Genomic DNA, 60,948 nt, shown 5'->3' on the forward strand with positions numbered 1-60,948 from the left:
GTGTTCTTTCACAGGTATAATCAGGGAAAACACAATCACCAGGCCATACTTCTCCTGCATATAATATATGATGTATCTGCTACTGATAAGTTCATAAAGATGACAAAGGAACTCATTTAATTAGTAAGATATACCAATGAATGGGCTGCCATCTTCCTTTCTAATCCACACATCATTTTCCGAACCAGTTTCATACACAAAGTAACCCTCCTCTTTCTTGATCCCAGGGTCAAGCATCCAGATTGCTTTGCAACCGATGGAATGGAGATCATCAACCATAGATTTTGGATTAGGAAAACGACTCTGTAACATACCATATGCAACCATGCAAATAAATCAATCAAAATGTATTTGTAATAACACTACCTGGCATTTCAAAGAAATTTGTATTTAATCTTTTCAACCAAGATAAATAATATGTAGGTACCTACACTATCAAATGTGAAGCATCTAAAACCATCCATATAGTCAATATCCATCCAGACCACATCACAAGGAATGCCTTTCTCTCTAAATGTTCTAACAACCTGTGAAGGAAAAAAACTGCGTATCAGTGTGAAAATAACATAACTAACGCATTGTTAGGCCTGAAATGCATGCTGACAAAGCAATGAGGATTCAAATAATATTAATGGAAGCTAGTGGCACATAGATCACTCATATGAGTACTTTGCTATATAAAAGAACCTTGCTTATAAATGGGATATATGAAATCAATAGGCCTAAGAAGCAGAGAAAACTGTTAGGGGCATTATGTTCTATACTACAAAAATTAATTTCAGTATACTCGCAAGCATTATCGCATTGTTTTTGAGATACACTATGCTTTGATAAAATCATAAAATACATATATCATGGCAAAAACAACAGTACATAACAATTGCTTTACCCATATGCTTGAGTATGTGATAAAATTGCATATTCAGTGAGATGATTGTGTAATGACTGCTACTCCTGAGCCACATCGCATATGGCCAGGTTTGAAACCATCTTAACCATCAATTATCTGTCCTAATGCTGTCAAACTAGCCTAGATCCACCTAAAGTAATGCACAGGAAGGCTGGAACAAGAAGCTCAAGACCCCAGTTCACCAAAAACAACCTTTGTAAAGCCATAAACTGAACGTTACTTAAACATGAATAACTACACTTGATTCATCATAACTAGATAGTAGGAATTGCTTCCGCTGGTGTTTCCATCAGAAAAAGGAACACATAGAAAATCAAATCTACTCTCACATGACAATACCTTGAGTACTTTATCAGAAGAATCATAGCTCCAACGGCATTGATGATAGCCAAGCGACCATTTTGGTGGCATGGACACAGTTCCTACATTGGAATGCTTTTAAACTCAACTTATAGTGGGCAAAAAAATTAAATATCCTATTAACATTTGAATTGGGAACACATTGCATACACTGGCCACACAGATAGGAAGTATTCGAACCTTGTACCTTACATAAGCCACTTAAATCTTCTAGCAGGTCAAGTGATTGAAACTCGTTTAGGGAAAAGTGATAGAAAGTCTAAAGTCTACAGGATGTCTTGAACATTCCAAACAAGTGCCAGAAAAGTTGACTAAGGACTTAAATTTTGTTTTACAAAAAACTAAAGCATTACCATGATTTTCAATTTAATCAAAACAGAATTCCCTATTTCACGTCTAGAAATACATTATGTATTTTTGTACTAGAGCAAAGACATATGGTTCCACAATTTATGTACATTATGGAAAGAAGAAAGCACTTCCCATATAAAAAAAACATGACAAACATATGGCAGGTTTACGGCATTTCAGGTGTATCTTCATCATTACATGAGGAGATTGATAATGAGAAATACCGATTGCACGGGACAAGGAAGTCATAACTTCAGCTGGTGTATTGAATGGCCCAAAAATAATGATAGGGTAAGCATATGGAGCTGAAAACTTTATAGTTGAATCTTCTCTTAAGTCGATCTGTTCAAGAACAAGATTACTAAGCTAAAAGACAAATCTAGGTTAATTTATCATCAAAAATAGCTAAAAAAAATACAGCATACTTCACAACGCCGTGTAGTGTCTGCAAGGACACCTAGTGCCTTTCCCTCAGGGAGGACAGCCAAAACCCAAGGGTGTGACTGATATAATGACGTGGTTCCTGGCCCAAAACCCCATGCATCTGTGTTCCAAGTAAAAACCTAGCCCGAAACATATCATGAGGTCAAAGGTTTGTAAACAGCTAGAGAATAGAATTTACAACAAATGATAAACAGTTTCTGAAAGAAGATGCCATACTCGTTTCCCAGTCCTCTCAAGTGGGCCACTAGCTTCTCCAGTGCCATAGAAAGACGTCCCAGCAGGAAGCTGTATGGTTAAAAGAATAGGCAAGTAAGCCAACATAATAAATTTATCCAGTATCTTATTAAGGGACATTAAGTTTTCAAGGAGAAGGTTTCAGGGGGCTTGTGCAAATTTAGTACCAACTTGGTACTCCATTAAGTAAACAGAAGTCATAGTTTACCAGTAATGGATACAGGATTTAGGGTGCCAACTTACTACTATGGATTGCTTGCTATTATATGTTTCCAACATTTTTGTTGAGAATAGAAGGAACATCAAAATAAACATCTGAATTCTGGACCTTTTCCACCTTTGTAAGGAAGAACATCTAGCTGAATGTCCATCAAAAGAAATAAATGTATAAATATCTCGACCTATATCACACCGAATGTGAACTTAATATATTGTATTCATATGTGGTTGCTAAGGACGGCACAGATGGAAAACAATGACAACAAAATACCTTCGATTTAATGGCCAAGCATACAAACTCATCCTATACAAGAAATGGACGCATTTAATCCTATGAATGTGATCGCAATGTATAATATCATTTCAACAAAGATTCTGCAAACAAAATGTAGTACTGTGGAAAAGATACATCACTTCCAAAATAGATACAAGAAACGTGGTATCTTTTATAACCGATTGCGACCCCAGTTCCATGTGATACAAGGCATCGTCGCAACAATGCCGTTGGCTCATTGCCATTTTCGAGAACGGCAAAGTGAAATATCACCATCCCCACGAGGATCAGCACCTCATGGCCTCACACGCATCACACATTCACCAACCAGGGAGGGCGAAAAGAATCCAAAAACATCGCCCGATTCACCTCACCCACCGCCCCTATTCTCACACACAAGCGACACAAAAGTTCACAAGCCCCCCCCCCTCCCCCCACGCGGTCCGAACGCCTCCAGCGAAATAACAAAACCCGGTACCTTAATCAGAACCTTCTGGACGTCCCCGACCACCTGGCACGCGGGCGCCACGGCGGGGGCATCCGCCCCCTCCCGCGCCGCCTCCCTCCGCCGCGGCTCCACGAACGAGAGGCTGGGCGCGGCCGCCACACGCGCGGCCTCGGAGGCGTCGAACCGGAACACCCCCTCCTCCAGCACCGGCGTCCACGCCATCCCCGCCGCGGCGGGGGCGGGGGCGTGCGCCATCCCCTCCCTCCCGGCCGGCACCCCGGCCCTCCCGCCGCCGAGACGGAGAGGGGGGCGAGGGCGAGACGGCGGCGGCCGCGGTCGTGGGCGTCGGAAGAAGACGAGCCGGGAGGAGCCGGAGCGGGAGGCGAGGGGCGGTGGAAATGGTGACGGTGGTACTGGTGGCGATGGTGACGATGCGGGGCGGGGGATAGTGGACGTTGCGAGCATCTCCTCGGTCTGGTGCTTGCGTGGATTCGGGTTTTGTTTATAATAATTTAATGGATGGTGGGGTTGGGGTAGGTGGCAGGCAGGCTAGGGACTCCGCTTGTGGGGGACGGGAGTGGAGTGGGAGAGATCGGGAGAGGGCGGGACGGGTTGTTTGGGTGGATGCGATTGGCTTCTCTCTCTCGCGTCTCCAGGTGTACGACGGTATGGCCGTTGGCTATACCGGTGGCCCACCTATCATCGGGTAGGGGGTAGCGACAAGTGCTCTGGAAGTCTTTTGCGCATGTGTATCTCGACGTGGATGTAGGCACTATACATACGACGTTTGTGTACTGTACTACCTCCATCTCGTTTTTCTTTTTTTTCTTTGACTATTCGTCTTATTTAAAAAGTTTATAAAAAATTTTAAAAAATTAGCTATGTATAAAGTACTATTCATATTTTATCATCTAATAATAAAAAAATTAATTATAAAAAAATTTTAAATAAAACGAATAGTCAAATATTGGACACGGAAAAATGAAAAATAAGATTATTATGAGACAGAGGTAGCAAGAAGTAACGGCGACACCGTTGTTCGATAGGGTTATGAATAAACGACATTACCGCTGCTCCATTCACGCCGCTCACGCTGCTCAACGTACATGTTTGATCGTAGAATGATCGTACGTTAAAACTCGTACCGTCGTACGCACAGTGTTTTCCTTTTACTAGTTTGGGCAAGCCTGCAATAAATAACAACGGTTACTTCTCTTCCATGTTAATAATGAGATTATGGCCGCGCTCGGCCTTCTCCTTCGGCCTCGTTTTCCATACGCACGTTTCTCAATCTGCTAAAAGGTGTATTTTTTAAAAAATTTCTATAGGAAAGTTGTTTTAAAAAATTATATTAATCTATTTTATATTTTTTAATAATTAATTAATCATGTACTAATCTATTACTACGTTTTCCGTATTAGGATAAGTTAACTTACCGGCTTAGAAATGAACGTGGCCTATATGGGTTTATTTAGATTCATTAATACATATGAATCCTAGACGAGGCTAAAAAAGTTTAGCCCCATGTCATATCGGATGTTTAGACACTTATTTGAAGAATTAAACATATACTAATAAAAAAAACTAGTTTCATAAATAAGTGGTAATCGACAAAACGAATTTTTCAAGCCTAATTAATTCATAATTAGAGCATGCTTACTGTAGCATTATATAGGCTAATCATGGATTAATTAGGCTCAATATTTTTGTCTCGCGAATTAGTCCAAGATTATAGATGGGTTTTATTAATAGTCTTCGTTTACTGTTTATAATAAGCGTCCAAACATTCAATGGGACAAGAGATTAAAAATAAGTTCCTTGTCCCAAACACCATCTAAGTAAAGTCAGAAAGCCAGAAAGTCTTATTACATGAAACGGATAAAATAATATAGATATAAATCTTTACAATTCTATAGGCTAATTATCATCAAGCAATACGTATTTTCGAAATCATTAAGCAAAATCATTGATGGGAAGCTGAACTGCATATTTATAAATGAAAAAAAAAATAGAAATAAAAATTTTATATATGAGTTCTTAGCGATCTCAAAATTAAGGATGAAAAATAAATTACAATTAAAAACACCAAAATGTACTCTAAATTTAAGGTTAGAAATTCAAAGAATAAACATAAATGAAAAGATGGGGCTGCCAAATTTGTACTAATATATATGCCGGGTTCGTTCATTTTGTTTACTAAGCCCAATTACTTTTTTTTCGTGCACACACTTTCCAAACTACTAAACGGTGTGTTTTTATGAAACTTATTTTTATAAAAAAGTCGCTTTAAAATCATATATGTATATTTTTAAAATTTTTTATAATTAATAATTAATTAATGATATGTTAATCCATTACTATGGTTTCCACTCGGTTTATAAACCAAACTAAGAAGCGGCCATGGTGTTACATCTAACCTTAAGCAGACATTTTTTTTACAGAGCGACTACTTATTTATAACTAATGTACTATAAAATTGGAAATTGGGCCCGAGCGCCGCTCATGAAAAAAATTTTAGTGCAATACCTATATATTTTAAAAAAAATATAAACCCCTAATAGTGGACCAGTCCTACTCGTTTGGGTCAGGCCTACGCACGCTCTTTCCAAACCCTAAATTTCCACCCTAATATGCAGCCCGATAGGCTGCCATCATAGTTCCACAGAAGAGAACCAAAACCCTAACGTAACCACGCTCTCTCATTCGCATCTGCTCGAAATCTCTTCTCCCGCTACCTGGCTGTGCTCGCCCGCGGGCCACGCCAGCTGGCTACAACGCAGCAGCAGCGATGTGCGCAGGACGTAGCTGCGTAGGGGCTCGACGGCGGGGCGTATTGGGCGCACAGGTGCTGCGGCAGGGTCAAGGCTGTAGCGGCGGGATGGCCTCTGTGGCGAGAATTTAGAGAATTTTTTCATTAAATTAGCGTGCCTAGACTTTTTTTATCACCTAATCCGCATGTTCTCTATAATATACCATTAAAATGGCTAATTTGTCTATTTAGTACCATTTTTTTTGTTTTTCATGTATTTCTTAATTTTATTTATACATTTTCCAGTCTCGTGGACTTTTTGCCTCTGGGATCACCAGTGAGATCCAAAGAAATAAATCAGGGGGTGTTTAGTTTGAAAAAAATTCTGCAAAAACATTACATCAAGTTTTCAGATACATATTTGAAATATTAAACATAGTCTAATTATAAAACAAATTTCAGATTCCGGCTGAAAACCGCGAGACGAATTTTTTGAGCCTAATTAATCTATCATTAGCACATGTTGGTTACTATAGCACTTATGACTAATCACTTTCTAATTAGGCTTAAAAGATTCGTCTCAAGATTTTTTCCATGACTGTGCAATTAGTTTTTTGATTTATCTATATTTAATGTTTTATTTAGGTATATACAAAAATTTAATGTGATGTTTTTGAAAACAATGCCTCGATTGATCTCTCCCCTTCTCTCTCAGCGTCGACGCATCAATTTCTTAATTCTTAAATTGCATTCAGCTATTACTCTCATCGTACACGTCAACATCTCTCTGAAGAAAACATGATTTGATCTGTGTTGTCATCAACTAGTGCATCCATCTGAACTAGACAATTGATTTTGGGAGACTAAGAGGCTGTTTAGTCTCCAAAAATTTTCGCCCAAAAACAACACATCGAATCATTGAACATTTAAATAGAGTATTAAACGTAGACAAAACGAAAAGCTATTTACACAGTTATGTGAGAAATCGTGAGACGAATCTTTTGAGTCTAATTTGTACGTGATTAGCTATAGGTGCTACAGTAACCAACATACGTTAATGATGGATTAATTAGGCTCAAAAGATTCGTCTCGCGATTTTCAAGCAGAATCTAAAATTTGTTTTATAATTAGACTATGCTTAATATTTTAAATGTGTAATGTGTGTTTAAAGTTTTGAAGCGATGTTTTTACAAAATCTTTTTGCAATCTTGTTAACAGCAACTCATCACCATGGACTGTGTGGGGGGGCGGGGGTAGGTGGCAACTCGGCGGCGGGACGACGCTCGGCGGTGGAGGGATGTGTTCGACGCTGAGAGATGGAGATCGATCAATTGAGGCCTTGAATTTTTAAACATCTAAATAAAATATTAAATATAGATGAACTAAAAAATAATTGTGCAGTTATATAAGAAATCTTAAGATGAATCTTTGAGCCTAATTAGCTCATGATTAGCCATAAGTGCTACAGTACCAACATGTGTTAACGATGGATTAATTAGGCTCAAAAAATTCGTCTCGCGGTTTCTAGGCTAGCCGTGAAATTCGTTTTTTTCATTTGTGTCCGAAAACCCCTTCCGACATCCGGTCAAATATTTGACGTGACACTTCTCCCAAAAATTTTCTCAGAACACCACCTGATTTCAATAGATCTGACAGGTGGTCACGGGGGCAAAAATGTCCACATGACTAAAAAATGTATAATTGAAATTAAAAAAATAAGAAATATGTGAAAAATAGAAAAAGTGGTAATAAATAAACTAATTAGTAGTCTTAATGATATATTATATAGGGCACGTGGATTTGGTGATAAAAATATCTAGGCACATGAATTTGATGGTAAATTCATTAAATTCTCGGGGTGGCCGGTAGGCAGCGGCAGTGGCACAGTTGGGTGGCCCTGTCGGTTGTACTGCTGCAGGTTGATTCCTCAGGCAGCCAACTGGCCAAGTGAAGTGTTTTCTTCCTTTCTCATTTCTTAGTATTTTCATTATTCCTTTTTCTTAGTATTTACAAATTAGATAACAGTTAGCCGATAGAATTTTGGTTTGACTTCGTAGATGAAGAGGAGCAGATCAATAAAACCATTCTATCAAGTCCAGTCTTGAAATGAATCCACCCCAACTCTAGAGACGGTAGGAACAATCCTCTCCAACCCCATTCACGATAACGGCAGGAACCAGGGCAGTAACCATGAGCACTTTTTTACGCTCTACTTTGATGTATGAATTATCATGGGTAGTTTTTGTCTTTTATTTGAGCCGTACGCGTTTAGAGATCTTGGTTCTGTCACTGGGACTATACAAGTTACTAGTATACTCAATGGCAAAGCCAAAATTTAAGATTGGTGGTGTCAGCTGTCGAGATTTCCCCATATATTCACCACACGAAGGTGTTAACGCCGGATTTTGGCAAATAGCCGTTAAAGATCAATGCGTGATTAGAGATCGAATCGGACACGAAAAGGGAAATTGGATGGAAGAATAAATTGAAGACAATATGGGTTCAGCCGATAGAGTTTGAATTAGACAAGGATTAGAGTCTGATTGAGCCCAGATGGTAAGAGATAAATTCAGAACTAATCACAGTCCGTGTAACTTAGGTTTATTTGTAACTAAGAGTTTGTTTAGGACTTTGTATCTAATTAGAGTCCGTGTAATAGGTTAGTTGCTAATGTGGATTCGTATCCGGTTAGGTTAGTTAATTTCTAGGATATAAATAGGGTGTCCCGCAGCTTTGTAAAAACAATAATCAGTTCATCAAATACATCTTTGACGCATCGCGAACCTTTTCGACAGAGCGAGCTCTCGGCGTGAGGTTTATCAGCTTCGCAATATAGTTCGTCTTCATCAACCCGTCGATCGGCTAGAACAAGACTATCTCGATTTGGTTCGATCTCCTCCCTAGCTGGTCCACGGTCTATCTAAGGCTTGTTGTTGCTTTAATATGTTCTTGGTTGAAGTAGTGATAAGTTCTCGATCAAGTCCTCGCAAGTTTTTCGTTGGATTTGTCAATATAGATCGATTCAACTTGATTCTGCCTTGGTTTAATCCGATCAATCTAGTTGGATGGGTTTGTACTATCATATTGGATTAAGTACTCGTGAGGGCTTATTGCTGGAGTTCTATCTAGCATTATCATAAGTAATTCATTGGTTTATATATTAAGCTTATCGATCTTCATGTTTTCTATAGTTATATCAAGCTCGACTGCATACTGTCTCGGTTTGGTCCGATTTATGTAAGTTTGGTGCGATCTAACTGTCGGGGCTTATCCGATCGGCTAAGATTAGTAGACAGATTGATGAGTTATGCTAGTTTGGTATTTAATTACTCGTGTGTTGCAATATTATGCTGATCTTATGTGTGGTTATATTTAGATCTGAACTGTCGTGGTTTGGTCCAATCTTCTAGGTCTAGCGTGAGTACGTATGTGTTTGGTCGTTATTGTTTCGTGTTAGTAACTAATATGGCAATCTAGTTTACTTTGAATTTCATGTTTAGTCTTCTATCAGCCGCTGACTGCAAGTGTGATAAACACCAGATCGGTCCGATCGGCTAGTTAATCTTAAAACTGTCTTGCTTAAGTCTGATCTTTTAATATTAGTTAGTTGATTGAGTCACTTGGTGATTATCCTACTCATAATTCAGCCGATAAGGTATATTTTTATAAACTATCATGAAATTCCTATAAAGTCAATCGTCTGGCTCATCGGCTAGGGTCCTGAAACGGTATCAGCTATTCGGCTGATAGCGGTTTGGATTTAAGTGTTTTTCCATGTTATATCTTGTTAGTTACAGGATCAAACTGACTAGTACGTTCGGTTTCTAAGAATTTAGGTTCTGCACTGGAACGTTCTGAGAAGTGATTCCCAAGCCTTCATGTGTGACATGTTGTTAATTATTTTCAGCGTTAACACAAGGACAATTATAATGATAGCATTTTGGTTGACGAGAGTTATTTTACATATTATTACGTATGACAAAAAAATTATGAGTGACATTGAATATGGCATTAAATTAAAGATATAGTGGAGTAAGCTACATCTAATACTATCTAATGCTATGTCATTATGTTGAAAACCCAAGAGATGATTTTAGTTTAAAATCATTTTATAAAAAAAATACATGTGACATCTACTAATATGCTATTTAATAGAAGATCCAAAGAAGGGTCTTTCGGTTTAATAGATGTTTTCTCAGAAAAAACATGTGACATCTAATATATCATAAAGTTGACGATCTAATGGAGTAGTGTAACATCTAAGACCCTGTTTGATTCATGTTTAGTCCCTACTTATTAGTCCCTTTTAGTTTGTAAAATCCCAAACAAGAGGGACTAATAAGTCTTTATTTAAGGTGCTAAAATAAGTCTCTAAAAGAGGTGCTTATTTGGAACTAAAGTCTCTATTTGCATGAAAAGTACCTACTTTAACTATTTATTATGTCACCCTCTAGTCTCTTGAACCAAACAGCACAGACTGAAGTAGGGACTAGTCATAGGACTAAAGGAACCAAACAGGGTCTAAATGACATTAAATTAACAACTCAATAGAGGTAAAAGAAAATTAAAATATCATCCAATAGAGTTAAAAGGGGAAAAATAATTAAAAAAACATTTAAATAGAGTTCATCAATCGTTCCCAAGATGACCTATGCTATGCAACGCCTAAGTAATAACCAACTACCCATAAGAACTTATATGTATTTTTTTTAGTTTCTTTAAGCAAAGGCTGGATTTTATCCATTATTTAAACAAATTATATAAGAACGTATATGCACTTTAGTTGTTGATTGCTAATTTCATTAGAGCTAGGGCACATGAAGGAAGGGGGGAGGGGTGCCAGGTCCTCATCACTCCCTTGCCTTCACCACTGAGGTCGTGTTTGGCAGAGGCAAGGTAAGTTAAGTTACCTGACACGAGAACGTAGCAATAGATTAGTACATAATTAACTAACTATTAATTATTAAAAAAATATAAAATATATTAATATGATTTTTTAAAACAAATTTTTTAAAGAAAATTTTTATAAAAAATACACCGTTTAACAGTTTGAGAAGTGTGCGCGCGGAAAACGAAAATTTATAAGTTAACTTGTGGGGTAACGAACGCGGCCTGAGTATGCTCTGTCAGTTTTAAAAATAGACGAACCTATGTTTGAACTTATCTGTCTAGATTTATGGTAGTACTATATATGATGTGTCACATCCACTTCTTGGTTTATCTATTTTGGGATGGAAGGAGTATGATTTGCCATTGCTTTGGTCTCAAGGACAAGTTACAAATAGAGCTAGTTGATTAGCACCCCTCGGTCCAATAATAAGGTCTTTTGCTACTTAAAATTTTCCAAAACTATTTTCTAAAAAAAACATTTTTCTGTCAAAAGAAAAGTAAAAAAGAACATTATAGGCCTTTAAATAAAGTAAATTTATTTGAGAGCTCAAATCGTATCCAAATTTGAAATTCATGGAGTTTGTCATTTGTATATCCTTAGGAATGTTATAGATACTCTTTTAAAACAAGATTCACATAGAAATTCAACTTAAAAAGTTCAGCCCACCGTATTCATGTTTAGTCCAAAATTGGTCATGCATGTGAACTTTTGGCTGAAATTCAAAATGTTGTATGGTTTGAATAGTTGGTATTTTGGGAAAACTTTGAACTAGTAAAATGTATTGAGACTTTGTCAAAAACTCGACAAAATTTGATTTAGGTAACTAAAATAATTTCAACAAAATAAGATCCTATTGAGATCAAATTTGCTATTTTGTTTCACAAATATATATTTTTACTTTAAAAAACTTGCAAAAATTCAAAACACATATTTAAACCATCAATAGAATTTGCACAAATTTTGACCTTTTGAATATAGTTTTTGAGTTTTGAACAAAATGTACCTTTGAAAGGCTACAAAGGCAATCTTTTGGATTTTTTTTTCCAAATTTTGAGAGCAAGGGATACATAAGACTAATTCCGATTACTCTCCCTTGATATATCTCACACTTTAACTCCAGGAATTCAAGATTTCAGTGTAAATGCCAATAATAACCAATAGACCTACACAAGGTCATTTTCAAAATCTTCCTCCAAACAGAAGCAAATTGGATGGTTTTTGAGAGGAAGAAACATGCATGAATTTTACACACCCTATTGAGCAAGTATGATGTATTTAACTATGTGAGCTTATATAAGTGCTAGGAGGTCACCGTTTTATAAGTGCTAGGAGGTCACCGTTTGTAAAGTAAAAAAGAAAAAGCTAGCTAAAGCCCACACAAACACGTGTGGACTATGGATAATATAAGTTGGGCCATAACAATAATGTAGGCGGCGCTAAGCCGACAGTGCCGTGTGGTGCATGGGTGCGCGACCGCACACCATTAAATTTTTTGGCCACTTGGCCCTCTCGACGCACGTAGCCCGTGGAGGCTTGGCGAAGCAGCCAAACAACCCATATTGGATGAAATTTTGGCAGAATTATTATTTCTTTTTATAACAGTATAACAGTGTATATAACCCACAACTGGATCATTTCATGATATACGTACATATACAAAACAACGCCCTCGCGAAAGAAAAGGCGTACCCTTCCCAATGGCATAATGACGTGACGATTGGCATACATATAATCCTATACACATTTAGTACACTGACAATCAGCTGGATCAGACAGATATGCCTTCTGCCTTTATTGATCGGCCTTCTTCCTTTATTTATATATTCAGATTAGAAAATGTCACTGTAACAGCATGTAAAACACTCCCACGATCCTCGGTCCGTACGTACGTAATATCTCCGTTTTATATTATAAGACTTTCTAGAATTGTCTAATAAATCTAGATAATTTTTGAAAGTTTTATAATATTAAATAGAGAATACTAGAAAGTCTTATAATATAAAACGGTTTATACGGCAGACTTGACGCTTTTGCTGTAGCCGGTGTGCTTGTCCCAGTACCTGCTCCACAGCATGATGCCGCCGTAGTTCTTCGACTTCTGCACGATCGGCAGCACGCTGCTCCTCACCGTCTCCGGTGGCACGTACCCATTGCTCGCCGCCGGGCCGGCCGCCGGGAGGCCGAGGTAGACGGAGTTCCCGGGGAGGCTCGCCGCCCACCTGCCCCACGCGGCGGTGAACCCCGCTGCGTTGCTGGCCCTGTAGTTGCAGGCTGGGTTGTTGTAGAACTGGACGTGCACGCGGTCGAACAGCCCCGTGCGCAGCGCCTCGCCGAGCAGCCTGTCCGGGAACGGGCACTGCGGCGCCGCCGTGAGCCACACCTTCCTCCCCGCCGGCTTCCTCCCGCTGTACGCCTTGAGGTACCTGGCGAGGTCATCGTAGTGGGCGCTGCTCCCTAGCTCGATGTCGAGGTCGACGCCGTCGAGCACGGCGTCGCCGAACGGCCGGGACGTGCTGGACCCGCCGAGGTAGACGTTCCAGAGGTGGTCGGCGACGGCCTTGGCGTCGGCCCGCGACGCGAGGGAGTACTTCCCCATGCCGCCGCCGATGGAGAGGAGGACGAGGACGTTCCTGGACTGGCAGTACTTGACGTCGGGGCCGACGGCGCTCCAGGCGTGGCCGGCGAGGTTGAGCTTGTAGTGGCCGCCGCCGAAGTCGGTCAGGAAGGAGATGATCACCGTGGAGTAGAGGCCGGAGGCGCAGGCCTCCCGGAGCCCGCCCTCGCTGCTCGTCTGCCCCCAGTACACCGTGATCCGGCCGGTCCTGCCCGCCGCCGCCGCCGCGCCACCACATGACAGCGACGCGACGACGGCGCAGGAGACGGCGGCGGCCAAGGCCAGCCAAGACGCAATGCTTCTCGAGGAGGACATGTCCGTACGGACGCGTCGATTTCCCTAGCTACTTGTCGCGTAGAAACGTTGATTGTGTAATTGTGTGTGCTGATCTGCATGGTTTCCGTCTAGGGCTGATGAGATTTATATATAAGTAGGGTGGAGCAGGTGCGGAACCAGGTGTGGATAGGGGTGGATTGAACTATTTTGTTTATAAAATTTAAAGGTCGAATTTAAAATAGATTGGAAATAAAATTATACAGTTTTGAGCTAAAATATTTTTTAAAAATTAAATAAGGTTGTGAAAGAACCCAGACTTTGGCCCATTCCCATCACTAGGCGCACTAAATTATATCATATTAATCAGTGTACAAGTATAAAAATTAGATAATTAGTACGTATTGAACCCCCAGTAATTTCTGTTCTGGGTTCGCCACTACCTAGGCGTGAGGAAGCTTGGACTTGAGCTCCACGCCTAATTAAAACAAATACATTAGAAGAGTACTCCGTACTAAATTTTAGATAAATTTATCTAAAAAATATATAGTCAATTGTTAAGCCCTAGGTCTAACAATTCCGTGGTTCCACCCCTAGGGTGGATTAATGTGGCGTACGTGGCTCTTATTTTCATTAATTTAGTCCTGGTGAAAGGTACGACTTTCGCCTTAATTTAGCGGGGAATTAGTCAGATCGTCGGTAGATAAGATAGATTACTCATGAATATTAAGTCATTAATGGCGCCGCGTACTTTAGCACTAGCCAGCTCAAATGAAAATTGCGGTCAACGAGGATCTGACGTGGAGGTGAAGCTTGTTTGTCGAGTCCGTGAACCCAATTAAAAAGATGGCTGTGAATACAATTAATGCCAATGGAGATATATGAATCAAATAATTTCATCCAAACTTTTACGCGAAACTAGTTGTTGGTAATGTTTAGCTATTCAGGACACTCCCAATGCTAGTTTCTATCTATATTGATTGCTATGTCATGTAAGCAATTTACTGATGTGATAAGTTATTTATTGAATATAGATAAAAATAATGAAATTAATTCTAGATTAAGAGACCCCTAACAGCTATTCTATCTCATCTTCTATCCTAAAAATAGAAGATGAAAGATAAAAGTAGAGCTCTAACATAACATGTATCACATCTTTAGATGTCTTCTATATCAGGAGAGAGAAACTCTATATTTAGATGTTCTCTCTCCATCCTCCAAAAAGATACGGAGAATGTCATATATAGATGATCTGCTAGAGTACAAAGAGATATGAAGGATGAAACTGTTTTAGATATCATCCAAATGAAGATATGGATGACCAAATTTAGACAAACTGTTGGGATGCTCTAAGACCTAGTGTCTTCACATAAAATAAAACTGTCTATGAGAGAGACAAGTGGACTATATTATAACAAGATATAAAAGTTGCATTGTGTAAGATAGTTTCTTGACACGATATTCTATAGCATAGAAACCAAAGTAGTTTCTAGCATTTTCAATGCGCTTAGAGCATGTATAATAATTAGACAATGATTGACTATATACATCCACATCAGATTAATTATCGTATGTGATACGATTAACGAAAAAAACTTGGATGTCGTCTCCTCGTTTGTCTACTGCTCGGGGAATTTTGACATCAAAAAAGTGATCTGACGTGTCAAACACGAAGACCTGGGAGTCAATCTTAGACAGCTCCAGTGCAGGACCTAAATTCTTAGATTGCACGGGTATGCTAGTCAGTTTGATCCTGCAACTGACAAGATAAACAATGCAGGACCTGATCAGCTATCGAGCTGACAGGTAACTAATAATCCCGCTGATCTAGTGTTGATGCTGTGACGGTTAGCCGATAGGATAAACGATCGGCTGTAAAAAGTTTGGATCGGCTAGAAATTTGATAGAAATAGACTGGAATTAAATATTAGACCAACTAATCCGCCAAGTTACTTATTAATCTTAGCTGATCGGATGAGTCCCTACAACTAGATCGAACCAAACAAACATAGATTGGACTTAATCAAGACAGTATGCAGTCAGGCACGATATGATTATACGAAACATGAAGATCGATAAGGCTAACAAATAAACCGACGAATTACTTGGAATAAACAATAAATCATGTATTGCGATCGGCTAAAACCAACTTACATGTAATTCTCATAAGCCGATGCAACGTAAATACCTGCCGATCTAACTAGATCAAGCCGATAGGTATAAAAATAATTTAGTAAGGCGATCGGCTGCTCTATTGATGTAAATATGATAAGCACGTAGATCGGCAAAGATAATCGGCTATAGATGGCAGATAAACAACCAAGATCTATAAAATATCTAGCCCAGATTGCTAAAAATAATCACAGAAGATCGGACCCAACCGAGACAGTTCAAGATTACGCCTAGCGATGTCAGGCTAGATACTAAATAGATCTAGATCGCTATCAAGCCAATGAGCCGAAGACTGATAACTTATCGGCTGGTACTCCTATAAAACTATGAGTAAGATACATCAATTTCAGATAAACCATCTGACTAACGTAATCTACTAGATCGGATCTAACCGAGACAGTACTAAATTGAATATGTCATATCAAACCAATGTAAATCACCCAAAGTGGTCGACCAGATCAACTTAAGATACAGAAGTAACTCAAGTTAAAACTGATATGATAACTGTCAATCGCACAACTAGATTAGAAGATCGAACCTACGACTTACCCCTCCGCCGGAGATCGAAGTGATACAGCCCCGCGTCAGGTGCCAAGTTCCGCCGGAGTTGAAACCTCGGAAGTGGGTGGTAATGCGCTGAAAGAAATTGATCTAATTAATGTGTAGATGCTTTACAATGACCCCGGACATATATATTTATACCCTCGGGTAGATAGTAGTCCATGTCGAATACAACACATGACTTCTAATAGATAAAAAGAAATAACAAACTCTATCTCTAACACGACATAGTTTCTAACAGATAAAAGAAAACAATCAAGTCCCGATCGGATTCTAACTTCCTTAGAGATAAAGGAAAATCCTAAACTAACTCTAATTAATAGATAAATTATGTCGCCAAGCCTTTGTTTTTATGATTCCTTATCGGATTCGAACTCCTCCGGATAAAATTTCCATCTGGGATTGCGTCTTTCCTTATCCGAATCCAATAAGGAAATTTACCAAATTTTGGTGTTAATAGGGACGTACTCATAAGGTGCATGTATCATTTTTTAGAGAAAAACTTCGTGAATTGATGATATAGAACAAATATAAGACGTAAAAAATATGATGTATAACACCATATATATACAACACATTGTATAACTTTTCTATTTAGCGGTCTATTTATATAAATAGACAACAACTATGTACACTATCGTACATACCCTTAAGCTATGATACGACTATTTGAGCCTACGTAGAATTTAAGGATTATTTGAATGTACACCAAAAATATTTTACACAATCAATTATTTGTTGATCCTAAGGGATAGTGTTGCTCTTACCTTACACAATCAATTTTCTAGAATTAAAACCACCATTTATTTGTTTTATAAAGTTAAATAATTGTTGTACATTCCTTGTTTGCATGGTTTAAATTCAGTAATCATGATGATGCATATTAATAATTTCATTGGATGTTATGTTTTATTTATTAGGATGTGAAAAATAATAAAATAAATCAATGGTCAAGATTGATGGCCAGTTCTTATCTTTGGAAGGTAAGATGAAGTACTCTAAGAGAGGTCATAATTTAATCGTTATAGCCTTATTCAGTTGCGCTATTAATTAGTTGTTTTAAGTCCTACTCTGAATCTCTTAACCGAAGATTTAAATCGCTGCTGGCGTGGAATTTCACCAAATTTACATTTTAAAGATGAACAATGACATTTTTGTCTGGGGATTATTATATTGTTTTAGAAAATTGATGACTGGTCCAGAACTTGTCGGTGATGGCCAGCAGGCCGCGCAATTAATCAACGAAGCAAGGCATTGATCATGCTAATGCTGTTTTTATTCCACAGAGAGATGTGATCTTTCCATAGGCTGTTTTCTTTTTTTAAGAAAACATTACAACTTTAACGAAGTTATCACATGTATCTTGTTGTACGTCACCTACTACTACGAAATGAATACATCTCGTTGTAAGTCACCTACTACTACGAATAGAATGTTCGCTCTTAAACCCAGAAACTTAAATACTATTAAGACTTTTATAACCAATAGACTACAAATCTTTTCGTATCTTTTTCGTATCTTTTTATAAGCTAATCGAATGTCAGAAGCGTGCCACGATCGGCCGCTAGAAAGCCGTCCGTGCCGAGGTAGCCGAGGACGGTGAGACTGTTCATAACGAGTACAATTGAGACACATGAGTTTTGGAACCAGCTATAGCTGCAGATCATGCATTCGATTCAACTATTAAAATGGTGAAACACAATTAAATTATAGTTTGAAATATTTTTGGTATAAAGTATGAAATATCGAGTTTCAACAACAATAGGTCTTACAGCAGGTACAATAACAACTATAAACCAACTATAAACATATTTTAATAAGATAAGAGAGTAGAGAGAAAAACAGTGAGTTACAGATTTATAGTCAACTTACAACATAAACTTCAAAACTTAATGTGTATGGTAGGTGGGGCAGGGTAGTATATTTTATAGATAGCTGTTATATGAATTAGCTTATTAAATTGACTATAGATGAATTGGATCTAGTAGGTAGCTATACTATTGAACTTGCTCTTATCCATCAACAAACATCATCTAGATAGTGATTGCAATATTTCGATTTAACGCAAAGGAACATTGATAATTAATTAACTGAAACATCGAAAATCACAAAAAGTATTGTTCCAGATATACTTCTTCCCCCTCTGTTGTGACCATAAAACAACATTCGAATACTCGCCAAAACATTTTAAACCAATACCAAGAAAAATTAAAAATACATTGAATGAAACATCAAAAAATCCTATAAGAAGTTTCTATTGGAAGTTGCATTCCTGCTCAAAACATTCATTTTCACATACAAAACAATAAATTTCATTGTTTTGAATATAATTTTTATTTTTCATCTAAATATAATCGTGTGATATCTTGTTGTAAATATTTAGTTGTAAAAAATATAACGGTCTAATAGAATCATGGATTGGATAAATAGATTTGGAGAAAAAACCGTTTAAAGCTTGCTAATGATTTTAGTATTATTATATGCATGTATCCATATAAAAAGGACAACATGAGAAAAATACTTGCGTTGGTGCGAGAGAGAGCAAGCAGGCGGCACCGAGCGACTGTGCGCCCGATCTTTTGACACAGTTCGGTCGCTCGGCGTGGAGCATTTTCCATTACTTAGGTCACATGTTTTATTTAACTTTGAAAATGATGTCATGTGCATTAATAAAGTTTCGTAGACGTGTCATGCATATTAATTAGGTGATATATCAGAAAAAAATAAATATTAAAATAAAACTATGAGAAGAGAGAGAATTCGTTCTATGGCCATGAAACATTTGGCTACTGTTACCAAAGCCTCAGTAACGTAGTGAAACTCATATGGAGTGACTTGAGATGTTTCATGTAATCAAATATTGTCTACATGTAATCAAACTTTTAATAGAAATTAAATATTTTATTTAGTTTTAAAAATGGTACAGTTAAACATGGTTGTTTCCTATATCATTTTATCGAGTTAGTTGTTTTGAAAAATGCGCAGTAAAATCGAGCGCCGAGACTTACTACCTCTGTCCTATATAACTTTATTTTTTGATTTCTGTATCCAAAGTTTGACCATTAGTTTTATATAAAAAACCGTAAAAAACTTTAAAAAATTAGTCACACTATTTATATTCTAGTATATAGTAACAATATAAATATTAATAGCAAATTTTTTTCAAATAAGACGAAAAATTAAAATATTATATGAAAAACTAAAAAATAAAACGTTATATGAAAAAAACTAAAAAATAAAATTAATTTAGAACGGAGACAGAAGCTTAGTTTATAAAAAGCTGGAACGAAGTGTCTCGATAAGTGGCCCGCCGACCTGCGCGGGCGGGTCTAATCAGCGACCGGGTGCAGCCGCCCTGCACGAGCGAACGGATTGTGGCTTCTTCTCGTAGGCCCGCGATGCCGCATCGGCCTAGCGACACTGGTCAGGCCGCCGTGCACCAGCTGGTACGTCTGGTGCGCTCTCTCTATCTCTCTCACACAGACATATACATTGTTTGCATAGATTCAAGGATCTACCATTGATTTTATCGAGTGGTAAGGTATATCTTTGGTTAGCAGTTTTCTCTAAATTATATTCTTAGATCCTATGCATTTATAATAAATCTAAAATATCGTTTAGACATTAAACATTGACTATTAATTTACCGTGTTAGAAGATCGAAAAAATATGAAAATTTTTGTTTAGTGTCCTAACAAATCATTATAGTTTGTGGGTATGTTTTAAGATTGAGAAAATATTTTTCCAAAAAATAAAATATTAAAAATAATCTTAAAAGATACCTACAAACTATAATGATTTGTTAAGATGCTAGGCAAAATTTTTCATAATTTTCTCGATCTTCAGACATGATAAATTAATAGTCAATCTTGTATGTCTAAATGGTATTTTGGACATTTATTACAAATGCATAGGATCCAAGAGTATATTATAGAGAAAACTGCTAATGGATGGTATATCTCAGAACTCGATAAAGTCAATGATAGATCGCTGAATCGATGTAAACTAATGGTATGGAGCAGATTTTCTTTCTATATATATAGCAAAACTAATATGTGCACCTCTTGGCATAAACTGTTCTACACCTCTTCCTTCCAAGGCCTCCCAAGACCCATCCCACCTTCCACCCTACTCACAGGGCCCAAAAACCACCACACCTCATTTAAGGCTGGTCAAAGGGTTAACCCTGTGGGTCAACTTCTTTATAGGCTTCCCCTCATATCTAACATCATCTCTCGCCTCACAGAAATTATGTAGTAACACGACGACAAAAATGCAGTAACACAACGACTAATTTGCAGTAGGGTTATTTAGATTTATGCCATTACAAAAATACCAGTTTAAAAAATTATCATTACAATTCACCAAATTGTAGATATACCATTACAATTCCTACTCTATCTTAGACATATCATTTTCTACGCTCTAAGAACCATTGGACCCACATGCACTCCACTGTATTTCTGTATCGTCCAAAATGCCCCTATCTCAATATTGCTGACACGTGGGCCTGTCTTCCCTTTCTTCTTTCTTCTCTCCGCAGCTGATTCTTCTCCTCCTCGCCGGACTTGAGCCCCGACGGCGTCGGCCAGCCACGTCGCTCCGTCATCCCCTTCCCACGCTCGACGCACCTTCCTATCTTCTTCTACCATTCAGCGCACGCCCCACGCACCCAGCCGGAGCGCGAGAGGAGGAGGAGTGGTGCGTGCTCGTGCTTGAGGAGGACAGAGCGGCGCCGGCGGTGTGTGTACTGTTGGCAAGCGCCGCTTGTTAGGGGAGGGGACGAGGAGGCGGTGGTGTAGTGCTGCGACGGCGGGAGGCAGAAGCAGGGGCGGCGCACTCGCCGGATCTGCGGTCTTGCCGGCGGTGGGCCACCATTCCCGTCGGGGGGAAGCGAGGATTCATGCAGCCGGGCGACCATGGAGCGGGGCGCGCAGGTAGAACACAGATCGGTGGTGGTTTGGCCTGGCTCCGGCGGCGAGCTCCCCTGATGTATAGGGGTTATTTAGTTTGAAAAAAAAATTATAAAAACATCACATCGAAACTTTAAACACATATTTGAAGTATTAAACTTAGTCTAATTACAAAATAAATTTTAGATTCTATCTGAAAACCGCGAGACGAATCTTTTGAGTCTAATTAATCCGTCATTAGCACATGTTGGTTACTGTAGCACTTATGGCTAATCACGTCCTAATTAGATTCAAAAGATTCGTCTCACTATTTCCTTCATAACTGTATAATTAATTTTAATGTTTATATATATTTAATGCTTTATTTAGATGTCCAAAAATTCGATGTGTTGTTTTTGAGAAAAAATTTTGGAAACTAAACGGGGCCATAATCTTGTAGCTAACTTGTTTTTGCTTTAGTCAAAATAAGTAAGCTTGACTTGCGCTGTGTGCGCAAGAAAGTCTCGGAACGTAGAATTAGTCCGTCAGTCTTAGTTTCCTTTCTGTTTTTCCGGTGATTAAGTCGTAGCTGAAGTTCTGCGAGGATGGACCGTGGGATAGCACGATCCAGTTGGATCTGAGTAGAGCTGGATAACGAGCTAGCTCTTCGGTGTAGCTCTTTAAAATAACAAGCTGCCTTGGTTTGGCTTGGCTCGGCTCGTTGTCGTAACGAGCTAAAAGCCTAGCTCGGCTCGGCTCGTTACAAAGCTCGAGCTGGCTTATTAGACTCGTGAGCCATGCACTGAAAGTGATTTAAACAATTTTTTAATAGATTATACAAGCAAATTTTCAGTTCAAACATGAATCATATGAAATTTTATCTAAATATTAAGATTTGAACCAACATATCACATGATGAACCTATGAAGTACTGAACACATGTATTCCGAGGTGAAATCAATGAACACCGATGAATCACGTGCATTTGGTCCAGCTCGTTAGGCTCGTGAGCAGCTCACGAGCTAGCTCGTTATCTCTAACGAGCTAAAATACTAGCTCGGCTCGTTAGAAAAATAAAATGAGCCGAGTCGAGTTTATCACGAGTCGAGCGAGCTAACGAGCCACGAGTTTTATATCCACCCCTAGATCTGAGTGTGATTTTTGGATGTTTTAGTTGTAACTAACTACTGGAGTTCGGAGTATTAATAACAGCAAGATGAACCGAGAAAAGCTGCCACTTACGCAACACAAAATTTTCTGTGTGATCGTTGTATGTTCTTCAGTTACTGTTCCGAAAGCAATCTTCAGAAAGCAGAGGAACAGAGCAGCAGCTGATAGGTTAGCCACCTGCGCCATGTGTCAGCAAGGTCGCCGCTCGAGGACGCGGCAACCTCTCTCGTCGCCGCGCGCCAGATCCCCCGCCCCCGGCGCCTTCCGCTTCCCCGCCGACTGCGGAGCGTCGTCGCCGCTCGAGGACTTGCTCGGGAGAGGACGCGGGCTCGAGCGTTCGTGGTCGCTGCCGCCGGAGCTGCTGGATCCCTCGCTGACGAGCTCCGTACTCCTCCCAAAAGCACGCGCCGAGACGACTGCCGTCATGGACTTGGGGCCAGGCCGAGAGATGGGGCTAGGCTGTGGGAGAGGGACCCACACGGCAGTGAGCCGGACACAAGGGTATTTTAGATAATACGAAATTTGATTAGCTTATATGTGGGTCTAATGGTCTCCAGGGCGTATAAAATGGTATAATTAGGATAAAGAAAAATTTACAACGACATCTATACAAATATAGAAATTATAATGATATTTTTCTAAATTGGTATTTTTGTAATGGCAAAGATTGGCTCGTCTGTGCGGCAGGAGATCGATCGCATCAGCCTCGGCTCAGCTCGCCACCCGGCTCGCTCGCTCGATCGCACACCATCTGCACGGCGGCACGCTGTAATTTCGGATCACCCTCACGCATTGCTGAAGACTATTTTGTTAAACACCAAATCATTTCTCACAAGCCATAAGGTCCAGCTAGCAGCAGCTAAAACCAGCAACAAAACATCTCTAATGTTTTGCGAAGTATGAGATAGCATTAGAAAAAATCTTGAAAACTAAAGGGATTTGTATTCTACTGTTCTCTTGTTTGATTCTGATCTTGTTATCTTCACAGGAAGGAAGGAGGGGTCAGTTGATTTTGATAGATGCCATAAACCTGCTTGACTTCCCGTACTCCATCTGCAAACTGCCAACTAAGTATGAAAAGTCCAATACAAGTTCATCTATAAGTTTGAATAGCGGCATAGTTCAACTAATAGCAAACAAACACAAAGATGTAATCGTGATTATCTCATCCAAGGTTGCTAACGAACTACTAATGCACTAATGCTACAGTCTAAAAATTCAATTTCCAAGCAATCAGATATTTTGATTACATCAGTAAATAAAAATAATAATTTTAAGTCAACTATATTAAATAAATTATAAATAATATTTAAAATTAATATATAATACTAAAATAAATTAATTATCATTTAAATATATAATAATTTATTATTAATCTACTATTGTATCAAAAAAATAAAAATAACATATATAGGTAAGCTCGTGAGAAGCTCGAGCTCGGCTCGAGATAGCTCGCGATCTTTAGCTTAGGCTTGGCTCGTTAGAAGCTCGAGCAGCTCACGAGCTTCAAGCTTTTTTGACCGCCCTGGCAATAGCACCGGCGGAGCCACTCAAGAGAAGGCCCTGCCAGTCGACGATTTGGCCATCCTCTATTCTATTTGGAGAGTGGGTCAACTTTGGCGCACTGCAGCACATCAACCTGGCGGCTGTGGGAAGAATTAACTTTTTGCCACTTTTTACGAGTGGTGATTATAGATTTGCCACTGGACTCACATATCATAGGCTCATGAGGATCCATATGTCATAGACAACGAGTGATAAATCTGTTATCTGCCAATCTTAAGAGTGGCAAATAGTTAAATGCCAATGTAGGATTTTAGATAAATATATGCCCGCCAAAAAAAAATATCGTATATGATTCAATAAATCTATGTTAGCAATTCAATAATAATAGTAAATTAATCATGTAATTTATTTTTAAGGAACTAAAGAATTGCTCGTATGTTGCACTGGGTCAAGTTAATTTTAATTATACAAACAAAAATAATTTTTTTTAAAAATAAATTATGCGTAGATTAAAAAAAGTAGATTATGGTTGATATACAATTGAATTGGAAAGCTTACGTGACATCGATAAAATTATAATTAAGACTAGTAAATTATGCTCAATATTATAAACAAATTAAATAAGATTGGTTCAACAAAAAAAGATGCTCACTAAACACTGTTATACCATTTTTAACCAAGTTTTTTAGTCCCTTTGATTTTTTATTTGATATAAATATTCAATTTTAAATGGTGCATAGTGACCTCAGAACCTTTTAATTTCCAATTTCTATCGTTCTTCATATTTTACCTTGCATTTTTTATTCTTTTATCTTTTTTTTGCTTTTCTTTCTTTCTTCTTTCATTTCCTTTTTATTTTTCCTCTCCCTTCTTTTCCCTATCTGATCTCACGTGCAGTCCCTCTAAAATCCAAATTCGACATGAATTTTACGTCCTATTTAGGTTTCATTTTTTAAAAAATTGAAACGGACTGCTAACGCTACCATCATTCCATTTTTTTCCTATTTAGACGAAACATTTGTTTTGTTTCTTTTTAAAAAATAGATTGTGATTCTATTTTTTGTCCTATTTGGACGAAACATTTGTTTGGTTTCATTTTATGATAAAATAGAAACGGAATCTTAACGCTAATTTGATTCCAGTTTTGTTGTTAATCATATTCCTAAGATTCATTTTCTCTAAGAGAAAATTAAAGATTAAAGGTAAATTACTGATACGACGAAATCCATGCCGTCTATATGGTGCTGCCAAAAAAATTTTGGCATCGTCTCCACATTGTTGAAAAAAAGGAAACTAAATCCAGCATCTCTAGCGTGCTAAATATAGTGCTGAAAAAAAGAAACTAAATCTAGCGTCTGCATGTGTTCAGTGCTTCATGAGTTCACCCTTTGATTTGTCGAACAAACTTTGATATAATTGCATATGATTTGCATATTTAAATTGAAACTTTGATTGTATAACCTATGAGAATTTTTTTGGTTTAGCTTTCATGCATTGGCTCGCAAGCCTAATGAGCCAGCTCGAGCTTTACAACGAGCCGAGCCGAGCCAGCTCGTTATCTGAACGAGCCGAGCCGAGATGGCTCGCTATCCACCCCTACGTGTAGGCTACAATAGCATAAAGTAAAATTTTTATCACATAAATTAGAAAGATCATATATTATTACCACACAACACATTGTGTAGCCGAAGAGACTGTCGATGATCTAACACATGTCAATCTAGAGGAAGTAGTCGATTGTTCTAGACTAACCTACCCCTCCATGAGAATACACCTCACGGTGCAATTGTGTCAATCAACATTGCAATCTAGCGATGCCTCTACTAGTATTCACATGTCCAGGAAAGGAATGCCATGTGTGGATGTACTAGTGTCCAGGTGAGGCTAGAGTTTTGATCAAGAGGAGGCCAGCTCATTGAACCAGCCTCCCCACCTATGTATACTTGACCTGAAACTAGGCCTCTAAGGCTTACATGAGTTCTACTCGGATCCTTATCCGAATTGAGCTTGTGTTGGATCAACATCCATTTTCTCTATTCCAGCCCATTAAGCGTGAAGCCCATAGGTTCATGAATACTCGGTTGCAACCTAAAAACTCATCTTCAGTCTATGTGCGAACAACAGCTCCTAGCAAAATATATTGACCCATAGTATGCATTAAATCTCGATACAGGACAAGCTCCACTACACACCATGACAATTCAATACAGACTCATTGTCTTAAATAAACAAATAAAATAAAAACAGTCTCTTAACAACGTAACAGAGAACAAAATATAATACATGTTTCCAGAGAAGTGACAACATCCGCGCAACCACATAGGCATCACTTGAGCATAGCAACTCACCTAATCTTCTAATTCCTTGTCAGACATAGCTTTGGCTTCTAGGAAAGGGGGGAAAAGCAAGACTGAGTACAACTGTCATGCCCAAAAATTTACACCAACTTTAGAACAATAGTATGCATTCACTCTCAATCGAGAACCAGCGCCAGTACACAGTATGATAATTTAGTATAGATCCACCATCTTAACAAAGAAATAAAATAAAGTCTTAACAATGCAGTAGAAAAACAAAATCTAATGCAGCTTTACTGAGAAGCGACAACAACGGCACAATCCCACAGACAACACTGATCGCAGCAATTCACTGAATCTTCAAATGACTCCTCGTCTGAGGCATCTTCGACTTTTGGGGAAAAGGGAAAGGCAAGGCTGACTATAACCACCGTAGTCAACAAGACACCAACAAATCCAAGCAGAATGCATAAAGGTGCACAAAGGAAAAACTAAGGCTTACTTTTCCGAAAACAACAATTAAACAAAAGCGAAAGAGAATAAAAGATAATTAAACAACAATATTAAATCATCAATGGTCAGTGTTAAACCACACAACACCAGGTCCAACACTACTACTTGCTAAACCACACAAATACCAGTGCTCCAACCACTGTCATGCTAGACCACATGATACCGGAGATCCCACTAATCCCCTGCTAAACCACATGATACTAGCTCCCACTGATACAATGCTAAACCACATGATATTGGCTCAATTATCTCAACAAGTTTTACCATATTCATTTAATTATGAAAACAGTGAAACTAATCACAACAAATCTCTTCGATCGCCAAATAACCACGGCGGGTGTGGCTGTTTAAACAATTTTACTTTGATCAGGGGTGTACAACTTTACCCACAAGACATCCCCACATACATACCCTTCCCAACCACACCACAAGGTTGCATCTCTCACACCCTAACCTGGGTTGGCAAGACTGCTCCTTTATGCCACGACAGATCTGACAGTTGATCAATCCATCCCTGTACCGACCCAACTCCTTCACTTCCACCCTCACCTGAGTGTCTAGGAGAGGAATAAGCTATATGTCAAGTCCAACCATTGCCCATACTGGTTTGCAGTAAGTACGGATATGTCTCATGAGGATTTTCGATGAACCAGTTATTAATTACCATGAGCACCATTTGCATAACCATTGCACTCACAGTCCACCAATAGTCATGTTTTAGTTATCTTATGAAAAACACCTAACTACAACTATAACCATTATGATACAGTGTCCCAACTTATATAAATAAGAATGAATATAGGTCCCAACCTAAATTAATTGAAGTTGACACTAAGAAGGGCAAAGCAACTCAACTTAAATAAAATAAAAACCCAGCTACAACAGTTGGCTCTAAAGCGTAGCATAAACTAACCCATAAACATGTAATTGCAAAAACAATACAAGTTTGAATATAGAAGTGAAAAAACAATTTTAAAAACTAGAATCAACATGCTTAAGGATTTAGCAACGAATTGCTAAAAAAATGACTTGACTTGCGACTCTGGAACAACTTGGGCTACCACTTTATAGTAGACCGGATCCTAGGTTTCACTGAAATCCAGAATAAGCAATTAAAACACTCAAAACAGTACAATGGGCCACTAAAACAATAAAATGAACTATTTTTAATTGATTCTTGATAAAATTATTGATCCACTGCAATTTGAATGAGCTTAAATGGACTTCAAATTAATTAGTTATGATTTTTAGAAGTTATAAGGTTTTTTTGCTTAAGCTGCAAAAACGAGTTAACGAACAAGATACGGATTAACGACTCACACACGAATCACGGGTTCGTACGACGACCTCGGTAACGGGAGGACTGAAAAATACTGGATGAAACACGAATCTACACGAGAGGACAGAAACATGCACTGATTATGGATTCATATGACGAATTGGTACTAAAACACAGGTCATGAACATGCTGCGAAAAACAACGAGAAGGTTAGCGATGGGAAAAATGACATGAATGACTTGACGATATTTAACTACTTGTTAAACTGAAATTTAACGACTCGGTAAAAATAGAAAATTAACAACTCATTAATGAATTTAAAGAAAGGTTAACTTACACTTATGAAACGAAGAATTCACACCGTAGATTGAAGATATGTTAAACGTCTCACTAAAAACCTATGCGACAAACACGATCTATAGATTGGATTGGTTTTGCATGACCGCGACTAAGCAAATTACCACTACACAAGCACGATCTACGAACGAACAACCCTAATAGCAGTGGCAAAAACTCAAGGCGAATGACATGTTCACACAGCGAATAGCAGGCAACAGCAGCACTCGGCCAGTGGCTGGGCAACAGCAAAAACTTGTGTGCAGACGAGGTTTCGCACAGCTATAGGGGAAGAGGCAGAGGTTGGACAGGGGTGACACAAGGCAGGGGCAGCATGCGCAAAAACTAGAGATCGTGGGGGCGTGCTATGGCTAGAGGGGCTGGCGGCTTGGTATGGGTTTGGGACTAAGTGCCCCTCTATTTATAGAGGATTAAAGATAGAATTAGATTAGGAGTCCATCCCCTATAAAAAAGAAATGATAAGTGTCCAAAGGATAGATTGGATAGAGTTCTATATGAATTAGGATTCGTATGGGGAGAGAAGAGATGGATTCGTATGGAGGGAGAAGAGGTGGAAGAGGTAGCCACGGCTGGGGGAGGACGCACAACCTATGGAGGGGGAGGGAAGGAGTCCAGCCAGGGGAGGGAGAGGCAGGGGTAGGAGTCGGGGTAGCCACGGCTAGACCAGCTGGGCCTTGGGCCAATCTTGCGTGAAACCGACTTTTGGCCCATGAAGCAAAAACCTACAGCTAAAAAGAGAAAAACAAAGAACGTGTCGCTGACTTCCGTGAAAATTTGAACAATTTTTATTCGGTGAATTCTTAATCCGTTTCTTCTAAAATTTGAACTGTACGTGTAGTTAATCAAATTAGACACGACGAAATACGAGAACACACATTCATGGCCTTTTGGATGAATTAATTACATAACTTCTTTTGATTAATTAACTCACGGCTACACCAACACGATTTTCTGTAATTAGATTTAGGAAAACAATTTATTGGCTTAAGACAAAACTGAGATGTTACATCAGCCACCGTACTAAACAAGCCACCAACAAATACATAAGGGTCTAAAAAGGAAACACGATTAAAGGCTCACTTTTACAAAAAGAACAATTAAAACAATTACTTTAGCAAAAGCAAAACAGAAGTTAAATAACAATAATTAAATATCAGTACTAAACCAAACACTGGTTAGTGTTAAACCACACCACACCAAGCTCAACACTAATACTGTCCTAAATAACATAATATCACTGCTCCTGCTAATACAATGTTAAACCAGTACTAGCTCAACTATCTTAGCAAATTCAACTATATTCATTTACTACTTGCATTTTAAAGGAAGATAACATATAGAAATTTTGTACATAAAATATTTTTATATAGAAAATTTTACACATATAAAGCATTAACGTAGGTCGGTTGGTGCCTGGGCTTTCCATGGTTAACCTTTGGACCAAAGGCAGCCCTTACATGGAGCCGAGCGACATCGGGCCCACTGCCAGTGCGTGAAGGAATGGAACGCAGAGAGGGAGAAACGAGTTCCATCGGTGAGGCAAGCGGTACACCCAACCCGATTAACCTGGCTGTAATCGTAGGCGGGAAAGAAAACCGGAAACTTGTTTCTCCTCTCGTTCACCGGCGAATCCGATAAATATACTTTTCAAAGGAAAGGTTATGTCATCACAGAACCAAGCAAAACAGGCAATCGTATACCTAGGCCCCCCCTCTCCTTTCCTCGTCGCCTATAAAAACCTCAACCGACGCACGCGCGGACCACGCAAACCTGACGCACCACAACCGCAACCGCAACCGCAACGATACCAAGCGAAGCCGCCGCCACCGCCACCCAACCCATTGAACCCAACACCCACACGACCGGCGAGAAGAGAAAGAAACCGAAAGGAAAAAAAGGGAGGAGAGGGAAGAAGAAAGAGAAGGAACGAAAGGGGGAAAAGAGAAAAAAGAGGCGGCAGCGGCGGAGGGACGGCGACGAGGAGGGGAGGGGGGGTCATCCGATCTGGAGTCGCGTCAAACCCTCCTCCGTAAAATTCCACCCCCCCTCTCCCTCCCTCCCCCTCTCCCCTCCGTCCCTCGGGTCCCCGCTTCTCGATCTGCCGCTGCCGATCGATCGATCGGTCGATCCGGTGTGCCGATCGATGGGATGTGCGGGGAAGGGGTCGGTCCCTGCGGCCATCGGTTGCTGATTTGGGGGGTATGTTCGTCGGGTGTACGGCGATTTTGGTTCTGGGTGATTTGTGTGCGGGGATTGTAGCTTTACGGGTGCGTTACCGAGAAAAGAGAAGCGTCAGGAGTTCTCCTCCCCCTTTCCGGTCATCCTCGTTTGTACGAGGTGTGACGATGATCGATCGATCTAGGATACGTGAAATCGGCTAGGACAGAGTTTACTTGTCTTGGCATGGGAGCGCGATTTTTCATAGTTTTTTAATGTTTGTAGAATAGCCTCTCATAAAAGGTGCAATTCTTTATGGTAATTTAAGGATATTCACCGTGATACACGTGATGAAAACATGCTGAATCTTTTTGCAGTCATGAACTAAATCTTTTGGCTTTCCATGAAACGATCTTTTTAGTTCATTTTTCCAACAAGAAACTTTACCTAATTGTACATGTGCATTTGGTTAGGAGTGTGTCTGGAATAAATGATGCGCGGACATAGCTAATTTGTGTTGAAAGAGGTCTAACATGTTTATACAGCAATTCTTGTTTCTACCATCGAGAGATTAATGCTAATATTGCGTGTCATAAGATATCCAACATTTTTTTAACAGAAGTCTTGTTTCCACCAAAGTGTGATAAATGCAAAAATGGTTACAAATTTGGGCAATTGCTTGTCCAAATTGATGGAAGTATGGTGACTTGTTTAACGCAATGCACCATATACCTTGTGTTTAAAGCAGTGTGCTATCTATATATAACTGGCAGCACATTGTTTGATTCTATGGGTTTCTTTATTCTTGTCAGTGGTTTTGGTTTCAGTTTCTACTTGTCTAACTCTTTACTAACTGTAAACATTTTTTCTCAGGGTTCCACTGGTAACGCCATAACTGTGATATATTCTTCCGAAGTGTTCAGTGCATTCAGCTGCTCCCTGTAGGTTAGTACTAATCTGTCCAAAATGTATCTATTCTTATATGTTTAATGTCCCCTTTGTTCCTCTTTTATCACTTAGTTTCATTTGTGTACATGTTGTCAACACCTTTTCCTTTTGCATCTAAACAACTATGTTGAACACTAAATGCTTTTTCTTATGAGAGGCTTCTGCGCTTGTCCTTCCTAATGCTATCTAGAAACGATGGATATAATGATTCACGAAAGGTAGTTAATAATTTTATTGTGGTGTTTTGTTTAACTGCATTTATGAATTGTTTTATGCCCATCTCCATTATTGAATCTCATAGAATTTTGTGCGCATGTCTATTAATACTAGAATTTCTTTGAAGTGTGATCAATATTTTCAGTGCATGAATCTTCTGCGCTAGCCACCACAATACTTTCCCTAGGACTAATATTTATTTGGAAACTAAAGTCTAATGCTTGCGAAATGGTCTGAAATTCATTTTTACACAGTTTTTCTTAGTTGTGTTAGACCTGACTAATTGGCTTTAATATTTGTTTGGACACTTCCAATTTGGATCATTCATGTTTGGTGCTATAATTTTGATGGGTTTTAATGAGTATATAAAGCTATATTAAGCAAGACAATGCTTTTCGCTAATTGCGTAAATGCTCAGTTTGAACACTGAATAGTCTTCCTTTCAAAAATTCTAACGATTAAGTGAATTCAACACAGTTGATTTCAAGATGACAAGTAGGAAAAGTAACAGATCTACAGTCACATCATGCACTGCTCTGCATATGGAATGGGACAGGATTTCTTGCCCTATTTGTATGGAGCAACCACACAATGCTGTTTTACTTATATGCAGTTCCTACAAGAATGGTTGTAGATGTTACGTTTGTAACACTAGTCATCGACACTCTAATTGCCTAGATCGATTCAGAGAAATGAATGGAGATAGTAAGGTCCGTGCTTCACACTCAACCACTTCGGTGATTTCAAACTCCAATAACAGAACTGTTGAACGAAGCTCTCACTATAGTATGATTCCCAGACAAAGACGTACCAATAATGCTAATAACCAAGAACCTGCAAATTCAACATTATCTGTAGAAGATAGCATTGTAATGGAAGAATGTCATGATGCCATGCAAAGTTCAGCTGACTTGAAGTGCCCTCTCTGTAGAGGTTCTGTATCCGGCTGGATTCCTGCTTCAGAAGTGAGGAAGTATCTGAACGAGAAGTTGAGAGCATGCTCTCATGAGTCCTGCAAATTTGTTGGAACGTACGAGCAGCTGCGTGAACATGCCAGAACTGTTCATTTGCTTGCAAAGCCTGCTCATGTGGATCTTTCAAGGAAAAGGACTTGGGATCTCCTTGAGCGTGAGCAGGAGGTTGGTGATGTCATAAGCGCAATCAGGTCCCAGAATCCTGGGGCAATAATAGTGGGCGACTATGTCATCGAGACCAGAGATGCGATGTCACCTGATGAAAACACTGGAGATGAAAGTAATGACGAGTGGTATTCACCGGTTCAGGACTCATTAGAATCACCTGATAACAGGTATGTCTGGCCGCATGATGCTCCGGGATCGTCTATTTTCTGGGCAGAGGAAAGGCATGGACTGCCAAGGTTTCAGCCTCAGAATAACCGAACTCAGCCACGGTTTTCTTTCAGTGACAGGAGCAGCTCACGTTCAGATTGGCACAGCATCCGTCGGCCGAGCTCACGCAACCCGGTGCGTCGAGGCTTCTTCAGTCGACAGCACATGAACAGCAGCAGCAATTATCGTGGCTTTCGTCCCCAACCTTTTGATCGGCCGAATGGTAGCAACTATCGTTCAGGTATCAACAGGAGCCTAGATGACCCATCGACTGTGCCCAGGCGTCAGCGTTTGAGGTACACGCACAGGAGACATCATACCCGTGATTGATCTAAGCAGCATTTGCTCTTGCTGTACAAATTAATCGGCAAAAACAGCCAAGCTATCCTTGTAAATATCAATGTCAAACTCAAATTTACGTTTCTTTAGTTGGTTTATGCTATATATCAAATTATCAATGTATATTATTAACAATCTAGTCTAGAGGCAAGACTTTGCTCCCTAAATATCATCTTCAGTATTGTTGTAACGTTCAGATGCAATTCTTGACTACTTGACTGGCCTAGTTGACCGATGTGCATTGGACATCTAATTGTGAAGCGAAAAATGGCATTCGGAGTTGACTTCAGTGCAAGCTTTTGTTTTTGTTTTGTTTTTTTTCTTTTTTTCTTTTTTTTTTTTTTGCATATCCGAACGAGCCTCCAATCTTCGTGATGACATCGTCTTTTAGTTCCTTGGTATAGTTCATTTGCTTAGATGGAACACATCGTATTCTATTATTAGCGATTTAAAAGCCATTGACTATGGTGAAAAACACCAAAGTGAACTCTAAATTTAAGGTTAAAAATTTAATTTTTTTTAACTTATAAACATAAACATAAGTGTAACAACTCTAAATAAATAAAAGTAAGTATAAGTGTAACCGTAAAGATACGGTGCTAGAAGCGTGCAATGCATCATAACCTAGCTAATCTAGTTCTTAAAAAAAGTCTACTTGTTGGAGAATATCTGTTTTTTAAAGATGAAGCTTATACTTTAGGTGATGTTTAGATTCAGAAAATTTTTAGGAGAAGTGTCACGTCAAATGTTTGACCGGATGTCGAAAGAGGTTTTCGGACACAAATAAAAAAACAAATTTCACGGCTAGCCTAGAAACCACGAGATCAATCTTTTGAGCCTAATTAATCCGTCATTAGCACATATTGGTTACTGTAGCACTTATGGCTAATCATGGGCTAATTAGACTCAAAAGATTTGTCTCAAGATTTCTTTCATAACTATGCAATTAGTTTTTTGGTTTATCTATGTTTAATGCTTTATTTAGGCGTCCAAAAATTCGATGTGATGTTTTTGAAAAAAATTTAGTAACTAAACAAGGCCTTAGTAGCAAGAGAAACCGATTAGTAAGATCCACACGCTTCTCCTTGCGTTTCTGATTTTGAAAATTCTGTTTTGCTGATTTAAAAAAAATGGCGATGCATACTCTAATCAACTATAAATGATAATATCTGTCTTTAGTGTGGTAATCTAATCTAAGTATTTATTTTAATAAACTATAATTTTGTAATTAGATAATAGTTTCTTTGAAGTAAAGACCAAATGAATTTCACTATTAAAACAAAGTAAGATTCACACGCTTCTCCTTGGCGTTTCTTATAACACTCTAGCATTTCTCATCACTGATGGGACAAGGAAGCTTACCATTTTAATAGATGCTATAGTTTTTTTATCCTTACTCTCAAATGTCAACTTAGAAATTAATTGGTAGAAAACATCTTCCCATTCAATTCCCAAACCAACTGACCTTCCCCCAACTAATTGACGCCCATCAGTTCAAGCATGGCTGCATGGGCCGAGAGAATAGAAACCACTTCAAAAGGTAGGTGCAATGGATTAATAGAGAGGTCTTAGCATTGCTAATTAGACCATTTTCCGTACAATATTTTATCGTGGGATTTTTAATAGCGCTACATCATGAAAACATATTTGAATGGATGAATAAAACAAGTATTCTCAATACAAAATTTCACTTTATGGTTTCATATGGTAACATGTCACTTACATATTACATCAAAGTGACTGGTAGGAATTAATTAAATATGTGGACATAAAACAAATTACTCTTAGTGTAGATTTCAATCCAGTTTCATGATCTAGGTAAATGTATATATCAAGTTTTATCCCCTATAAAACTCAACTTATCTATCTCATTATAAATTCTATGACATATCTCATAAAATATACGCCACATTATCATTTTTGCCTATATAGCATGTTATTTAATAAGATTGAAACCCTTTGTAAAACCGCACTGAGACTGGCTTAACATATTTTCTGATGTAGAGAGAAGAGACGATAGATAAATATTGTTGTCATGGCTAACGGCTCCATGATGATTCTTTGTCTTGTAAAATTCGTTACATAAGGGTGGAAAAAAGAAAGAATAATAATAATAATAATAAATAATTAATTATTTTTATGTATTAACGGTTAGAGCATTTATTATCTCAACTATTGTAGGAGTTATCTCTAAATAAGCATATCTTGTCTAAAGGACTATACCAAAACTCTACTTTTAAACATGTCCTAAAGTTTTAAAATCTTGTGAAATTATTGTTAAATGTCAGGCAATAAGCCAAGACGTTCAATCTTTGACCATCAATACCTCTTTTAAATTTTTGGATTAAACTTTTGAAAATGGTATGTCTATATTAATCTGTCTTTCAAATAGTTTTAAAATGTTGTATTTTTCTACAATTTTTACAGGTTAGTTTATACTAGTAATTAGTAACCAAACAAGTATTTTGGTGACTGCCACGGAAGACAGTAAAAATTAATTGTCCTCTCTAAAACTTAAACCAAACATGATTATATGAGGGCCATTTGACCTAATATCTGTACTCACAAAAATGTAACATTGTCATATGAAAATATTACGAACAATACATGCATACCTAGATATTTATAGCAGCTAGAGATCCGGCGTAAAGAGAGTAGTTAATTATCTGTGTACTAAGGCAGGATTCCATATTTTATAGAAAACTGATGAATGTAGTACTCATGAATATTTGGTATTTATAATAGATTCAATGAAACCTTTAAATTTGGCAGTAATTTAATATAAAAATATTTAGAAAATCTCATATTTTGTATATATATATATATATATATATATATATCATGATGGTACTAGATCAGTATTATATCAGTAGAAGCCGAATCCTCACTGCAGTTCTGCTCAAGAGGACTGAATGTCTGAAATACATCTATGATTGGATTAAACTAAAGATTGTGGCATTGGTGGGAAAATGTGATTCATGAGCCATGACAGAAAGCACTGAATTATTACCTCCAACTCAAAATATAAAAGATTTTGGCTATATAAATAGTTAACATTAGATGGAGGTAATATTTTGTTTGGGCTTGCCAGGATATGAACCACATAAGGGACATGCATACAGTTGGAAGCACGCACTGATGGTGCTCAAGGAAAGCTCTGTCTCTTCACTTGCAGAACCACCTGATCAACTCCAGCCCCCCGACTTGTACACGGAACAGAGATCATGCATTTCAGACAAACAGTGCCTTGTCCCTTTGCCTTGTGAGATGATGTGCTTGCCTCATGGTCACATACCTGAAGCAAAAAAATCATCTGAACACTGAAACATCGACAAGGTCATAACTATCTGAAGACAGAAAAGCAAACAGTTGCTTCCAACTAATAAAGTTAATTATAAGCTTTTTTTTTCTCTGAACATGGAAATCAACTAGACAAAGCCCATGCAAATTTAATCATGCAAAAATCTTTCAACGTTTGGTCATGCCAATGATAACAAAGGATATTTTTTTGCTTATCTATAAGTGAAACTGCAGAAATACAAAGTCATCAATTATATATATATATATATATATAATGCCAAATCGCCAAATAAATTGTCACAACACACATGTGTACTGGCGGCAACTAATTTGTGAATGATGGGAAGGAGGACATGAGGGTGAAGTTTGAGAGTGGCAAGGGGATCTTGCTGGCTGGCGTGTGGGGCCCCTCCGACAAGAGAGTTCATTGTCGGTTTTGCAAAGACCAGCTAGCGGCAGCTGTGTGCATCAGAGAGATGGTGATAGGTCATCGCTGGGCCATTGCGCTGAGGTACGTCTTGGAACATTAATTCCAGCCCACCTGTCCACACTATTAGGTTTTCTGTACTAGAGATATTTTTTTTACATGAAGTAATTTAATTTATAAAGTAAACATTGTATTTCCAATGGAACCTGAAAGGGTTTCATTTTTACGGCTATAATGCGTTAATTTTGGAAGAACATTCCTTCGACGATGATTGTCTAAATGCTTGAAGAGCACAATTATCTGTATTCGAAACTAAGCGCAGAAGCTCTGGTAATTAATCAAAGAATAACAACGATAAAACACGATTGAACACCATTATTTAAACTTGATATTTTAAAAGTAAAAGCAGGCGGTCTTAATTGGTTTGAATATTTCGACTTTGTTCTCAACTTCCGTATGGTCTGGATGTACAGCTGATATAACATCAATGTCGTACGTCACTTGCGAAAAACAAAACTAGCCAACTTTCTATATTAGTTGACCAAAAATTGGTGCGAGTTGGCTAGCTAGCATTTTAGCAAAAGTGATCAGTATCTTCTAGTAGAAACCTAGCAGCAACAGATAAAAAATAATGGTAAGATTCAGAAAGCAATTCTGCAACAGTGTGACAAATTTGTGGTATTCGAGTTCCATAGCTTTATTTTACCTCTGACTGGGGCTTATCAATCTAGCTCACAGAATCACACAGATGCAGGATCTTGCTGCTCCTTTCAGATTCCCATCCTCCAATATACTATCAAAGAATAAAAATAGTTACACCATTAGATCAACCATGCAATTCAATAGACAAATTAGCATCAATCATGAACATTTTTCAATTTCAAGAAAATAAAAGGCATATGAAGATCTAGCATCTAGGCAAAGATAGCATATATGCTATCATGAGCGCTTAAAAGAGGCACAATTTAGAAAACTATAGCTAGCCTGCTCACCAGCAGCCATTGATATGAGGCCACCATTGTCTGAACCTTGAAACAATTCAAATTAATTACCCTTAATTACATTTTTCCTAGGATATTTCTTTCACTATGCCTACCTGGGATGGAATTCCAAGACATGGGCAAGATCCTTGCCATGAGCATCTGGCCAGCTCACTTTCCTGCTCACCACCAGCACCTTGCTCCTCCCTTCCTGAGCTGCAGCTGGTGGTGCCTTCTTGAGGTTGCTCTTCACAGGCTTCTTCTGGGTGCATGATGGCTCATGGTGATGGGCCCCTTCTGGATGATGAGGAGGAACTGCTGCCCCATGAACCTTCTGCCTACTGCCATTGCAGGCTTCTGCTGCTGGAGGTGAGCAGGAGCACCCATGGCTGGGTGCTGAAGGAGCATAGCAGGGTGAGCACACAATGGAAGGGAGGATGCACCTCCTGCACTCAGCACCTGCAGGGGTTGCCACCTTGATCTCCTCCACCTTCTCCCAGTCTCCAGGTTGAAAGAGTTCAGTGGGAAGACAGAGAGGGGGGGAGATGGGGAGAGAGAGCAAATGCTACAAATGATGGATGCTTTTGATATAGGCAGTGGGAAGGCATTCACCTGAAAAAGGCACCAGATATTCTGTGGGTGACATCCAGCACTTCTATCCTTGGCATGGTGTGTGTACCTCTCCTTGTTATTTTGTATAAAGCTGCACATATACACATGCACAGATGCAGATGAACTATTGTTTATATTTGTTTATGAAGAAAGGTTATGTATATGTGTTTATTATAATTTGAACATTCCTTTGCCTAAAGTTTTTTTTATTGAATTTACAGTGAGAGATTCAAACACATAATGCACAAAACATTTGTGCCCTTTGACACACATTTAGAGATGTATGTGAGTAGCAAATTATCGATGGAAATTGCTATGCGTACAACTTAACCATCCAACTTACATGTGACTCAACCATCTAACGGCTGCAGTGCCACTCACTTGGCCCCATTTGCCTAATCAATGGTTGCAGTGTTTCAGTCGTACAATTGGGTCATAGGTATAGTGCTGACTTGCGTACGAATTAATTATCCAATGGCTGCAATGTCACTCACTTGACCCCCTTGTCTTATCAATGGTTACAGTATTTCAGTCGTACGCAAGTCATACAATTGGGTCGTATGTATAGCGGGACTAATTATCAATCTTACTAAAATCGTATTAAAACACATGTACACGTGTACTACTTATTGTCTACAAGATTTACATCCTGATGATGAGTATAGTCATTATTAACCTATGGTTCGACCATCACGCCACTATTTCTTCCTGCTTATCCCCAAGTTAACGGCCTCTAGCATGAGAAGAAGTTGAAACTTTGAAGCATGATCTGAAGAGGGTAAAATGGGTACATATTATAGATAGATTTAAGAGAACAAAATGAGTATGAATGTGTGCTCTATAAATTATCATATTACCAATAAAAACACTTTTCAGATATTGGTTGTAGAAGAGAGAACCTCAATCCGTGGCTTGTGTAAAAAATGTGTCCCTATAGCCTCTGCCACGGGTAATCTAGAGTAATGTTTCTCCTTCACACAACATTTGGCCCCACTTTGCTCCATTTGAAGCAAGCAACTTTTTTCAAATTTTCTATAGGAATGAATATGGATAACCCACCAATTCCTTACTTCACTTAGAAAGAATTATAATTATCTATAAGGACTTCTAACAATCGAAACTATAGCTTATTTTACTTAAAAACATAGCTTCACAATAAAGTCCATTTATAAAATCAATAGTGCCATTGCAATAATTTAGCTAAAATATACCCTTATCATCGACTGATGTAAGTCAGGCACACCAGCAGACACTTCACCATTTCGTCCAACTAGTGAGCAACACTCACACCACCACCATAATTATAGTGTTCCCATGCCAGTGGGCATCATGGGGCCATTAAAACGGCTGAGCATGACACTAGACCGGTAGACCCATTCCTCCAATTTCAACAGATATAGTGAGAGTACAGGAAAGAGCACGACGAACATGAGAGGAGGAGGGGGAAGAAGATGTTGTTTGCAGCTCTTCAACCATATAATCTCATCCTTTTAAAATTTTTACAGTAAATTCTACAGCGGTATTTATAGTAATTTTGTACATTGCATATATTGATATAGTGTTATAATCTTTTTCTTTCAGGAATAAATGTGTATGTGTCCATGTACTTAGGCCGCGTTCATTCGCCAGTTACGTAACCGGCGCAAAAAACATAGTAGCGAATTAATATATGATTAATTAATTATTAGCTATAAAATATTTGAAAATGAAGATTTTCAAAGACAACTTTTCTATATATTTTTTAAAAAATATACCATTTAACAATTTAAAAAACGTGCACATAAAAAATAAGAGAATATAGGTTGGGAAGAGGTACCACCGAACGAGGCCTTATAGTTCATAGTTGTCACCCACCAGCATAAGCGTAAATCTGGGTTGGTCAGATAGTTGTTATACAACTAGTTATATGTCTGTGCGTTGCAACAAAATTATATTTAATAATACTTAGCTCAAAGCACATATTTCATTTCCATTATACCAACCAAAAAAATCTTTAGAAATAATTACACATATGAGTTCTGAATCATCCGTTCATGCTCAACGCGGCAGCCGGTCTGATCAAGCGCAGCCGAGAAGAAGGTGCCCCCATCGATCCTCGAGTCCATGCATGGCGGGAAGAAGACGGAGATGATGTCTCTTGCCGTGACTACTCCTTCGACTCACCCGCGCTCGTCGACGATGAAGCTGCAACTACTTCTTGAAGCTATCAGCTTCTCCATTGCCTGCTTCAGGGTGTCCGGCTTGCGGTTGGTAACCGGCCAGTCTGTTGTTTTACTCTGCCCTGGTCTGAGGCTGAGCAGACTATGGACATCAGTAGCTGGTGAATTTCTCTGTGCTACTGTCCTCATCCTTTCTCTTTAGTTTCATGAATTCTTCAGCACTCAATGTCGTGAAAAACACAGGAATCCTTACTTTTCTGGATGGATCAAAATTGCAAAAACGAAGACTGAAACAATGAGAATCCTTTACTTTTTGTTCCTACATAGGGGAGTTGTCGTCCAGAAGCAGATAAAGTTCGCTGCATAGTATCGATCCAATCAAACACCTGGTTTTCCTGTCAATAGTTGCAATTTCTATTTTTTTTCCTCCGAAAGAATATGCAGCGCATCAGCCAAAGTCTGATCTGAATAGACTGAAATTGGCTTGCTCGCATTTGTGAACCAGCAACAAGCAAATGCAATATGTTCACCCTAGCAACAGTTCCAGAGCTGTAATTGCATCATACTGCAAACTCTTGATAAAATCAAATCGACGCAGATCGGCGACGGAAACTGGCCGCCGCCGGCGGCGCCGTCGGAGAAGCGGCGGACGGCGACGGCGATGAAGCGGCGCCAGACCCGGTTGGGCGTGTTGAGTGCGTGCGTGGGTCAGTCTGGTTTTGCTTTTGTTTTGCTTTTCTTTTTTCGTTCGTACATCACTTTGTTGTTTTCTTTTTTTTTTCTGTGCGATTTGCGTGGGAAGTTTTTTTTCCTTCATGGGTGGTTACGGATGAAACTCCTATCTTAAATTTTAAGATAGTAAAGATCATGATATTTCATTAACACTAAAAATAAATTGATAAAGATGTTGAAAAAAAATATTTGTAATTTAGTTAAATGTGGAAGTGGTACCATCTTCGTAGAAATATACCATCCTGATTAAAACCTTGCAAGCAGGTTTGTCCGACTGCACATTCTATCTCTCAATGCACACACACAAACATCTCCTCTATATACACCATACAAATGTTAGAGGCATGAAAAGGATCCAAGACTACGGCCATGCACATCCCGAAGAACACGCTCATTTATTCTCCCAAAAATTGTGGGTGCCAATATTGTTTAGGCGGTTAAGATGATACTAAAAATTAAATAAAATTTAGTGTATTCTGACTCCGATAACCCAATAAACTAATTTTATAGCTCCGTTCTTGTAAACTAACATATGGATGAATCCACACCTAGCAAGGTGACAAGGCTGTGGTAGGTGGAGGTGGTGCCAGAAGTGCATTCGTCATAGGGAGGATGAGCCAAGGCAGGCTAGCTAGTAAGGAGAGAGAGAGGGAACAATAGATGCAAGGGAGAGAGACGACGGCGGAGGAGGCGGGACACGGGGACAAGTGGAGCGACGTGGCACGAACGGAGGATGCATTCGTGCCGGCTGCACACCACTGTTAGGGTTTGGGAAGATATACGGGGATTATTTTCTTTTTTTCTTTCTGCTTCTCTTCGAATTGCTACGTGCCCGCAAAATGGCTAAGCATCTGTGCCCAAGATTTTTCTCAGATTTTTCCTCGGTTTTACATGCACGCTTATCAAATTATCGTTTACACTATTAAATAGCTATCACAGAAATCATATAAAGAAAGTCCAAAAGAACACACGAGGGGCACTTAGGTAGTGTGAATAGATGGATGATAGTGTAGGTTTTTGCAGCAGATTACTTGTTGATAAAAGAAAGCTTTGCTGATAGACTGTCAGAGAATATTCGCGTAATTACCTGAGTATTTTCTTGCAATTTTATTTGTGGAAAAACCAATCGTTATGCATTAACATTTACTAATGTCATCTTGTGGTCACTAGCTAAAAGAAAAACATGCTACTATCAATAAAATCGTGCACTAAATATTTAGCTTCATCCAGCAAGAAAGGCATTTTCCCTCAATCCAATATATAAAGAGAATATTCATTCCTTGGCAAAACTCAGGATGGACATCTCCAATCTAGATCTGTCCATCTAACCAAACAAATCATAATGTATTTTATACGCAGCATTAGTGATGCCAGAAGTTTGGATTTAAAATTTTGATTGAAAAGCCAAAATCCAGATGGTTAATGGCGGTAATCATCTAATGTTATCTTGTGGTCACTAGCATAAATCCAGCATTAGTGTTGCTTGTTTTTTAATTCAAAAATTTGGATTCAAACTTTTATCGGATAAAAAAAGATAGAATCTACTCCATATTATTGAGTTTTTCACAATTCAATAGTTTTCCATTAACATGTACATTTTATGTAATATACCAATAAGTTTGCCAATTGTTCTATAATACTCCCTCCGTCCCAAAACAAATTTTCAGATACAATGTTTCACTCTTCGTCTTATTTAAAAAAATTTACAATTAATAATTTTATTTTTATTAGATGATAAAACATGAATAGTACTTTATGTGTGACTAATTTTTTTAAAATTTTTTGAAAAATTTTCAAATAAGACAGATGGTCAAACGTTCGACATAAAAACCGAAAAGTTGGTTTTCGTGGGACGGAGAGAGTATACCATTGGGCCGGTGATTTTTCTTCTTCAATAATACCTATATACATGCAACGTTCATGATTGATTTATTCCTTAGAAGTTTCAAAAACTTATAATCTTTTTTGCATAGCCTCCTTGCATGAACTTTAATTTTTTGAGAAAAGTGTATATTATGTTGCATATGACGGATAAATTATATTTTACAGATAAAAATATTAAACTTATATATGCACAAACTTCCGTGTCATATAGAGAGGCTACACACAGAATTTCATAATTTTTTGAAACTTCTAAAAGGTATAAATTAATCATTAACCTTACAACTACATAAGAGAATTTTGTGTATATTTGAAAAATATTCCCGGTCCAATGGACTCCTGGTGTATTATGGAGAGTGACAATGTCAATGGAAAATTGTAGTTTGGTCAAAAACTACACCATTGCTATCACGATAAACTGGTAAATGTTTCTTAATCATCCGGTTAAAAATATTTGTCGTTTGGTCAAACTTTTAAAATTCATATTACCAATTTAGATCAAGAATAAATTTGTAAAATCAATGAGTTTTTGATCTTATGATAGTAATTTTCGAGCATCTATGCATATCATTTGTTTTGTATTTGAACCAAGCATTTAAGAAATTATGGATAGTTGAAATTTTAAAAGTTTAAAACTTGTCCTAGGTGACAAATATTAAATAATACTCCCATTTGACACATTCCATTTTTTAAGAAAAGAGCATTCTTATACATATAAAACATTGACATCCATGTATAATAAACGCATGATTAAATTAACTTGTCAACCACTCATGCAATTATGCTACCTTAGTTGAGATGACTACAAGCATATATGCTACCTTAGGGTGAATTTTCCTATACAATCATCTAAGGGAAACTTATAACTTAGGAACTTCCTTCTTTTTGTGCAACAAACTTTGAAACTTGAAATCTCAAAAGAGAACACCATCTACCACAAGTTATGTAGTCATTAAGCACAAAGTTGTTTCTATACTATATAAGCTAGAAAAAAACCCAAGCATATATAGATCCGGCGTGGCCAGCTAATGTGACCTTAATCATTTTTAAACTTTGGAAAGCATTTTTCATAGAATTTCAATGAGATCCTCACGGAGTTAGGCCTCGAGCTCAAGCACTAACTGTCCCATACTGGCCCGGCGGCCCAGCTCCGCCCGTAGCGAAAAGCCGAAAACCATGTGTTTGAGATCGAAGCTGCCCACCACTGGTGTTTTTGACAGATCATGATAGTGTCCTAAAAAGAACATCTACCTGAATCATGCAGTATGCTTTTGAGTTCCCGTTCGACGTGCTTTTCCTCCATGGCGATGGCGCGCAGTGGATCTGGGGGGACACACCACCAGGTCCAGTAGATGTGAAAGTGGGGACGCAGCGGCCGGGTGTGATCGATCGGTTTCCTATCCACGCTCCGGTTGGCTGCTTTCTTCCCTGCTTTGTTTGCAATGGAGACAAGTGTGATGATGGGTGCGCTACAAAGTCTTCAATTGATGAGCTTTGTACTAACCAGCATGTGGCTGTTAAAAACGCCGGGGTGAACGCTAACCGGCCGGAAATTGCAAAGTTGGTGAGGCTTTTATTGAGTACTCGTTGGAAAGCTGCTCGTTTCATTATGGAATGACTGGTCGACACGTTGCAGTGGTCAAGTTTCCTAATAAATCGCACACAAGTGGTACATACGCAGGCTAGCTAGGCACCCCGTCCGTCGTTGTCTAATGTCTATTAGTAGCAGCAAGCAATGCTAAGTTGGAAACGAAAAGATCATGCCACTGAAGTATGGCTGGCAGCTGGCTCGGCTCAGTTACCTACCAGCTGTTTGGATGAGAACGTCTCTTGAGATGTTGATTCTGCTTAACCAGACATGCCTAAAAGCATGTGTTTGGTGGGCGACTTAAAATACGCTAGAAATGTGGAAGAGAAATGGATAAATAAATTGTGCCATACTCTTCTGCTCCAATGTAAATAGTACTTTTTTGGGGAGATGGTAGACGCATTGGTGGTTCGCCAGTTTCAGGTACAGATTACAAAAATGATCAGCGCCAGAAAAACAAGAGCATTAACGAAAGGTGCTTTTGATTTTTTTTTTTCATGAAAAGAGAAAACAGTCCAGGGCCAAGCAACATTCTTTGTGACTGCAAACTGTACAACAAAGACAAACAACCGAACCCGTCACCATTCATTCTATACTATACAAACCAATCATGAATCAAACTATAACAGATGTAGATGTGTTAAATTAATGCAAGAACAATCTCTCCACGTTTGACGAAAACTGCAGGAGATCGTTCATTCTATACTAACACAAGAACAAAAAAACTATAGGAGAGAGTTTCTCCAACAAGCAGCACTATGGTTGTTGGTTGTACTGCCTCAGTATTAACATCTTTTCTTGAGAGCAACGGACTAGGAAGCGATGCCAAAACATCTCTTTACGGGGAGGAGAAAGGGCAGCATGAAGGTTGATGGTGGTGCAGGCTGTGGTCTCTCCTGGCTCCTGGGCTGTGGAAGATGTTTTAGAAATGCTTTCACTGCCCCGTCAACACCATCTTCCGATTCAATTGCTTTTGCTAGCTCAATAGCTCTCTCTTTCACCTGACATTGATCAGAATACCATAACTCAAGTTGAAATTTGAAATACTACTTGGGCAACCTTGCCCAAGATAAGAAAGTTCTTTGTTATTTTTCCCAAGTTCTTTGTTATTTCTGGGAAGTACAACAGGTATGATCAAGAAGGCATTTTCTTCAATTAGTTTTTCCAGAATTACAAGTTAGAAAGTACATAATCAGGTTCCTGTGTCTATGTATCATCCCAATATCTACCAGCTTCTAAATTTCTATAAACAATACAGGATTGCTGGTTGAAAAGAATCATAGGTCACTTTAGGCTTGTAGTACTAGCAAACGCTAGAAAACATTTAACAACTTGGTTAGCATCAAAATAACCACCGACTCAAATCAGTCCAAAAAAGGAATTGATACATATATCTGTCCATCCTAGAAAGTGAAACTATGAGCAGTATGAGTGAGCTGCTTCTCAGGCTTAACACAGGAATGTGTGGCAGTGTCACTTGGGTGGAAATTGGGAATAGGCTTCTGCAGAGGAACCGGTTGATTCAGAGGTAGATGCTGGCCACGGCCAGGTGGTTAAAAGCTGAGGAGAGGTGCTTAGGGAAGAGAGATAATCAAATCAAAGGGATTGGGCTGCTAACCCAAGGGATTATGCAGTTCCATGACAGTTTACATGCAAGCAGAAGTTTGCTGCTGGTAAATTGGCTAATGCAGTTTTGCACCAATCATTGAGTTCCTACTCTTTCACAGACAAGAATGCATACACAGCTCACTGGTGAATGCAAGTAGTTCACTGAAGAAAATGACAAATGGTGATCCGCACTATTTTTTTTGTTTTATATCAGATTATCAATTAAAGCCACATATAAAATCTGATTTAGCAATGATATCAACAAAGATACTAGTGGCCTTGAAAGACTAAAAAAGTGATCATCACTTCCATTTTATGTCAGAGAATGTACGAATAAGGATACCTTTGATGGTTTTTATATATGTGGCATCATTGCTACTTGACAATTTTAACACCAATGAATAGCTTAAGATAAAAATTACAAATAATCAGCATCTAGAAAATTTTGCCACATACCTTTGGATCCATCATAAATTTAATTGCTTCAACCAGTAGATGCAGTTGTAACTGCTCCACAGGGACAGGTGGGGCTCCCAATCCTCTAGCATGCACCATGTTGCCCCAAAAGAATTGATCTCCAAAGAATGGTACAATCGTAGTGGGGCACTAAAAATTGCAGAAATGGAGACACTTAGCAGTCACAAACTCACAATAGACACAAACATACAAAGAGAGACATGCATGGGCGTGCACAGTGGGAGAGAGAGAGAGAGAGATTGTGTGTACCGCAGCCTTAAGACTGGCAGCTGTTGTCCCTGCACCTCCATGATGTACCTGAGAAGGAAAATGGCAATACAACACCAGTCAACAAAAATGCAGTCTTATTCATTTGTATGCAAAATGACTGAATAAAATAATGACACATCACATTTTTGCTCTCAATATAATACAGTACAATACAATACTCAAAAGTGTTCATCTCTCAATAAACTTGGGTATAAAGTACACTAGAATGCCACAACTATTATCACAAGTCAATTAGAGAACTAATAAGAAAAATCAAACATGTCTTCCACAGTCAGAAGGCATGCTTAATAAAATTTATCTTTTATCTAAAACAATCTCAACAGTCACACCATACATGACTTCTATCTATCCCAGGTGCATGAAAATACAAGGTATTTATTATGCAGTCAAGTAAAACAGCTGAATCAGATGATCAGAATCACCCGGAATATGTATAAAGTCCTGATTATTGCTGACATCAACTTATCGAAATCGTCAGAATTCAAAGCTAGTCACAATCAGTTTTCTACCCAATTTGTCTAGATAAGCCTTGCAGCATGTTCAATCACGATACTAGATTGTTGGCATAAATCAGGAAAAGAGCAGAAAGCCTTACCACAGCCTTGCACTGCAAAAAAAGCCAGTCATGTGGAATGTTATCTATTACGTATACAAATTCCTTTTGTTCTTCCACTGCAAAATGGCATTATAAGAAATGTTAAAGGGCATGAATAATGATGTCTTCCCCTGCAAAGTGTTAATATGTCAAATCTAGAGAATTATTATGACTTCATACTTACAATTTCCAAGGCCACCCCAACCCTTGTTAATGATACCTCTCTGTCCAGTAATTTCTAGTGCTTCCACTATGATTCTTGTCAACTTATCTGGTTCCGGAATTGGCTGAAATTACTGAGTCATCAGTTATAAACAAAAGGCAGGGAAAAGATTCAGCAACTAATTTATAAGGAAGCTCAAAACAACAGATGTTTTCTTATTTGTCACAATTGCACTGGAAAGAAAGTGTTTCCTCATGTACCACCAGAGAACTTCTTACTACCCTTCTATGCCCCATCAATATTTTGCTATCATCCTATTAATTGTGTTGAGAAAGAACAGAAATGCCCTTCTTCAACTGTCTTCCAGTCTTCCTCCTCTCCAACAAATACTCCCTCACCAGCATGCCAACCTCAACTAGCGATAAGCCAATGACTGCATCACCCAACAGATCTGTGATTGCATATTCTGGTTATAAGCTTCTTATACATGTATTAGTGAAGCCTGTTTTATTTTTATTTTATTTTCTTACTTAAAATGCAATATTTCTACGTTGTGCTCAACATATGTTGATGACCAAGTTTGCCTAGGGTATTAAACATATTTGTTCTAGCTTCTCGATTTAACTTTAGGGTCTTGTTTTAGCTAGTTGATTAGTGTGGATGATATGGATATTGGGTAGTCGGGTACCCTCACATACAAGGCATGACTGGCCATGGATAGGGGGTAGTTGGGATCCACGATATATGAGGTAGACTATAACTCAGATATATGTTGCCTTGTATTCTACGGCTGGAAATAAAGTCTCAATCGAACAATACCATGTACAGATGAGGAAACCGAGGCCATATTTGGTTAGGTTTCCTGCTTTGCAACCCTGTCCCAACAGTATATAAGGAGACAGGGCGCCTCAAGGGCATGATTCCCACAAGATTCATTTGTAACATCCCAGCTCATTTGAAGCCAAGAAGCAGTGTGGTTTAGGCCCATGCAACCCAGAAGTGGTTGTGTAATGGTAGTTGTTTAGTACCACTTTAGAAGTTTAGGTAGGTGAGGGCTTACTTATAAGCATTGGTGCTTCAACCATGGTATCTCTAGGTTATCCTTTTTACACAAAGCGAGAACGAAAGTGTAAGCGAGATACAATCCGAACATGCGTCCATAGAAATCTCGTCTCCTGCACGCCAGCATACTTTTGGTCCAATGTGTCACCCCCAATATTGTGATACAAAACATCAATAGTTGGTGCATCAGGTAGGGAAGCACAGAGATCAATCTCAACAAGTTCAATGGCTCAAATCTACAACTTTGCGAGGTTTGTTGGTCCAATCCGTGTATTATTAGATGGATTTCTAATTGTACATTAACCTTCTTGTATTTTGTTATTTTCTGATCGCTTAGATCGAGACAAAACCATCGCTGTCCTTGTGTGTTTTGTCGATGTTGAACATTCGCTTTGCTCTCATTACGACTAAGGGGGAATGTTAGAGATATAAATACATATGGTTAGATATAATAGAGTCCAATAGAAACTGTAGAGATAAAGATAAAATCCTATAGAGATACGATAGAATATTTATCTTGTATTTTAAGTTTCTATCTTCTATGTACACTATAAATACACCCACGAGTGTCAGTGCAATATACGGCGGATCATAGAATTTCTTCCTATTTGATATTTTCCATATGGTATCAGAGCCTAGATCCCAAAACTAGTCGTCGATTTTGAGTCCACACATGCACACCGCCGGTGCGTTGCCACCAACGAGCCAATAGAGGAAAGAGACAAGGGATGACACAGAAGGGGACGCTCTCACTAAGGTGAAGGACCAAGACGACACAGGAGGGGATGCAGTCACCAAGGTGGAGGATTATCGATCAGAGAGCAATTGATGATGGAGAAACAAAGAAGTGAAGATGGTGAAATACAAATAGAGGAAAGAGACAAGAGACGACACATAAGGGGGATGCAATCACCAAGGTGGAGGATCGAGACGACACAAGAGGGGACGCAGTCACCGAGGTGGAGGATTATCCACGAGATGCAATCTATGATGGAGAAACCAAGATAAGATGGTGAAATAGAAACAAAGAGAAGATGGTCTCTCCATCATAGATTGCATTTCTCATGGATAATCCTCCACCTCGGTGACTGCATCCCCTCCTGTGTCGTCTTAATCCTCCATCATGGTGACTGTGTCCTCTTTTGTGTCGTCCCTTGTCTCTCTCCTCTATAGCGACGACACGTCAAGATAGCCAATCATGTGGTAGTTGTGGTCATTGTAGACATGGTAGTTGATGTAGCCGCATATAGCCGAAAGCGAAAAAAATTGGAGACGGAGCTACGATCATAGATGAGACACCTTGCAGATGTCAGAGGATGCCATTAGAAGCATCTTTGCATATGTCAGAGGATGCCCTTGGGTCATCTTGCAGAGGATGCCATTAGAAGCATCTTTGCATATGTCAGAGGATGCCCTTGGGTCATCTTGCAGATGTCAGAGAACGCTGTTGACGCTAGGCCACCAATTTTTAGTTGTACTTTGTATGCCATGTAGGAGATCATCACCGTAGCAATTCAATGTTGATGCGGTCTTTGCCCGTCGTGGATGACGCGGTCGATGCCGTCGTCGATGAAGCATCTTGCTGAGACTCCTGTCAGAGGATGTGAGACGTCCATCCTTATGGACAAAGCGGCGGTGATGTATTACCATGTTGATGAAGAAGACCACTGATGATATAAGTAGTCGGCGGGGAAGAAAATGGTCAGTGTAGATGGTGGTTGTAGACTCATAGTAGATCCAGGGTTATACGTGAAGACGTTGCCAGTCCGGTAGCATAGATGATGCAATCGATCTATAGCATTATTTGATGGTTGACTTCTCTTTTCCATACACATGCATGTAGATGCTAGCTTCAGCTTGTCTGGTTTGCCATCTCTGGATGGTGTGCATGCATACACACGTTGCACTCATGCATGTAGTTGCGCACAAGCATCACCGCATGCATGTCCTTGCTGCCATCATGGATCGCCTTGATCTGCTTTAGTCGAGGGAGACACGGCCGTGATGGCGTACGAACAGAGATCCGATCTGCTGCTATTTGTTTGGTGTAGTGAAAGTTGACGAGCGGCGTCCTCACCATCTTCTTGTTGAATGGTCAATCGGAATGATCTTGCCACTGGATAGTGATCTTGCCTCCGGACAGAGGCTCAATATGCCATCGATTGATTGTCGATCGGGTGGATGGGCACGCCGGCGGCGCCTTGCCGCCGACATGTTTATGTGGACTCAAAATTGATGACTAGTTTTGGGATCTAGGCTCTGATACCACGTGAAAAATATTGAATAGGAAGAAATTATATGATCTGTTGTATATTACACATAGGAGATAGAAACTTGGAGTACAAGATAAATATTATATCGTATCTCTCTAGGATTTTATCTTTATCTCTAGAGTTTCTATTGGACTCTGTTATATCTAATCGTATGTATCTATATCTCTAACAAAGTGCTCATCTTGTTGCCACCATACACAATCCAGATGCAGGCATCACCCGCATGAGATTATCAACGGCCCTCGCCGCATGCGGAGAAGCGTCGCTAGATGTGCCCAACGCTGACTGCCACTAAATAGTGTGCTAGCATATAGAAACCTCTGGTTACCAAGAACAAACATGTGCATGCATGCTTGATCCTAGCGACATGCATGGTTTATCTTAATTATGTTATGCATTGATATATATGAGGCATATGTATTTCCGCTTGATATTGTCCTAATCTGCTGGTCAGTTTGTTTTTGCATATACGATGGCATTGCCCAACAGATCAATCAAGCCACTTCCGTCCGAGCTAGGCTCATGCATTGATACAATCAGCATTAAGTCTGAAGAAGAGTAAATGGTGGGTTGTCCATGTTGCAACCCAATGGTCACCACCTCATCTCCATGACCGGTTGCATACATCACTGAGAGGTGGCCTCATCGCCACTTCGGTTGCCGCCACTGTCGTCGTACATCATCGCCTCCACGGATAGCAGCCTTCATCGCCACCAAGTGGCGACCTCCTTGCAATATCGACCCCATCCACCGCTGCCGGTGGACTTCACCGCCCGAGCCACTGTTGCCTGTTGGCACCTCTTTTATCTCCTACAGAAGGTTGTAGGTTTGTCACTATGCCAGCCACATCCGTTGGTGACAGTGGGCTTCATCACCTCTACAGTCGTCCGCCTCTGCCACCGCTGAGTGGTGACCATGCTTCCACGATCGGAAGCATTCGTCGTCGTCAAGTGATGACCTCGTCCTCACACCGACCACATCTACCGTCGCACGACGGGCTGCATCAGCCGTCAAACTTCACCACCTTTAGGATTGGCTGCCTCTTATCACTACCGAGTGGTCTCGCATGCAGCTGCATTTGTTGCTGCCAAGTGGTGACATTGTCCACAACGGCTGCATTCGTTGCCACCAAGTGGTGATCTCATCGGCATTGCCGCTTTCGCCACCTACACCAAGTGGCATATTGACTATTAGGTTCACCTATCCGATGCTATTGCACTCGGGATGGAACCACTTGGCATTAGTCTATTGACCTCGTCTCTTGGCACCTATCAAGTCCATATTTGGATACAATCCTAAAAGAAACCATGTTAGTTATTTTCAATCTAAGCATGGAGCTGGGGACTAAACATATTAGGTGTGTCTCTTCAGAGCACCTAGGATTTTCAATTTTTCATCTTTGGATGTAGTATCATTTGACTCTATATTTAGTTGCTTTTCACCTAATAGGTGCATCTATTAGTTGCTTTCCACCTACGAACCATTGTATTTTCGGTCTCATGTGCCACCCCCAATATTATTGTTGATACAAAACATTGTCAATTATTAAAGATATGAAAAGTCAGAAAATATTCCTTATGAATGAAGAGCAGCAGTGGGAGGATGAGGAAGATGACAGGTGGGCCATAAGTTGTCGGGGGTAAGATTAGCATATTGAAAAAATGGCATTTCAAGGTTTAATGGCATATAAGCATAATAGAGCTAGAACTAGAGCCAGTGACATAAGGATAGGGACAAGTTATTTGGCACACAAGGAAGACATTGCAAGTGGCAAATGATAAAATTTATCAAATGATCACTAGGCTAATGATGTTTTGCAAAGTGACTTTCTATGAACATAAAGGCTAATGATGTTCATGGTGAGCAACCAGTTGATCAAAAGCATCCATGAAGGAGAACATTAGCTGCTCTTAGCACACACACGATAGGTTATCATGATGTTTATTAATAATATTTAGGGTAAAGATCAACAGGTTACCAAAAACCATCAATCTGATAATGAAGAAAAACGACTTAGTCGAACACTCATACTAAAGACCAACAAACAAACAAACATGGAACACTAAAAAGCACTCCGTGTTTAAACACCAAACTCCCTACGAACGTCCCATTGCAAAAAATGTCAATTGCATGCCTATATGACTGCTTGCGTAAGAAGTGCATTACAAATCAGCTCCACATAAGAATGCTGCCAAATTTATTATCCATTCACATGGAATGACATAAATGGGCATATTTATAAAGAAACAGATGAAATTGACATATTTATAAAGTAAACAGATGAAATTGACCTGACAATAAATACTGACATGTCATGAAGCCTATTAGGAAACATACTTGAACTTGTGGAATAATCATATTCAGGGAGGACTTGGACATAATAGAAAAAAAAAGCACAGCAAAATATGCTAAACTTACTAGGCTTCCGAAACCTATGTAAATAGGTTTTTCACCACTCTCAAGCCATTTCAGAAGGGGTTCAGGAGGCTTATAATTTGAAGCAAGATCAAGGAAGCAAAACCCAACCACATCAATTTTGGGTCCCCAGTCTGTAAAGTGAAAATCGTCTTTTCAGCATATAAAATCTCAGTTCATAACCATGAATTCCACAGCATTATGATGGGATGCATAAATATATAATATACAGACAATTGGTGAGAAAGAAAAGGTCCATCTTACTCCCTTTAAAATCTTTTTTGAGAGCTTATATAAGATAGTAAAGTGAGCCATTTAGTGATTCCTGGGGTAAATTAAGCACAAAAAAACAGTTTAGAGGGTTAAATGATACAGCAAAACAGTTCGAGGGAACAAAATGGACTTTTTTCCTTTTGACAACCAAATCTGTATTGGATACTTTAGGCTGTTCTTTTTGCAGATGAAAGATTATCTGATTTTTTTATAGCTATTTAATGGTATATACGATGGAATTTAACTACTATAAAATTGAAAATCTATTTTAGAAAGGTGGAATGATGAACTTCTACAAAGAAAAGTTTTGCAAAAAATGCATCATTTAGCAGTTCAGGAAACGTGCGCACAAAAGCCGAGGAATAATATGGGGATAAGCTGCACAAAGGACACAGCCTTAGTAGTCATGCTTGCAGCTATATGATACAATCACCAGTTTTATGGCTTTGGCAACAAATATGATGCATGGTTAGCTGTTAGCATCGCACATTAAAGAACCAAGAATACATACCTTTTGGTTTGGGTACAAGGTAAGGACTCCAGATATATGCATGAGGAATATCATTTGAATAAGCATGTGTGCTACTTAGGTATGTAACTGGTCTTAACTTCAACTTCCTTTTCCGAAGATCATTTATAATATCCCGAATGCCAAGCCAAACAAAGGATTCAACAATCTGATATGATAGCTGGAGCAATAAATAAAAAGAAGAAAGTTATGTGTCAAATAGTAAAGATACAATATTCATTGGACTACACAAAAGATATATTACGAATCTATTGGTTGGTTAGTTATTCAGAGAAAAATAGAGTTATACCAAATAAGCAAAGTTTATCAAAAAAACAAAATTATTAATCAAAGTATTAATATCTCCTATGTTGTTACCACTGATATGCATGCGCTGGTAGGCTTTGCCCACAAAAAAGGACATCGAAAAAAAGAAGTAGCTAAACATTTAAATATCAATAATATGTTAATCGAGACAAACGATTTGATAATGTACAATCTTTCAGCTATAGTATATGTTAGCAAGAGGGATTTTAGGATACGATTCATTTGGATCTTAGTCTTCTTATCTCTTGTACTCTATTTAGACCAGGCCCCGAGGCTCAATACAACTAATCCAATTACGCCAGTACTTCTGTCTTCCTCTACTATTCAACAGTGTCAATGTTCTTACATAGAGTGCTAACCCTAGTTCTCGACGAACATCGGATATGTGGAGGGCAGCATAGTGGAGTGGCCTTGATTAAATGATGGAATTATGGACCATACAAGTTAACCCTAATCAGGATTATTCCATGCAAACCCGCACTTTCTTGAAACAACAAAGTTGTTATTAGATAGGCAATAATCAAAACAGCCAAAACTACAACTAGCATGTTAGGAATTTTCAGGTTACTCTATATTCGTACAAATATATATAGCAAAATCAACTTACTCTATATCCTGCAGGTTGCTTTACACGAGAGAATGGATGAGGGAATTCACAAGTAGGCCTGGCAAAAATATTGTAGATGAATCAGCAAAATTTACCACGCACACACACACACACACACACATGGAGAGAAGAGTGAGAGAGAGCTCACGTCCATGGCATTGTGAAAATAATGTGGATTGGTACCTTCAGAGCCTCAGCCACATGCACATGCCCTATATAGGCATTCGTTCAGGACAGCAGTCATAGTAATGTATCTTAAAAACAAAAGGCACATAACAGTATTCTATAGAAAAACTTTATAGAACTATAATGCAATCAGAAAGGATGCCAATGAAACTTGAGGCTGGCTTTACTTTTGTGTATATAGCCCCAGAGTACTAGCAAAACTAAAATAACAGCTGCAATAGCAAGACCAAGTTTAAAGTCTACTACACAATTTAGAAACAATAATCTAGTTTCCTCAATTTCTCCAGCTGGCCACAGAGCCTTTGCCACGAGAATAGCCACTCGCCGACTAGTCAAGGGTTAATGCTCTACCCTTGAAACAAATCAGGTTAAGGAAAATGCTTATCAAGGCTAAAATTAACACCCATATAAGTCATAATATAAGTGGAAATGCAATAAAAAGTAAATGATTGACAGACAACATTGCAAAAATAATTACCGTACGCTGCTGGATTAGCTATTATAGCATCTGCATTGAAAGGAGCACCGGTATCAATGTTGGGATCTTTGCAAGCAGGAAGCAAGGAGAATATAATCTCTTTAATCTCCTTCCTCTGGATAGGGATTTCTGATGGAGTTCCAGGCAAGAACCCTTTATTCTTCACCATATCTGCCAGATTATCAATCCGTACCATTATGCAAGATCTAGACTAACAGGCTCTATAAACTGAAAAATGGATTTAAGCATGATAGTAACATACATCCTGCAAGAAGTTTTGGGTCTCCACCTAGTGGATAAAACTCCAGCCCAGCAGTCACCACAAAATCCTTGAAGTTTGCATGAGTTGCTAGTCTAACACGATGGCCATAGATCTGCAACAGAAGTAGTTGTTACTCATAATTGTTACTAAAACTTGGGGTATTTATTGAAGAATGATAATCTTTTCATTTAATTGGAAGTGAGCAATTAGCACTTTAGCATTATGCAGGTTTACTTGTCAAAAAACAGTATAATCAGGAGGGTTTAGATAGAAATTTCGGATAAATTTTGAATTTGAACAATTTTTCCCTGAATTCAAACAAATCTTTTTTTTTATCAGAGGCAGCCAAAAAGTTGAACAGGGGAAGGCAGGGAATCTACATATAGTTAAACACATTGTTGGAGAGTAGAGGGAGAGGTGTACTGCGTATGCAGGATGTTGTATTGAGCCAAGGGTCCGGTATATATAAGAAAGGCGTACAAGAGGTAGATATAAGAAAGGTACTAGAGATAAGGAAAGACTCTAATCGAATCAATCGTATCCTAATAATCCTCTAACTACCATGTACTCTAACATCCCCCACAGTCCAAGTGTGAGCAAGGCAAACGCTTAGACAGGAGACGAAACTGACAAGAGAACTCAATAATGATGATAGCCCTTTGTGCTGTAGTCGATATAGCCACACACTACTATCTAAGGACTAATATATAGACCATGTATTGACACGACCAGTGCAAAAACTAACAGCCAATAGAAGCACTTGCCATAAAATTATCAAGGTACGAATAATTGAATAGCAAGCCAACCTGCAATCGCTTTCCTATAGCTATAAATGGCTGCACATCTCCTCTTGTACCAACAATGAGCATAACAATTTGCATAGGAGGTCTGTGCTGGAAATCTGAGGATTCCACTGGTTCCCCACTAAAGGTTTCATTACGGTAATCATTTGAAGAAAGATCAAGAGATGCAGCCTCCGTATTAGTGGGGATATCAACTTCTACAGTTCCATCATCTTTTAGTATAGCCATTCGACTTAACAATTTGAGCTGCAATAAAGACACAAGGATCAGAAGAACAGAAATATGGCATATTTAAAGTGCATAAAGGAGTGAATGTTACATAAGGCAACAATGTGAATATTAACCAGACAGTTGAGATAAATATTACAAAAACCATACATCTCTGTAATATTAAATAGAAATTTCAAACATTGATGGTTCTATCGTTTACCCTTTAGCTTATAAGCATAAGAGGAAAATTGTTTTGGAATTTATTTGGTGTGCTTTCATCATAGTTTATTTTCCAATATTTGTTTCTAAATTTCTTAGGACACATACATGAAAAATTTTACCCAAAAATTATTTTTTGATCACTAATAAGCCAGAATGGCTTTATAATAAGCATAAGCGGAACAATTAGGTCCTGAAAAGTTACAGTGCTTAGCATAAATATTAATTATTAGTGTGTCTAGGTAAATGTTCCGTGTCATTTTATTCTTCCAAATTTGGTTGAGTTAAAGTCTCTAGGAGCATGATAATTTTTTTGATCAAAAAAGCAGGGAAGATTTATGCCTTGTTGCATGAAACTTCAGATACTGCTTCTGACTAATATGGTTATAACCAAGGTTCAAGAAGCTCAAAGTCTTGCACAATCAGGATGGAGCAAACTCATCATACACAGCAAGGTTGACTAGCCTACCTAACATAGAAATGATTGCCTGATTTTGCATACCATAAATTTTATGGCCATGCTTCCATAAATAAACCACAAAGACTAGAGTGACAAGAGGGTACGATGTACACTATACTGCACTCCCTTTGTAATTAAAGGGTGTACTAGTACTGTACTGTACTCCCTTGGTCACAAAATATAACTACCTATGCCATTTTTTTGAGGGATTAAGGTTGACGTGAGAACTGATTGTCATTGGTTGAGAGCAGAAAGTAGGTGAAAAAATTAAATGATGGATGGTTGTGAAGGTTGAAATGAAAGGTAGGTGGAGAAGTGGCTGCATTTTAAGACAAATTTGAATCATGAAAGTAGCTATATTTTGGGGCGGGGGATTAGTTGATTTTTACAAGGTCCAAAACTAGAACTTTGTAATTTTGACCAACAATTTGTCAAATTACAAGTATACTTATTGTACAAATGTTATACGTATAGATTTGTGTTTCAAAGTGTTTTCACACAATATTGGTTTATAGCTATTAAAAATATACTTTCTGAGAAATCAATGGTCAAAGTTTTACCTCCAATACTTTTTAAAATTAAATTATGCCATAAAATCGACTGGGAAAAGTATTATCATAACTAATAACAATCTAGTGTCATCACCAGTTCATCACATTATCATTGTAGAATTCATTATGTCATGTGTACAATGTACACAAAAATAAGTGATATTTGTGCCAACCACCACATGATTTACATGTTATCATCATGCATGAACCAACAAAGAGATCTCACAGGTGAACATAAACATACCTTCTTTTTTATAGAAATCTTCTTATCAAACATTGAAGATGACATCGCAATTTCTTCTGGTTTTATGCTTTCTGAACTCGACTTGTCTGAAGATGTCTCAGAACATTCAGCATAATCCATTCCTCTAGGGCTAGTACCCTCATTTTGTAGGCTACTATTGTTTGAAACTATAATGAAATATTGCACAACAGTTAGATGAAGAAATATGTCATGTACATCTCAATGTAGAGACTGGAATAATGTCCATTATGGAAAAAAGTTACAAAATGAATAGAAGTTCCACCACCCAAGAACTTGACTATATAATGCAGCTTCAAAGCTCATTGAGAGTACTATTTGATAATCACAAGAACACCAGAGTTATTTTGTGCTGATCCATGTCCTTTATGGCTTTACAATTGATCTTCGTTTGTCTTATCAAGCTTCTGACAGTCACGTTGTAATACTTTTTTTCTGGCCAACATGTTTGTGTATTACTCGAGATAGATTAAAAGTCAGTTGCAAAATATGTAGTGAGATCAAATATAGAAGGAAACACATACTAATAATTAAAAGGACATTTATATATACAAGGAACTAGTCTGAAGTGAGGGAATACTTTAAGAGCCTAGATCAAATCCACACAACAAAGGACTGGCTATTGGTGACGACAAATAGTAGCAGGAACCTCCCCAATTCATTCCATTATTTTACTCAGATAATGGATGTATAAAACCCAGCCTCTACACCCAACGTGGGCGAATTCATTCCATTATTGCAAGTTTACAACTAACCGGTGCCACACTCTGTACCACAAGAAAAGAAGAGGAGAAAATCCACAGAGGGGTGAGCTCTCAAGCCTAAGAACTGAATGTCAAAGTCTCCAGAACTATCCAGTCAAAAGAGTGGGGACAGGTAGGGAAGGTCTCCTACACACTGAATTCCCCCAAAAATATCCAGTTCTCCCTGTCTCTTCCTCCCAAGACAAAAAAATGGAATTACACCAAACACAAGAAAGCAAAACAAAGGTAGTTCTGTTCTCTTATTAGTACAAAATAAATACATTACAACAAAATTCGCCAAACTAAGCCCCAAGCTGAAGCTGGCCTAAACCCTAACGCGCGCTTCGGATTCATCGCCAAACCGCAGCTTCACGTACAATGCGGCCCTCGCTAAGCCTCCCCGGACGCCTCGACACCAAACCCTAACCCGCGGCGGACCATACCGCGCCCACCGACACGCCGCGAGACGAAACGACAGCAGCAGAGAATGAGAGCACGAGATTGACCGAGTAAACGAAGTACGGGAACTATCTAACGCTCCCCAGAAACATCGCCACTGGGCGAGGGCGAGGGCGAGAAACAAGCAGGGGAAGGGGTGAGGGGGAATCACCGGAAGAGGCCGCGCCGCCGCCGCCGCCGGTCCCCCTCATCGGCCGGCCGCTCCAGTCAAGCGACCGTCTAGGAGCCCCGCCACCCTACCAAGAGCCCTCGAGGGCTCCCGAGCAGCCGGGCGCCGGAGCCGCGTCGCGCGATGCGGTGGAGGTGGAGGTGGAGGAGGAGGAGATCGGAAGACCACGGTGGAAGGCCGTGTGGGAGGAGGGAGGAGAGGCGGAAGCTTGTCGGGGAAGGAGGCCAGTGCGGCGCGGGGGGCGGACGTGGCGCGATCTGGGAGCGTGTGCGGCGAGAACGGACGGCGAGGATTGGGCACGCTCGGCCAGCGTGGCGCGGGCAGCGGGCGTTGGGGGTTGAAGTAGTTGACCGACCGGGTCGTTGT

General features: G+C 39.0%; 4 protein-coding genes and 1 pseudogene across 7 annotated transcripts in view; 1 reads left to right on the top strand and 4 right to left on the bottom strand.

Annotated features, from left to right (window-relative positions):
• The window catches only part of LOC102716055 (alpha-glucosidase 2-like), a 15,013-nt gene extending 11,295 nt beyond the window's left edge, over window positions 1-3,718 (bottom strand). Inside the window, exons 1-8 of the mRNA XM_006658435.3 lie at window positions 3,271-3,718; window positions 2,282-2,350; window positions 2,047-2,184; window positions 1,846-1,963; window positions 1,250-1,332; window positions 432-527; window positions 135-303; window positions 1-54 (exon numbers count right to left, since the gene is read on the bottom strand). The exon at window positions 1-54 is cut by the window's left edge and continues 89 nt beyond it. Of these exons, the coding sequence (XP_006658498.2) occupies window positions 1-54; window positions 135-303; window positions 432-527; window positions 1,250-1,332; window positions 1,846-1,963; window positions 2,047-2,184; window positions 2,282-2,350; window positions 3,271-3,705 (1,162 nt within the window). The 5' untranslated portion in view covers window positions 3,706-3,718. The remainder of the gene's footprint in view (window positions 55-134; window positions 304-431; window positions 528-1,249; window positions 1,333-1,845; window positions 1,964-2,046; window positions 2,185-2,281; window positions 2,351-3,270) is intronic.
• A 9,125-nt stretch (window positions 3,719-12,843) lies between these two features.
• On the bottom strand, window positions 12,844-13,809 carry LOC102715775 (acidic endochitinase-like). Its single transcript, XM_006658434.2, has one exon. It carries the CDS (start codon window positions 13,807-13,809, stop codon window positions 12,889-12,891), a length of 921 nt encoding a protein of 306 aa, XP_006658497.1. The 3' UTR covers window positions 12,844-12,888.
• Window positions 13,810-30,291: 16,482 nt separating this feature from the next.
• Window positions 30,292-33,810, top strand: LOC102713833. 4 transcript variants are annotated; one of them, XM_006657573.3, is made up of 4 exons: window positions 30,292-30,713; window positions 31,545-31,616; window positions 32,313-33,144; window positions 33,259-33,810. In XM_006657573.3, exons 3-4 carry the CDS (start codon window positions 32,324-32,326, stop codon window positions 33,512-33,514), a joined length of 1,077 nt encoding a protein of 358 aa, XP_006657636.1. In that variant the 5' UTR covers window positions 30,292-30,713; window positions 31,545-31,616; window positions 32,313-32,323; the 3' UTR covers window positions 33,515-33,810. The 4 variants fall into 4 exon arrangements, with proteins under 4 accessions (XP_006657636.1, XP_006657634.1, XP_006657637.1 ...); XM_006657571.3 differs by having other exon boundaries at window positions 32,313-33,810; XM_006657574.3 differs by having other exon boundaries at window positions 32,514-33,810.
• Window positions 33,811-36,456: 2,646 nt separating this feature from the next.
• On the bottom strand, window positions 36,457-38,876 carry LOC102714842 (annotated as a pseudogene).
• A 6,806-nt stretch (window positions 38,877-45,682) lies between these two features.
• Window positions 45,683-60,747, bottom strand: LOC102715497 (sterol 3-beta-glucosyltransferase UGT80A2-like). Its single transcript, XM_006658433.3, has 14 exons — window positions 60,565-60,747; window positions 59,194-59,360; window positions 57,513-57,755; window positions 56,707-56,818; window positions 56,445-56,615; window positions 55,929-55,992; window positions 55,781-55,838; window positions 54,850-55,027; window positions 54,069-54,199; window positions 48,337-48,439; window positions 48,153-48,229; window positions 47,537-47,584; window positions 47,267-47,416; window positions 45,683-46,203 (listed from the first exon to the last, which is right to left on the bottom strand). The coding sequence occupies exons 1-14, from the start codon at window positions 60,602-60,604 to the stop codon at window positions 46,015-46,017; spliced, it is 1,731 nt and encodes a 576-aa protein (XP_006658496.1). The 5' UTR covers window positions 60,605-60,747; the 3' UTR covers window positions 45,683-46,014.
• Between the last annotated feature and the right edge of the window lie 201 nt (window positions 60,748-60,948).

This window comes from Oryza brachyantha, chromosome 7 (assembly GCF_000231095.2).
Source record: "Oryza brachyantha chromosome 7, ObraRS2, whole genome shotgun sequence".
Classification (NCBI taxonomy): Eukaryota; Viridiplantae; Streptophyta; class Magnoliopsida; order Poales; family Poaceae; genus Oryza; species Oryza brachyantha.

Bases quoted from the DNA above. Each gene is read 5' to 3' on its own strand.
- LOC102715775 (XM_006658434.2), bottom strand. From the start codon at position 13,809: ATGTCCTCCTCGAGAAGCATTGCGTCTTGGCTGGCCTTGGCCGCCGCC.
- LOC102715497 (XM_006658433.3), bottom strand. From the start codon at position 60,604: ATGAGGGGGACCGGCGGCGGCGGCGGCGCGGCCTCTTCCG. The intron at 56,616-56,706 runs GTATGTTACTAT...ATAATCTGGCAG, and splicing joins CCCAAAACTTCTTGCAGGAT to ATATGGTGAAGAATAAAGGG. The intron at 55,839-55,928 runs GTGAGCTCTCTC...TATTTTTGCCAG, and splicing joins ATTTTCACAATGCCATGGAC to GCCTACTTGTGAATTCCCTC.
- LOC102713833 (XM_006657571.3), top strand. From the start codon at position 32,324: ATGACAAGTAGGAAAAGTAACAGATCTACAGTCACATCATGCACTGCT.